This window comes from Hypanus sabinus, chromosome 5, assembly GCF_030144855.1.
Source record: "Hypanus sabinus isolate sHypSab1 chromosome 5, sHypSab1.hap1, whole genome shotgun sequence".
In the NCBI taxonomy this organism is placed as follows: domain Eukaryota; kingdom Metazoa; phylum Chordata; class Chondrichthyes; order Myliobatiformes; family Dasyatidae; genus Hypanus; species Hypanus sabinus.
The window spans coordinates 152,066,261-152,133,610 of record NC_082710.1 but is presented as its reverse complement, the minus strand read 5'-3'; the positions used below and the strand labels follow the sequence as shown (position 1 = coordinate 152,133,610).

At 40.5% G+C, this 67,350-nt stretch overlaps 1 protein-coding gene and 1 pseudogene across 1 annotated transcript; one reads left to right on the top strand and one right to left on the bottom strand.

The window, feature by feature from the left end:
* The first annotated feature begins 23,003 nt into the window (after positions 1-23,003).
* On the top strand, positions 23,004-27,836 carry LOC132394787 (probable G-protein coupled receptor 139). Its single transcript, XM_059971194.1, has 3 exons — positions 23,004-23,073; positions 26,160-26,276; positions 26,929-27,836. The coding sequence occupies exons 1-3, from the start codon at positions 23,004-23,006 to the stop codon at positions 27,834-27,836; spliced, it is 1,095 nt and encodes a 364-aa protein (XP_059827177.1).
* A 10,557-nt stretch (positions 27,837-38,393) lies between these two features.
* LOC132394786 (nuclear factor 7, ovary-like) lies at positions 38,394-66,788 on the bottom strand (annotated as a pseudogene).
* Positions 66,789-67,350: the final 562 nt, after the last annotated feature.

The following is a 67,350-nucleotide window of genomic DNA, read 5'->3' as shown; positions in this document are numbered from 1 at the left end:
TACAGTATAAAATCAAATGTGTGAAGTGCAAATTTTATTGAAATGCTTTTGCATCAGCTGAAAATTAATGTATGATTGAAGTGACTGCAAGTGATTTTCTTTGTTACAAGAAAGATGATAATAAACATAGAGGACAACTACATATGGACCCTTGAAGTCCACTTTTATTGATGGTTGAAATCAGATATTGCCAAAATAGTGAAGCTGACAAAAATGTATCGGAGTGAAGCTAGTGTTCAAGTACAACCCAGCAAACAAATGGAATGAGATACTAAGATCTGATGAAGATCATTACAGGTGGACACTCAGTTAAATTCTCTGTATTTCATAGAACAGTCTATTCTTTATGCCTGGCTGTTTTATTTTTTTTACAATATTGTACATTATAAATCACTTCAAACAATTTATGTAATTTTCATGGCATTAGGCCTTTTGCCTTGTGTTTGGGAAAGGCAGAAGTTTGTCAAATATTTAATTTAAACAGTATTAAGAGTATAAAATGAAGATGAATACTTTAATAGTGACACGAGATGAAGGAACATCAGAAGAGATGAGAAACTGTCATCTTTCTCAGTGTTTTGCTCTACTCTAACATTTCTGGCTTGTCTAATATTTGGCTTCACTCCTCAGATTATGAAAGCATTCAAGCACACCAGTGTGAACTGCCAATCAGCTCCTGAACAAGCTACATCTCACATGTAAGTTGGAATGCAAGAACTGAAGAACATGGAATGAACTATAGTAAACTTCCAGAACTCGGAAGACATTTTAATCAAATATGTTGTGCTGTTGTGTAAAATAGCACCATAGTGCCCTGGTTCACACCTTTTTCTGTTATGTTGTAGGTATTTCATTTAGCAGCTGTGTAAGAGCTGTTTTGCTTTCAGCTTGTTTGGGTTATTGTTGTATTAAAGGGATGATGTGGAATGTGTGCCATCCAATTAATGGGAGGTTTTTCATGGAGAGTCAAGTCACTTATGTCATTTCAACCATAACTGCTGGTACAGTACATAGTGAAAATGAGACAAAATTTTTCAGGACCATGGTGTTTCATGACACAGTACAAAAACTAGACTGAACTATGTATAAACAAAATTAAATGAATAAATAAAATTATACAGAGCAAGCTACACTAGACTACAGACCTACACAGGACTGCATAAAGTGCACAAAAACAGTGCAGGCATTACAATAAATAATAAACAGGACAATAGGGCAAGGTGTCAGTCCAGGCTCTGGGTATTGAGAAGTCTGATAGCTTGGGGGAAGAAACTGTTGCGTAGTCTGGTCGTGAGAGCCCGAATGCTTCAGAGCCTTTTCCCAGACAGCTGAAGGGAGAAGAGATTGTATGAGGGGTGCATGGAGTCCTTCATAATGCTGTTTCCTTTGTGGATGCAAACGTAAATGTAGTGTAAATGGCCATGATGGCAGGAAGAGAGACCCCGATGATCTTCTCAGCTGACCTCACTATCCGCTGCAGTGTCTTGCAATCTGTGATAGTGCAATTTCTGAACCAGGCAGTGATGCAGCTGTTCAGGATGCTCTCAATACAACCCCTGAAGAATGTGATGAGGATGGGAGGTGGGAGATGGACTTTCCTCAGCCTTCACAGAAAGCAGAGATGCTGCTGGGCTTTCTTTGCTATGGAGCTGGTGTTAAAGGACCAAATGAGATTCTCCATCAGGTGAACACCAAGAAATTTGGTGCTCTTTACGATTTCTACCAAGGAGCTGTCGATGTTCAGAGGGGAGTGGTTGCTCTGTGCCCTCCTGAGAGGGACAATATGGTTGGTCTTGGGATTTTGTTTGAGGGGAGATGAAGAGAAAAGACACTGGGAAGAACTGATTGTAACATGTGATCCAGTGGGAGACCTGTTTGATTGAGATGGGTTGTGAGCAATGTTCGGAATGTGATGTGTGCTTTCACGTTGACTGAGGGTCCAGCATGGGAGTGACAGAGAAGATCAAGATGAGCTCCAACTTATGCACATTTGACCATTTAATTGGATTATGCCCTTTTATTTTTGTTATTCTTTACTAACCCTTTAGTTAAGATTCATAAATATTTACTTTAATTGTATACAGTGTACTGTCTGTTATTTCATGGCATTAACTTGTAACAGGGTAACGAGTTACACAGCATCCACACAAATGGGTTTCGGGCAGGAGGTGCCGAAAGCAGGCTCACAACTCAATCTCATTATAGATGCTGCCTGACCTGTTGTGTTCTATCAGCATTTTGTGTGTGTTGCTTGAATTTCCAGCATCTGCCGATTTGGTCGTGTTTGCTTTCAAAATGCCTCACTCGTTATATGGTTGTGAAACACTCTGGTTCCGTAGGCTATGTAAATCTGGGGAAGGCAATCTCTGACCCCACCAAACCTGTGAGATTGAGGCACGAGCCCAACTCTAAACCCCCTGTTCCTGTGGATACTGCGTGATTCGTTACCCTGTTACAAGTAAGTGTCATGAAACAACAGACAGTACACCACACACAATTTAAAAGAAAAAATAGCTTTATAATTCTTAATTTGACTGAAAGGTTCGTAACGAAAGAACAAAACAAGTTAAGAAGCCCATTTTAATAAAACAGTCTAATATGTAAAAGTTGGAGCTCACGGTTTTCCCTTTGTCAATCCTCCTTCGATTTAAGCCCGGGCTTTGTCAAATCATGGCCCCGCTCAGGGTGGAACCCTATGACCATTTCCCCCTGCATATTCTGTCTTCTTCTCCATAACAAAAGCTCCAAACCCAAATTTAGTATCCCACATCAGAGAAACGTCCCCTTAATCTGGCCATCTTAATTGGATGGCACACAATTCTTCTATCTCTTATCTTCAACAGTAACCCAAACAAGTAGCTTGCAATGAACAACAAAAATGAAATTCAGAGCAGCATAATAGTAACAAAATCTGAACTAGGGCATTACAGTTGCAATGGTTGTGGGAGATCAAATGGTAATAACATTTGATGTAATATTATATGAGATGAATCATGTCACGCTTTATAAATTCAAAATATTAAACTAATTCAAAGGAAGACAAAGGAGTACAAAAAAAGGGTGCAGCTACTTCTTTAAGCAATTATCTTGTGTATTCTGTAATAGTGTGGTGATGTATGCAATGAATTATTTAAATGAACAGGAAAGCTTAATCAACTGCTGACTCACTAATAACTAAAGTATTAAAAACACAACAAATGGCATGTGTTTTCCATGTGCAGCCTCAAGATCACTCTGGTTTTTACAGCCTTGGACTGCTCTGTGATCAATTCAATGCCATTTGTTGGCAGAGCCTGAGAGAATACTACAGTATTATGCTGAGGAAACTACAGCAATGGTTATAATGATTAAAATTGGATTTTGTTTTGTCCAAAATATGACAATTAACTTTGAAAATGAACTCTTCGGAATTTGTTTGCAATGCTCTCTAGTTTTGCAAAGTGGTCTCATCCATATAATTTGCCAACTTAGATTGTATACTTCCTTTTTAGACATCGCCTTAACATCTTTTGCGCCATTTTCATTTGCTGTGCTCTTTAATGCTCTGACCATCCAGCATATATTACGGGTCAATAAGATAAGGAATTGACGTGGGGAGATGGAAGTGGGGAAGCTTGCAAACTGTAAACTTGTAGCTTGTAAACTGCAGGAATTCAATCAGATTGCTTCTCTCTGTCTCTAGCTGTTTTACTATGTTTCGGTTGGTAACGTCTATGCAGTACATATGTGCACAATTTTCAGTTTACACTTACAGATTGTAATAAACCATTCGATATCATGGAACACACTGGGTATATGCTTCAGTGTCTAAGTTTGTGTATGCATTTACTTATGTGGTGGCTTTGGTTAAATTCAGAGAAACATTAGTGAAAGCTATTAAAAATTCCTTCAATTTATTTTGTTTTAAATCATGGAAAGTGAAGTTGAAGTAAAATGTAATACATCTTCAAATTTGAGATCGAGTCTCTTTAATTATGATACTTCAGTACAAGTTCTCTCCCACGTGTTCATAATAAAATTGTTTCAATAAAGCTAATACAGATATTGGGACATTTTAAAATTACCTGAATAAACTATTTGGGGCATTTCAGAAGTAGTTATCAGTACATTATTTCATGTTGAAGTACTACCATAGGGACTACAGTAATGGGCACTGCAAACTTTATGCTGTCAAAATTGACCCTATTTGAACAATGTTAATTCTTTCACGGTGCTTACTCTTTGTTACTGACATCACACATTTAAAATAGTCAAACACAAATGAAAAATATTCCATCTATCCTGTCACAAACAAGAGAAAATATGCAGATGCTGGAAATTGAAGATTCATGCAAAAAAATGCTGCAAGAATTCAGCAGGCCAGGCAGCATCTATGGGGGAAAAATACAGAACCCTGCCGAAGGGTCTCAGCTCGAAACATCAACTGTACATTTTCCCATAGATGCTGTCTGGCCTTCTTAGTTCCTCCAGTATTGCCATGTATCCTGTTCCCACTCCTATTTTCCTTCTCTTCTCAACCAAAACCATCACAATAAAGGGTTAAATAAGTTAAATGTTGAACACCGATACAACCTGAAGCTGGAGCCAATGTAGTTTATAAAATATCTTTGCTAGAGCTTTTGCATAGACCATAGAAAATCAATCTTCCATCTTATTTCAATAAAATTGCTGTCAGTTTATTTTGTCAGTGTTATTTTAATCCTGTGTTTATTTGAAACTTAAGAAATCAGATTATTGGTTAATTTCACAGTGCAAACTGTTTCTTTTCAATACACAGAGCTATTTCCAGAACCATATTAATTATTACCACAACTTCTTTAACAAAATACATTCTAAGTTGTAACTGTATATAAACCAATTGATCATTTCACAAATTCCCCTTAGACTTGCTGGCATGAACAAATTGATATCCACCTTTGCTTTTGCCTTCACCTGTGCTGATATTCTCTGTTTACTATACCAGGGCCATGTGTTACCTTACCTTCTGGCTTATTTAGGTAACCTATACAGTTGGTTAAGTCCATGTTGATTAGTTGCCTAAGTGATTGGCAACATAAACTGTCCCTACTGAACAACACACACAAAATGCTGGTAGAATGCAGCAGGCCAGGCAGCATCTGCAGGGAGAAGTGCTGTTGACCCTTCGTCAGGACTAACCGAAAGGAAAGATAGTAAGTGATTTGAAAGTAGTGGTGGTAGGGGGAAATGCAAAATGATAGGAGAAGACTGGAGGGGGTGGGATGAAGCTAAGAGCTGGAAGGGTGATTGGTGAAAGTGATACAGAGATGGAGAAGGCAAAGGATCATGGGACGTGAGGACTTAAGAGAAAGAAAGGAGGGGGGAGCACCAGAGGGAGATGGAGAACAGGCAAATAACTAAATATGTCAGGGATGGGGTCAGAAGGGGAGGAGGGGCATTAACGGAAGTTAGAGAAGTCAATGTTCATGCCATCAGGTTGGAAGCTACCCAGCCGGTACATAAGATGTTGTTCCTCCAACCTGAGTTTGGATTCATTTTGACAATAGAGGAGGTCATGCATAGACATATCAGAATGGGAATGGGATGTGGAATTAAAATGTGTGGCCACTTGGAGATCCTGCTTTCTCTGGCGGACTGAGGGTAGGTGTTCCGCGAAACGGTCTCCCAGTCTGCTTTGGGTCTCATCAATGTATAAAAGACCACACCGGGAGCACCGGACACAGTATACCACACCAGCCGACTCACAGGTGAAGAGTCGCCTCACCTGGAAGGACTGTCTGGGGCCCTGAATGGTGGTGAGGGAGGAAGTGTAAGAGCAGGTGTAGCACTTGTTCCGTTTATAAGGATAAGTGCCAAGAGGGAGATCGGTGGGAAGGGATGGGGGGGGGGGGGACGAGTGGACAAGGGAGTTGCGTAGGGAGCGATCCCTGCAAAAAGCAGAAAGGGGGGTAGGGAAAAATGTGTTTGGTAGTGGGATCCCGTTGGAGGTGGCAGAAGTTACGGAGAATTATATGTTGGACCTGGAGGCTGGTGGGGTGGTAGGTAAGGACAAGGGGAACCCTAACCCGAGTGGGATGGCGGGTGGATGGGGTGAGGGCAGATGTGCAGGAAATGGGAGAGATGCGTTTGAGACAGAAAGACCCCTGATTTCACCAGCCTCAGTGGGAGAGGGGTTTGGAAACTGTTTCTCAGTTAAACACGTTAGCAAAAGGCAGCATATACCATACCCCCATTATCTCATCCTCCCAATCCGCATCCCATTCAGGGGTGGGGGCCGGTCTAATTCTTCCTGCTGCTGATCCTTCAGTGTCTCCATGTTGCCACAGAGTACTGTTACTAGGTGTAGGGTCCAGGTCAAGCTTTGGGTCAACATGCACTTATTTTCCCAGAGATAGAATGTGGTTCGGATGGAGAAACTTAACAAACCGATTCCCATCCTTTGCTTTCACCCAGAAAACTGACACATTTGGCATTGGACTCTCTACTACATAGGGCATAGCCACCCAGCAGGCAGCCAACTTATGCTTCCCAGTTTGCCTCAAATTGGACTTGGTCTCCAGGCATGAGGTGGGAGAACCAAACTTTTTGATCATACCTCCTTTTCCCCTTTAAGGGTGGGTTTCATTCCTGATAACTTTGAACCTGGGCATTTTGCCATTTATTCACCAGGGAGGTGAGGCCCGCTACCATCTCAGAATGCTCAGCCCTTGAAGGAAGACCCTCTACATCAGACCACTCCTTCTGCTCGCTCTACAGAAGCAAGAACAACTTGTTTTTAAATCTCTGCTCCCCAGCTGTGGGAAACTCTGATACCATTTCAACATGTTCGTCTTCACTCCCCTCCTCCAGAAAGTATGGACAGCTCATAGCAACCCACTCCTGGGGCTACAATGGTACCAGACAGTTTTACTGCCATTACATCAGTGTTAGTCTGAACTAAAACAAAGCCTTTGCAACCCATGTTATCAAATCTTCGTTCCACCACTGCAGCATCCATAACCATGCATTGCAATCACTTTACCTACCAATAGTTAAACACAGATGTAAACATGCAATCCACTTGATCAATGCTCAGGACAATGACACTTCATCCAACATAATAGATCCCGGACGAGCCCCCACGATGAAACACACTGGTTTCCTCGACTGCATAAATCTAGGGAAGACAGTCTCCAGACCCATGATCTCTGGAGAGATCTTAAATGGTTTTATTGCATCTGTATTTACTAAGGAAACTGGCATGGAGTCTATGGACACAAGGCAAACGAGTAGTGAGGTCATGGAACCTATGCAGACTGAGGAGGAGGAGGTGCTTGCAATCTTGCGGCATATCAGAGTACATAAATCGCCAGGACCTGACAGGGTTTTCGGTCAGACCTTGAAGGAGGCTAGTGTGGAAATTGCAGGGGAAATATTTAAGATATATTTAAAACATTGGTATTTACCCGTGAGGTGCCGAAGGATTGGAGGAGAGCTCATGTTGTTCCATAGTATAAAAGAGTCTCTAAAAGCAATCTGGGAAATTATAACCCAGTAATTTTGATTTTGGTAGAGGGTAAATTATTGGAAGGAGTACTAAGAGATTGGATCTACAAATATTTAGATAGACAGGGACTTACAGGAGACAGACAGGAGAGTAAACATGGTAGGTCATGTGTTTGCTAGGTCATGTTTAGAGCTTTTAGAGGAGGTTACAAGGAAAGTGGATGAAAGGAAAGCAGTGGACGTTGTCTACATGAACTTCAGTAAGGCCTTTGACAAGGCCGTGCATGAGAGGTTAATTAGGAAGATTCAGTCGCTAGATAGACATGGTGAGGTCATAAATTGGATTAGTTGGCTCAATGGGAGAAGTCAGAGAGTGGTAATGGATGATAGCTTCTGAGTGGAGGCCTGTGACTAGTGGTGTGCCACAGAGATCAGTGCTGGGTCCATTGTTATTTGTCATCTCTTTCAATGATCCAGATGAATGTGGTAAATTGCATCAGCAAAGTTGCTGATGATACAAAGATTTGAGGTGTAGTAGACAGCAAGGAAGGTTTCCAAAGCTTGCTGAGGGATTTGGACCAACTGGAATAATGAGCTGAAAAATGGCAGATGGAGTTTAATACAGCCAAGTGTGAGGTATTGCACTTTGGAAGGAAAAATCAAGGTAGAACATATAAGGTAAATGGTAGGGCACTGATGAGTGCAGTAGAACAGAGGGATCTGGGAATATAGACACAAAATTCCCTAACAGTGGCGTCACAGGTAGATATGGTAGAAAAGAGAGCTTTTGGTACATTGGCTTTCATAAATTTAAGTATTGAGTATAAGAGTTTGAATGTTATGGTGAGGTTGTATAAGGCATTGATGAGGCCGAATTTGGAGTATTGTGTGCAGTTTTGTTCACCAAGTTACAGGAAGGATATTAATAACGTTGAAAGAGTGCAGAGAAGGTTTACAAGGAAGTTGCCTAGACTTGAGAAACTGAGTTACAGAGAAAAGCTAAATATGTTAGGACTTTATTCTCTGCAGCGTAGAAGAATGAGGGGAGATTTGATAGAGGTAAATAAAATATGATGGGTATAGATAGTGTGAATGTAAGCAGCCTTTTTCCACTGAGGCTAGGGGAGGAAAAATACAGGACATGGGTTAACGGTGAAGGGGAAAAAGATTAAAGGGAACATAGTGCTTCTTCACGCAGAGTGGTGGGAGTGTGGATTGAGCTTCCAGCTGAAGTGCTAAATGCAGGCTCACTTAAAACATTTAAGAAGAACTTGGACAGGTATATGGATGAGAGGTGTATAGAGGGATATGGTTGAGGTGCAGGTCAGTGGGACTAGGCAGAAAAATGGTTAGGGACAGCCAAGAAGGGCCAAAAGGCCTGTTTCTGTGCTGTAATGTTCTATGGTTCCATGGAACTAAACAAGACAAATGCTAGCTTTCTCATGAGGGCAATGGATGCAAGTTGACATCAAACATTTTGATAACATTCAGTGGCCGCTTAGACAATACCAGCACAGTTAATTAAATTTTAAACAAAACTGCTGAAGCTAGATATCTAAACTGAAAACAGAAAATGCTACTTGAGTCAGTTTCACCCTTTTTCAGTTCTAAGCTGGAATGTTGACTGTGTTCTTTCTTCTCCAAGGATAGAGCCTGACATACTGACTGTTTTCAGCATTTTCTGTTTTTAGAGCATGCCTTCCACTACACCGTGGTTGTTTTATAACATTTTATCCGTGCTTCCTTTGTGTAATTCAATAATATTTGAACCATCATAAACACTTGTTCTCTGTCTGTTCACTTTTTCCTGCCTAATCTCAAAAGTACTCCCCAGCTATTCACTAAGATGGTAATGGCATGCTTCTCCTGCAGGATGTTGGAGATCGGGAAAACGTCCAGTGTCCCTGAGGACTAAATCAGTGGGAAATGCATACAGCTGCAGCTTTTCACCAACTGCAAAACTGAATCTGGATACACTTAACATCATTTGGGATGCTGACAGCATCAAAAAGGAGTTTCATTGATGTGGGTACAAATCTTGTCATTGTTAATGGCAGAATTTTTAGCAGTGTGGAAGTACGGAGGATTTTGGGGTTCAGCTCCATTGATCTCTCAATGTTGCCACACAAGTTCAGAAGTTGTATTGTGTACTACCATTCATTAGATAAGAGATTGGGTTCAAGAGCCACAAGGTAATGTTGAAGCTCTATGAAATTCTGGTTAGACCACACATAGAATATTGTGTTCATTCCTGGTCACCTCATTATAGGACAGTGTGCAAGCTTTAGAGAAGATTTACCTGCATGCTGCATACATTCGAGAACAGGTCTTATGTGGAAAGTTTGAGTAAGCTAGGGCTTTCTTAATTTAGAGTGGAGGACAGGAACGGACTTGATAGAGGTGTAGTGTATAAAGTTATAAGAGGTATAAGTAGAGTGGACAGCCAACACCTTTCTCCCAGGATGACCATGCCTAATATCTGATGACATTCTTTTAAGGTGAATGGAGGAAAGTCGAGTGAAAATGTCAGAAATAGTATTTTTATACGGAGATGTGCATGGAATGCTCTGCCAGGGATGATGATTGTGGTTGGTGCATTAAGGATATTTAAGAGAAAGGCAGATGGAGGGTTACAGGCAATGAAGGAGGGAAGGATTGGAGTGGTTGCCCTCCTTCCCACATAACTCAGAAGGAGCATGTTTAAAATAGGCTGACACATCATCATTGGCTTAAAAGGTCACACCGTGCTGTACGATTCTGAGTTTTATGTTTAAGGTGTTGGCATCAGGTAATTAGATCAGACAACACTACAGCACAGAAACAGACCTTTCAGGCTACCAAATTCATGCTGAGCTGTTATTCTGCTTAGTCCCATCTATGCACCTGAATCAGAGCCCTCTATTCCCTCCCGCCATCCCTACACTTCTCCAAACTTATCCTAAATATTGCAATTCAACCCACATCCAATGCTTCCACTGGTATTTCATTCTTCACCCACAACTCCCTGACCAATCAGGAAAGATAGAAAGGGTAGACAGGTAGTGCCAGATTCCCCCGTGGCCACTCCCCTCAAGCACAAGTATATATTATTTTGGATACTGTTGGGCAGTGGGGATGAGGAATAACTGTTCAAGAGAAAGCAACATCAGAGCCAGATCTGTGACACCAAGACTAGCTCTGAGGTTCAGTGGGGAAAGAAGGCAGACCAAAGGTAATTGAAAGGAGACTCAATGGACAGGCTGGCAGATAGAAGATTCTGTGGCCACTGCAGAAGGAGTTCCAAGAAAGTGTTGCCTTTCTCATGCCAGGATCAAGGATAACTCAAAGTGGTTGCGGAATATTCGAAGAAAGTTAAGAAGTTGGTTAAATAGCAGGACATTAAGGATAATAAGCAGCTGGTGGAAGCAGTAATAGTAGCAACATTTCAGAAATATTGAGATAGATGTATGAGCAGGCAGTGTATAGGGGGAGGCTGACCACGTGAAGGCAGATAGGATTAATTTGGATTGGCATCACAGACATTAGTCAAAGGGCCTGTGTAGGTACTTTGGCTTAGTCAGTCACACCTCTGCCTATTATTTAATTCTTCCACAAATCACCTATTAAAGTCACCTATTATTCTATGCAGAGAGATTGGAGAGATTGGGCTTACACAGAGAGATTGGAGAGATTGGGCTACGCAGAGAGATTGGAGAGATTGGGCTTGTACACACTGGAATTGAGGAGTTTGAGAGGGGATCTGATTGAAATGTTTAAGATAATTAAAGGATTTGATAGGATTGAGGCAGGAAATATGTTCCAGATGTTGGGAGAGTCCAGTACCAGACAGCATGGATTGAGAATAAGAGGTCAGTTATTTAAAGCAGAGTTGAGGAAAAACTTCTTCTCCCAGAGAGTTCTGGAGGTGTGGAATGCACTGCCTCGGAAGACAGTGGAGGCCAATTCTCTGGATGCTTTCAAGAAGGAGCTAGATAGATATCTGATGGATAGGAGAATCGAGGGATATGGGGACAAGGCAGGGACTGGGTATTGATAGTGAATAATCAGCCATGATCTCAGAATGGCGGTGCAGACTCGAGGGGCCGAATGATCTACTTCTGCACCTAGTGTTTATTGTCTATTGTCTAAATCCCATCCATTAACTCAATTGCATAATCCCTTATCAATACTACAAGATATTTTTTTTTACCTGAATCAATCATCTTTAGCATCTGCTTCTGCATGCTGTACTGAAAAGGGCCACTTTTAGCACCTTGGCTGAGATCAGCAGGAACTCTCTGGGGCTTGTTGAAATGCAGATTAGAACACCTGCATTTGAAATAATGAATATCACTGAGATGCTGAAAATGGTTGAGCCTTATAACGTTAGTCAGGGCATCAGTAAATCAGCACTAAATCTCTTTCTTCACCTCAGAACATTGTTAGGATGCCCACAGACTCTACACAGAATTCTCCAAAATTTTAGCAGCACAATTTGAAGAAATGTTCTCAATGGGAATAATGGACATAAAATAATGTTGCTCATCACTGGCCAACAAAATAACTTTGCACAGAGCTGGAAATGCGGATTTGGAAATGAGAAAGATAAAAATAGGAAATGTTGCAAATACATGACAGATGTCATAATGCTTTACTGCAAGGAATTGTTATTAGATATCAACTTTTACTGGATGAGCAGTTTTACAATTTCCTCTTAATATACAGATTTCAGGAAGTTTACATAGAGATACAATAAGGGAAGATATAGAAAGCAAATATTTCTGCCTTACAGATAAATTGGCTTATGGACAATTCTAAGGATAGAACAATCAGCTGGAGGTACTCAGGCAGCTGAGCCTCATTTGTGGGAGGAAAGCAAGTGTCAATACTTTGGCTGAAACCCTGCATCAGCAACAAGGTTCAGGATCAATAACCTGATGCAGGGTTTTGAGCCAAAACAGCAATGACCTATTCTCCCAAAGATGCTGCTTGACACACTGAGTTCCACCAGCAGTTTGCCTGTTGCTCCAGATTCTGCAGTGTCTTGTGTTTCAGAAATGGAGGAATTATGTAAAATGACAAATCACCACATTTTTCTGAAGTGAAGGCTGAGCCAAGATTCCATGGAAGTATGTGAATTTATGAGGTGTCTGGACAGAGTTAATGCCAAGTAGGAGATACGTTTGTGATGGGGTTGAAGATGGAAAGTCATGGATATAAAATAAAGTGGAAAAGAACTAACGATGGCAGAAGGAAGTTATTCATCTTCTGTTATAGATGGCATGTGGCTGGAAATTGGAACACATGTGATAAAGGCATCTGTTATCACAGCCTTTGAGGGACACTTGGATAAACATATGCGGGAAGAAACTTTGCAGAAGTATTGTTACAGATCCAGTAGGTGGAATTGGTGGGTTGCTCTGATAGAGAGACAATGCAGGTGATAAACCACCTTCTGTGCTGTGCTGTAACAAAAATGCAAGACATGCTGAAACCCATCAAAAAAACAGGCAACATCCATGGAGAGACAAGTATATGTTTCTAATCTGTTCCAGTTTTTATGAAGGGCCATTGACCTGACTTGTTGAACCTGCTTCCTTCAGCTTGGTCTGCTGAGTTCTTCAAGCAGTTTCTGGTTTGCTTTAGGTTATTCATTCTCTTTCTATGTCCTGCAACAGACAATGATGTAAAGGACAACTAATACTGACCCAAATACGGTCAAACAAAGCACTTCTCTGCTGAAGAATGGATATAAGATCCTGAAAGAGAAAATAAAAGCAGTTACAAAGATATATCAAATATTTAAATAGTGATGAGAATTATTCACCAACTTAGTTGCTCTAAAACTGATACTTAATTTTCTGTTTGGACACAAGATATGTTTCAATGCTCAGCAAGGACTTGGACCCATTGCAGTTTCCCTATCACCACAATCTCAATGGCTGTTTGAACAGCTTTAGATCACCTGGACTACACAAACACCCATGTCAGGATACTGCTCTTGAAATATAGTTCAGCATTTAATACCATCATTTCCACAATCCAGATTTGGAAGTTACAAAACCTGGGCCTCTATACATCCCTGTGCAATTGGATCCTCGATTTCCTAACCAGAAGACAATCTGTGTGGATTGATGATACCATCTAATCTTCACTGACAATGAATACTGGTGCATGTCGGGGTTGTGTGCTTAGTCCACTGCAAAACACTCTATATGCACATGAATGTGTGGCTAGGCATAACTCAAGTACCACCTATAAATCTGATACAACTATTATTGTCAGTATCTCACGTGATGATGAGAGTGTGTACAGGAGTGAGATACGCCAACTAATGGAATGGTGCCGCAGCAACAACCTGGCACTCAAAGTCAGTAAGACAATAGAGCTGATTGTGGACTTCAGGACAGGCAAGTTGAAGGAACACATATCAATTCTCATATCAGAATCAGAAGTGGAGAGAGAGCAGTTTCAAGTTTATGGGTGTCAAGATCTCTGAAGATGTAAGCTGATCCCAACATATTGATGTATTTATAAAGAGGGCAAGACAGTGCCTATACTTTATTAGGAGTTTCAAGAGGTTTGGCATGTCAAAAAATACACTCAAAAGCTTCTATAGATATACTATAGACCGCATTCTGACAGGCTGCATCACTATCTGGTATGGATAGGCTACTGTACATGACCAAAAGCAGCTGCAGAGGATTGTTTACCTAGTCAGTTCCATCTTGGGTACTAGCCTACAAAATAACCAGGACATCTTCAAGGAGAGGTGTTTCAGAAAGGTGGTGTCCATTACTAAGAACCTCCAGCACCCAGGGGATGCTCTTTTCTCACTGTTACCAGCAGGTAGGATACAGAAGCCTGAAGGCACACACTCAGTAATTAAGGAACAGTACCTTCCCCTCTGCCATCATATTCTTAAATGAACACAGTCTCACTTTTTTGAATATATAGAATTTCTGTTTTTGCACAATTGTTAATCTATTTAATATATATATATATCATAATTGTTTTTCTTAATTACCCATGATTTAATACTAGGTTTTTCCTCTTCTATATTATGTATTGCACTGAACTGACACAGCTGAGTTAACAAATTTCACATCACTTGCCGGTAATAATGAACCTGATTCTGATTCTCTGGAATTCTTTATCTTGGTGAGTATTGAAACTCAGTTATTAGAAGTATTTAAAGTGGAGGTGGTTAAATGTTTGATAAATTGAGTAACCTCTGGAGAAGTAGCAAAGAAGATACAAGATTGGCAGAGATAAGCCATAATTACATTGAAGGATGTGCACCTACTTCCATTTTCTTTATGTTCAGTAAACACTTTTTTGATAGAGAATTCCTTTATTACACTACCCAACACATTTTAACTAACTGGATCATATTTCCAATTTTTGGTGATATATTTTTGACTACTTCATGGTGACTTTTGATGAAGTAAATGCAAAGTCACAAATTTCAGTGGGAGATTGATTATGGACTGGGTGGGATTAGATTAAAGGTCATTGAAGAAAATTGGAAAACGACAAAAATCTAAAGATGCTGTAAAATCTAATATCAAAAAAGGAAAATAATTGAAATGCTGAGCAGATTGGGCAGCATCTGTGGGGGAAAATGTTAACGTTTCCTCAGAATTGAGATTGATAGAAAACAAGCTAGTTCTAATTTGCAGAGTAAGTAGTGGTGGGATGAGATGTAAAAATGGAAATCAATCTCTCTGCCAGGGTGAGACAAAGCAACATGTGCAATCAAGTATCCATTTGGATTGGATTATGCTGATTGTGGAGAGCTATGAATGGTAAGGCTGTGAGAGATATACAACTGGCCACATTACACAAATGTAACAAGAAAATCTGGGCTAAAGTGATATTCAGAAATGACTAGTTATGATGGAATGACACACACACACACACACACACACACTACTCAATGTTCTGATCTGAGACCCCTTTTGGCAGGACTGGAGAGAAAAAGAAAACACAGAGCAGGTTAAAAAGGTGGGGGAGGAGAGAGGATAAAAAAACAGGTGAGATGTGAAACTTGAAGAGGGAGGGATGAATAAAGAGTTGGTAAGTTGATTGGTGGAAGAGATACAGGTCTGGAGAAGAGGGAGGGTACAAGGTTCACCTATCATCTTCTGCTTCTCTCTCCCCTCTCCCCACCCTTTCAATCTACTCCTCAGCATTTTTCTCCATTTCTGTGAAGGATCTTGGTCTGAAATGCTGACTGTACTTTTTCCTATATATGTTGCCTGGCCTGCTGAGTTCCTGCAGCATCTTGTGTGTGTTGCAAGAGAACAAGTCTGGAATAAAAATCTTCCAGCTATGCTGTTAGATTTTGAACTTAATTAACCAGCCTCCATGATGGGAAGTAAATAACTTCAGCTTGGTACCAGCTGATCTGAAGATGAAATACAGATCAACATTTTTTTTGAACTGCACTCTCAAAATATGGAATTCAATCCCTAAATCTATGAGGGATACTTCTAAACACCAGCTCAAAACCTATTTATTCAGCTAAACTTTAACTAACACCTTTTTGTCTATTATTTTAATTTAATTTTTTATTTTATTTTCATGCACAGCACTTTGAACTACATTGGCCATATGAAAATTGCTCTGTAAATAAGTTATCATTAATATAATTTTATTTTAACTCAGCTCAAGCTGGTAAAAACCTGAAGTACAGGCGTAGCCAAGCACACTTATTTCTCAATTGCTAGGAACTTTTGGACTATTCTAGTGGTATTTAGTATGGTGGCTCTCTTGGTTCACAGCATAAATATTGCTGTGTACACCTAATTGTTTAATGTTATTGTAAAATGACTTTTGTATGATTCAATTGTAGATATTACTGCTGGGACAATTGTGGTAAACTATGTGTATACCTGTCTGGACACGCCCCCCTGCTGACTGCTCCTGTGGCTCCTCCCAGTATCCTCAGTATAAAGGCGATTGAAGGCACTGCTCCCACCTCCGTCTCCAAGATGTCGTGGTCATGTTTGCAGCTAATAAAATCCTATCTTTTGCCTCCCGTCTCCGAGAGTTATTGATGGTGCATGAACATGTTCTGTCATGTTCCATAGTCTTCAATTTCCTCTTTTAATTCAGCACATTCCTGGTGTTTTTCACTTTGTGATTTCTGTACTTTATTGTTTGCAATGGCTGAATCTATTAAGTAATTTGTTCTTGTTTGTTCATCCAGTATTACTTAGTGTTTATTATCATTTTTGAAAGACCTACATAGTGTGGACCTAGAGAGAATGTTGCTTACAGTGGAGGAATCTAGGACCACAGGGTACAGCTCCTAACGCAGGGACATACCTTTAGAACAGATGTGCATCTGATGAATTAATTGCCACAGATGGTTATGGATACCAAGTGATTGAATATAATTAACATAAAGGTTGATAGGTTCTTGATTACTAAGGGTGTCAAGGAATACAGGGAGAAGGCAGGAGAATGGGGTGAGAGGGAAAATAAATGAGCCATGAGGGAACAGTACAGCAGACCCAATGAGCCATAAGTTCTCTCCTATTTCTTTTGGTCCTATGATCCCAGTTACCACATTCCCTTGAAACTAACCTGGTTCATTTTCTAGTGTCACATTAACACTTGCCTTTTTCACCAGAAAACTGATTATTCTATGTAATAATGATACACAGTGAATTAAAACAACCTTTGAGTTGTTGCCAGTGCTGTGGGCTACACTTGAATCCAAGGGTGATCAACATCCTTACTGGAAGATTGTCTGAAGCTGCTGGTAGGCTTTAATCTAATTTGGCATGGGGATGGGGTAATAGGGTTGTGGATAGAGCCATTGATTTAAAAGCAGAGGTAGTGTATAGGTAGACCCAGGAAGGACAGGCAGATGATTGGGCAAAGCTGCAGTGGGATGGGTTGCAGTGTAAAGGGGGTCAGAACTGAAAAGGGTGATAAATACAGGAGTGAAAGCATTATATTTGAATGCACACTGTATACAGAATAAGATTGATAATCTTGATCACATTTAGAGATTGGCAAGTATAATATTGTGAGTATCATGGACTCATGGCTGAAACATAACTGCAATTGGGGACTTAATATCCAAGGATACACAATCCAGCAAAAGGGCATGCAGGTAATAGCAGGAGGAGTAGCCGCTCTGGTAAAAAATGAAGTCATATCTTTAGAAAGGGGTGAAGTAGGATTGGAAGATGTAGACTCCTTCAGGTTAGAGTTAAAGAAAACTGCAAGAGTATTACAATCCTTCTGGGAGTCATTTGCAGGCCTCCGAATAACAGCCAGGATGTAGCTTACAGCGGGCAATTGAAAAAGCATATCATAAAGCCAATGTTAAGTTAGCCATGGGAGATTTCAATATGTTGATAGATTGGGCACATGAAGTTGATAGAGGATCCCAAAGGAGAATAAGTGAAATGCCTCCAGGCTGGTTTTTTGGAGAGGTTGCAGCTGAGCCCACTAGGGGATAGGCAATTCTGGATTAGGTGTTGTGAAACAAACTTCATATGATTAGGGAGCTCAAAGTAAGGGCACCCTTAGGAAACACTGATCATCATATGACAGAATTCACCCTGGCTCTTCAGGAGAAACTACAGTCAAATGTATCAGTATAACAGTGGTGTAAAGGGATTTACAAATGCACGAGAGAGGAGTTCGCCAAATGTGATTGGAATGTGACATTAGTAGAGATGATGACAGAGCATTGGGGAGCAATTTGGAAGGCACAGGATAGATACATCGCAAAGAAAAACTATTCTAAAGGCAGGATGACACAACCAAGTCTGACAAGGGAAGTCAGACAACAAAGACAAGGGAGTGATATAAAAAAGCAAAAATTAGAGGTAAGTTTGAGGAAGGGAATTCTTAAAAAAAAACAAAAGGTAGCTATCAAGTCATAAAGAAGGAAAACATGAAAGGTGAAGGTAAGCTAGCCAGTAATATAAAAATGATACCAGAAGTTTTGTCAGATTATATAAAAGGAGAGGAAGGAGTATATATTGGACTGTTATAACATGACACTGGAGAGATAGTTATGGGGGGGGGCAATTAATGAGATAAAATACTGTGGTGTTACAGGAAAGATATTGGCATGGATAGGGAAATGTCTGACAGGCAGGAGGCAGCAAGTAGGAATAAAAGGGGCCTTTACTAGTTGGCTGGTAGTAACCAGTGGTGTTCCTCAGGGTTCAGTATTAGGACTGCAGTTTTTCACATTGCTAGTCAATGATTTGGATAATGGAACTGATGGGTTTATGGTAAAGTTTGTGGCTAATACGAAGATAGGCAGAGAGGTAGCTAGTGCTGAGGAAGCAATGTGATTGCGGCAGGACTCGGACAAATTGGAAGAACTGACAAAAAAGTGGTAGTTGGAATATACTGTTCCGAAATGTATAATAATGCACTTTGGTAAAAGGAACAATAGTGTGGATGATTATCTAAATAGTGAGAAGCTTCAAACACCAGAGGTGCAGAGGGACTTGGGAGATCTCATGCAAGACTCCCAGAAGATTAATTTACAGTTTGAGTCTGTGGTAAAGAAGGCAAGTGCAATGTTGGCATTTATTTCAAGGTAAATAGAATATAAAATCAAAGAGATAATGCTGAGTCTATATAAGATACTAGTCAGGCCACACTTGGAGTATTATCAATAGTTTTGGGCCACATATCTAAAAGTATGTGTTGTTATTGGAGAGAGTCCAGAGGAAGCTCATAATGATGATTGTGGTATTAAGGGATTAACATATGAGTGTTGGGAAGGTTTGGTCATGTATGCACTGGAATTTAGAAGAACAGGCAGCAAGCAAACTTTTTGTTGACACAAGGTGTTCCAGGAGCTGAGCATCAAACAGGAGATAGGCGGCAGGCTATCTAATCTCCGTCTTAAAGTAAACTCTTACTTTAACACGGAGCATTAAATGGGAAGGCAAACAGTACTCTTCGTGACACAGGGCGTGGCTGATGCACAAAGGGGACAGGCGGCAGGCAAAACTTATCTTGACACAGAGCGTAGAAAGGCAAGCAGTTGACAATACTTTTCCTGACACAGGTAATCCTCGGTACTGAAGTAGAATTTAGAATGCTTATCTTGACGGGGAGAGACAGATTTTCACAGGTAAACACGAGGAAATCTGTAGATGCTGGAAATTCAAGCAACACACACGAAATGCAGGTTGAACGCAACAGGTCAGGCAGTATCCACAGGAAGAAGCACTGTTGACGTTTCGGGCTGAGACAATTGTCGACAGTGCTCCTTCCTACAGATGCTGCCTGGCCTGCTGCGTTCTACCGGCATTTTGTGTGTGATGCTTTCACAGGTATATCTTTGAATACACCATTCTAAGCTGCTGGGCATATGCATTACCGCACTGACTGAAGCAACGGTCTAGTCACGACTGGATGTAAATCCAGGGATTTTTATGCTGCAGGTTTAGATGACAATCAGGTGCTGCAATCAAGAAGCCCAGGAGAACACGGTGAAAAGGGCATAGGAGTATAAGAGGCATTAAGGGTCGCGACCGTGACAGCGCATGGTGGAGTGCAGGAAATTAGAAATACACAGCATATCAGAAATAGAAGAGTGCACAGAAATATATAAAACTAGAAGTGATTTCTAATGTTCGGTAACATTTGAAGACAAAGGAGATTTACAGGGAGATGGGAAAACGGGTGATAGCGCCGAAGATGAGGTAGCTGGTTTACTCACAGAGGCAATGTGTAGTTGGAATCCCAACAAGGAGAGGCTGATCAAACGGTAAAAATACAGTCAACAGGATGAACTGAAATGTAAAAGGTGGAAAAATCAAAATGGGTGAATACAGGAGTGAAGGTGTTATATCTGAATGTGCAGTATACGGAATAGGTCGATGGATGTAACACAGTTACAGATTGGCAGTCTTCATGTTGTAGGCATCACTGAATGATGGCTGAAAGAAGATCATAGCTGGGAGCTTAATGCCCAAGGATGCATATAATATTGAAAGACTAGGCAGAAAGGCAGATGACGTGGAGTGGTTCTGTTGGCAAAAAAATGAACTTAAATCATTAGAAAGAGGTGATAGAGGCTTGCAAGGTGCTGAATCATTGTGGATAGAGCTAAGGAAATGTAAGAGTAATAAAACCCAACTCTGATGGGAGTTATATACAGACTCCCAAACAGTAGTAAGGATGTGGTCTACAAGTTACAATGGGAGGTAGAAAATGTATGCCAAAAGGACATTGTTTCAATAGTCATGGGGAATTTCAATATTTAGGTGGAATGGGAAAATCAGGTTGGTACAGTATGCCTACAAGTTGGCTTGTTAAGATCAGCTCGTGGTTGAGCCTACTAGAGAATCAGTTATTCTGGATTGGGTGTTGTGCAATGAATTGCAATTCATTAGAAAACAAAAGGTCAAAGAACCCTTAGGTTCTTCGTAGGTTATCATACATGAACAGATAGAAGATAGGCTGTCTTGCAGAAGATGAAGAGTGAGAATAAAGAGAAGCATCTTCTGATTGTCTGTCAATGACTTTTGGTGTTCTGCTGGTTAAGTGCTGGGATCACTTCATTTTGTGTTATATGCAAATATCTTGGATAATGAAATTAATAGCTTAGCGACCAGGTTTACAGACAATACACAAAGTTCTTGAAAGACATGTCTTGAGGAACCCGGGGGGATACAGGACGACTTAGATAGATTAGGAGAATGGACAAAGGAGGACAAGATGCAATATAGTGTAAGGAATTGTATGGTCATGCACTTTGGAATTAAGGCATAGTCTATGTTCTAAATGGGGAGAAATTTCAAAAATCAGAGAAGCAGAGGAGCCCTTGTGCAGAATTCCCTGCAGATTCATTGCATGTTGAGTCGAAGGCAAATGCAATGCCAGCAGTTATTTAGAGAAGCCTAGAATATCAAAGGAAGGTGCTAAAGCTATGGTTTTGAAAAGCATTGGTCAGATCATATTGGAGTATTCAGATGAGTTTTGGACGATGTATCTAAGAAAGGATTTACTGTCATTGGAGGGTCCAGAGGAGGTTCCCGAGAACGATTCCAAGAATGAAAGAGATAAGCATGAAGCACGTTTGATGGCTTTGGGGATTTACTAACTGGAGATTAGAATAATAAGGGTGTGCTGTCTTTACGACAGTTATTTAGTTTATAATATTTTCGCTTAGTAATTCATTCGATAGTATTTTCTAGTTAGAATTAGAAGTGTTTAAAGTATATTCATTGCATGTAAAATATATCGGCATGCGATGACGTCACATCCGGTTTCGCCGCGTCTTGTGGGGAAGTACCGGTTTGAAATTAACGCGAGGGTGGGGGCTCACCACGAGGCACACCTGAGCAGAAGTTGTTTTGCAGGCATGAGAAATCACAGTGAGAGCAACGTTGTAAGTTAATAGATAATCGATATATTGAACTAAGATGTTAATGCCGATCCTGTTAAAAGTAACGACGGTCGATAATGTTTATGCTTTCGTTAGTTAAAGAGTTGCGGATAGTTTGCATTGAAGTGTATTTAAAGTAGTCAATGGAGCAGGTAAACTCTGCCTGTACCTTAGTGCACCTTAGTGTAATGTAGTTATAGTCACCTTTGCAAGTATTTACAATTGAAATGTGATATTAAGGAAGGAACAAATACTGTATCAATCTTGTATTGTTTCATCAACAGTTTTCACCATATGTTAATGTGAAGAGTGAACAGTAAATGGTTAATCTTACTGCGATCTGGTTTCATTGACTGGTTTATCTCGACGTTGAATTCGGCGTTATTAGTACACGCGAAGGAGAACGTTATAAAGGGGTTATCTCGCTAAAACCTATTGAATACCGAAAGGCCTAGATAGAGTGGATGTGGAGAATGTTATTTCATAGAGTTTTTTTTAACCAAAAATGTGGTGATTCTATGGAATTCATTTTCACAGCCCATCGCCCATGGTTTCGCTAGAGGCCAATTTATTGGTTACAGTTAAAACGGACTTTGATAGGTTATTGATTAGTCAGCTTATCATTCGTCAGAGCATCAAATGTTAAGAGGAGAAGGCAGGAAAATGGGGATAAAAGAGGAAATAAATTAGCTGAGAGGGAATGGAGGGGCGGACATGCATAATTCTGATCTATGGTCATATGGAAACATTATTGAAGCCACCTGTTCTTTCTCACCCTTTCTATTCGATGTGTATATAGAGGGCATAGAACCGTCTTTAGTGTATTTCAGACCTCTGAATTTAAATGCTCCCACATCCACCATATATGCTGTGGTGTGAATAAAATGACTTCTGGCCTCGAATAAGACCAGACATTGGGTGGTATATCGAGAAACGGTGGGTAACACACCGCAACATCTAATGTTTCTTTGCACCATCCCCCAATGATACAACAGTGAAATTACTTAACATGTACAAAAAGAAATGTGTTTGTTAAAGAAGCTGTGACTAACATCATTAAACCTTTAGTCGAGAACCCACTGGAGGATTGACGCTGGTATTAATAAGGATGAGAGTAACTTTACTTACTCCATTGTGAACTCCGGGTTGCTACCAGCGCAGTGGATTTTCCAGAATGACACGTCCTCCAATCCTCTACGTCAATGAGGTGACGTATCCGATTATGGCGGCGTTTGGCATCTCTGGTATGTCATGATACTGTCTTTCTATGTGCTTTGCTCTGTCACGACGCTATGGAATGTTCTGTATGTCCTCTGGTATTAGCGACAATGAGGGTCATTGAAGAGACTGTCATAGGCATATAGATGAAAGAAAAAGGTAGGGAAATGTGGGAGGGAAGGGTAAGATTGATCTTGATGTAGGTTAAACGCCCTGCACAGCAGAATTGGTGGAAGAGTCATTACTGTGGTTTTCTTTTCTATGTTCAATGTTCTGATAGTTACTTCGGCGAAATTCAATATGTACTGAACTGAACAATGAAATGTTTTCTGACGACCCGGGAACAGAGCGTCGCTGGGTGTAAACAAATGAACAAGGAATTTATTCGAAGTGATTTAGGGAGCGTGGACAACAGAGTGATGGAAAACAGACTTGAAACGAGGGAAGAATGGTGATGCGTGCGAATTTGAAGTTCCAAATCATAGCATGATGGAATAAATAAGCTGGTGAATTTCTGAAGAGATCAGTATTGAAAGTGAATGGCTATCTAGCGGAGAGTTGATCTGCAGATGAGATTAAAATAGCAAAAGACAGGGTTAATTAGGGATGATTACCAACAGCGAAAACGTTACCTTGGAATCGGGAATGATGTCCGTTGCAGAGCAGGTTTACAGGGAGCAGTTGCGGACCAAGAGTGATACAAGACATAAGAAGTGTGACGCCGTTTGGGGCGGGGGTGTGGTGGTAGTGTTGGTTGAATAAAAATCTCGATCTGAGCCGACCTGTAGAGAATGTGCCATCATCGCCTTCTATGTATCTCCGCCCACACCATCACCGGCCAATAACAAACCTTATCCTCTTTCAGCCGGCACAATCAACTTCAATTTTTCAGTGTCTTTTGCTACCTGCCCTATGAAATGTAGTTTTATTCTCTCTAAGTTTTTCCGTCTCTCCAGCGTTAGGTTATTGGCGTCCCAGATGTCGAGTCTTCCCAGCATTAATTGCTCAGATTCCATATTTCTCGATTTTGTACTTTCCTATTATTTCTCATTTTGATTTGTTGTCAAACGAAAAGTAAGTCACCAAGGCGAACAATATGAAAAATATTCTATAACTGCTCTTAATCTAAAAAGGATTACAATACGTATCTCGTGCTTTCCTGCGTGTATATAACCAATAAACTCTGCTCGGGCTTCTAGCGGAGGTGCAAATATCGGTATTAACCTATATAAAGGGAAGACAGGCGATAGCGGCGTGCTCCTCCTAGTTGTAAGATTTCCAGTTTATTTTTTAGAGTGCAATTGACTTCCTTCACTTTGCAGCCATTCTATAGGAACGTCGTGCGTATTCGTCTTTTTTCCTCGTGTAGACTCTTCGGGTCCAAAATAGTTATTACACGGTTAATCAAAGTAAGATGAACTGTTCTACGTTGGGAGGTGTGATAGTGGTTGTTAATATGGAAGTAGAATTCCGTGTGAGTGGGTTTCCGATAAATGCCATGTCCGAAGCTATCACCCGGTTTCCGTCGTATTGGAATATCCAGGAACAGGAGGCAACCATTCTTCTCCAACTCCATCGTAAGTTGAATGTTTGGATGTATGCTGTTCAGATGGTCGTTGAACTGTCAGAGTGCCCTCCTCTTCTTCAATACTCTTCCCTGGATCTGTGCCTGATTTTGATCTTTTCATCTAGAATTGCTAACGAGATATGAACTGTCTCCATTTCAGCACATCTCTCTCTTCCTCCAACTTGACCCCTTCTGAATGCACTGTTCTCCTATCTCTACACACCAACCCCAGCCTTACCAACAAACTGGAAGACTAAAAGGGTGTTGTTATAATGAGGAACACTGAATTTTCCCTTGCGAGGCCAGGCAAAAACTTTCATTCACATCCTTCTGCCCACTCCTCCAGGAGGGCCCCACTCGGCACCATCAGAAAACCAGCTCCGACATGATCACTGACCTCAACCACTTTAGAGAACTCCTAATCACTGCCACCAAACTCATAGTTCCCTTACCTCGCATGGTCACTTCTAACTTCTACACCAGATCGGGAATCTAGACTGTCCGGGTAGGTATATTCTTTCTGCTTGCTGCTGCCCTACTGAGCTCATGCCCTCATATCTCGTATCCATTTTATCCCCCTGGTTCAGTCCCTTCCCACCTATATCGGCGACACTTCTTATGGTCTGGAACTTCTCACTAACTTTCAATTCTTTGGCCCTGACCACCTCATGTTCACCATGGAACTTCAATCCCTGTACCCTAATTGCATCATCAGGAAGGCATCAAAATTCTCCTTTCTTGACAAAAGATTCAACTAATACCTCTCCAGCACAGCTCTCTTCCGTCTGGCAGAACTAATCCTCACCCAGAATAATTTTTCCTTCAGATACTTCCACTTTTTCTAGACCCGAGGGGTAGCTGTTAACAATCACATGAGTCCAAGCTACCCCTGCCTCTTTGTGGTTATGTAGTACAGTGTCTGTTCGAAATCTTCGCCGGTTATATTACCAACTCCTCTTCTGCTACATTAACGACTGCATTGGTGTTGTTTCATGGACCTATGCTAATCAATTTAATTAATATTACTTTAACTTCCACCCTGCCCTTAAATTCCGGCTATCTCTGATACTTCCCTTCGTTTTCTTGATCTCTCTGTCTCCATTTCTGGAGACAAACTGTCTGCCGACGCTTTGATACACCTGGATGCTCCTTTGGTTATACTTCTTTCTACCCCAACTCCTGTAAAACTGCTTTTCCCTCTTCTCAGTTTCTTCGATCCTGCCATATCTGTTCCCAGGATGCGGCTTTCCATTCCAGGACATCGGAGATGTCATCCGTCTTTACAATTAATGGTTTCCCTTCCTCTACTATTAATGCTTCCTTCGCTGGCATAACCTCAATTTCCTGTACATCTACTCATCCCATTTACACGCTACCACCCCACACCAGCCTCCGCATTAACCACATTATCCTCCCCAAAATCTGCCATCACCAAAGAGACCCCACCACGAAACATATTTCACCTTACCCCTCTGCACTTTCTATAGGGATTTCTCTCTACGCGATGCCCTTGCCCATTCGTCCTTCTCCACTAATCTCCCCTAGGCTCACATCCATGTAAGCGACCTAAAGGCTACACTTGCCTATTCAGCTCCCTCACCTTCATTCTGGTCCCCAAAGAGTTCTTCCAGGTGATGCAACACTCAATTTTGGAGTGCTGCGGTAAGCTATCGTGTCTTGGGATCCCGTTGTGAGCTCTTCTTCATCAGTGAAACCCGTCGTCAATTCGTGACCGTTTCATCGAGCCCCACCACAGCATTCGCCACGAGTGGGATTTCGCGGTGGCTAAACACTTTAATTACGATTCCCATTCTCTTTGTGACGTATCGATCTAAGGCCTCCTCTTGTGCCAAGATTAGGCCACCATCGGGCGGAGGAGCAACACATTATATTCCGTCTTGTGCACCCTCAAATTTGCTGGTATGAATATAGATTTATCCTTCCTGTAAACAATCCCCCTCCACCTCTTTACTCTATTCCCCACTCTGAGCTAATACTTCCGATCTGCCTAATAATTCCCCGAATCCCTTTCTCGTTCCTTTTCTCCTATTGTCTACTCTTATCTCCTGTATGATTATTTGTTCTCCAGCCCTTATTTTTTTCATGTGGCTTCACCTGACTGGCCTTCCAGCTAGCGCCGTTTTCCTCCCCCAGATTAAATTAATCTGTTAATTTAAGAATTTTCCCACGTTCTTCCTCGTACTGAAGACGGGTTTCGGCCTGGTCGCTGAGTTTTCGAAAAGTAACTTTGAACTTTACTCAGTTGGTGTATCTGTTTAAAATATAATCTTGCGCTGTTTTGCGATACATCCAGCGAACATTCTGACGGCTGCGATCTTGTACCAGGAGAAGTGCGGACTCTCCAGAGGAATTACTCGCTATATGATGGCGATGGCGATCTCGGCCCTGCTCGTGATATTCTGGCACGTGTTGCTTCGAGAAATATACATTTACTATCACCCTAACTCATTACTGTCCCTCAGCACAGTGTGCCCTTTTAATATTTACCTGCGGATCGTCACCTTGGATTATTCCGTCTGGTTAACCGTGTCTTTCACATTTGACCGTTTTGTTAGCATTTGCTATCCGAGGCTGAGCCTCAGATGTTGTACGCATAGGACGGCTATTGTGGTTATTGTTTCCTTGTGCGCCCTGAGCTGCTTAAAGTATCTTCCTTTTTATTTCATGTACGAGCCTCGCTACATCCTGTATAGCGTGAACTGGGGTTGTCAGCCAAAAGCCGCCTACTTCACCTCTGACTGGTGGGTGATATTCTCTTGGATGTGTACCATATCAGTTTCCTTCCTGCCGTTCGTTCTTATCCTGGTGTTGAACGGACTAACCGTTAAAAACATTGTAGCAGCCAACCGGGTCCGGCGACACTTAAAGGGACTTGAAGTCAAAGACATTGAGGGGGAGAATCGGCGCAAATCTATCGTCTTACTGTTCACTGTGTCGGGCACTTACATACTACTGTGGACAACAGAAACGGCGGCTTTCATCTGCACTCGGATCACAGTCAATTTCGTAGGCGGGGATCTCACAAGCCCCTCTTACATCGCTAATGAGGTAGGTGTGTTACTCATGCTCCTCAACTCCTGCGTTAATACGTGTATCTATGCATTGACCCAGCGCAAATTCAGAGAGGAAGTGAAGATTACACTTAAACATGTAGCACAGTTTATTTGTAAATGCCAGAAAATTTCTTCGCAGTGGGCCTAGGGTCCGGGGACGAATACAACATAGAAACATAGAAAATAGGTGCAGGAGTAGGCCATTCAGCCCTTCCTTCGAGCCTGCACCGCCATTCAGTATGATCATGTCTGATCATCCAACTCAGAACCCCGTACCTGCTTTCTCTCCATACCCCTTGATCCCTTTAGCGACAAGGGCCATATCTAACTTCCTCTTAAGTATAGCCAATGAACCGGCCTCAACTGTTTCCTGTGGCAGATAATTCCACAGATTCACCGCTGTCTGTGTGAAGAAGTTTTTCCTCATCTCAGTCCTAAAAGGTTTCCCCTTTATCCTTAAACTGTGACACCTCGTTCTGGACTTCCCCAACATCGGAAACAATCTTCCTGCATCTAGCCTGTCCAATCCCTTTAGAATTTTATACGTTTCAATAAGAATCCCCCTCAGTCTTCTAAATTCCAGTGAGTATAAGCCTAGTCGATCCAGTCTTTCTTCATATGAAAGTCCTGCCATTCCAGGAATCAATCTGGTGAACCTTCTTTGTACTCCCTCTCTAGCAAGAATATTTTTCCTCAGATTATGGGATCAAAACTGCACACAATACTCTAGGTGGGGCTTCACCAAGGCCTTGTACAACTGCAGTAGAACCTCGCTGCTCCTGTACTCGAATGCTTTTGCTCTGAATTGCAACATACCATTTGCCTTTTTCACCAGCTCCTGTACCTGCATGCCCTCCTTCAATGACTGGTGTACAATGATACCCAGGTCTCGTTGCCCCTCCCTTTTTCCTAATCAGCCACCGTTCAGATAATAATCTGTTTTCCTGTTCTTGCAACCAAAGTGGATAACCTCAAATTTATCCACATTAAATTGCATCTGCCATGAATTTGCCCACTCACCTAACCTATCCAAGTCACCCTGCATCCTCTTAGCATCCTCCTCACTGCTAACACCGCCATCCAGCTTCATGTCATCCGCAAGCTTGGAGAAGCTGTATTTAATTCCCTCATCTAAATCATTAATATATATTGTAAACAACTGGGGTCCCTGCACTGAGCCTTGCGGTAGCCCACTAGTCGCTGCCTGCCATTCTGAAAAGGTCCCGTTTACTCCCACTCTTTGCTTCCTGTCTGCCAACCAATTCTCTATCCACCTCAATACCATAACCCCAATACCATGTGCTTTAAGTTTGCACACTAATCTCCTGTGTGGGATCTTGTCAAAAGCCTTTTGAAAATATAAATATACCACACCCACTGGCTCTCCCTTATCTACTCTACTAGTTCTATAAGGTTCTATAAGATTAGTCAGAATTGATTTTCCTTTCACAAATGCATGCTGACTTTGTCCGATGCTTTTACTTCTTTCCAAATGTGCTGTTATCACATTTTTGATAACCGACTCTAGCATTTTCCCCACCACCGATGTCAGATTAACCGGTCTATAATTCCCCGGTTTTTCTCTCCCTCCTTTTTTAAAAAGTGGGGTTACATTAGCCACCCTCCAATTCTCAGGAACGAATCCAGAATCTAAGGAGTTTTGAAAAAATTATCACTAATGCATCCACTATTTCTTGGGCTTCTTCCTTAAGCACTCTGGGATGCAGAACATCTGGCCGTAGAGATTTATCTGCCTTTAATCCCTTCAATTTACCTAACACCACTTCCCTACTAACATGTATTTCCCTCAGTTCCTCCATCTCACTTGAACCTCGGTCCCCTACTATTTCCGGAATATTATTTATGTCCTCGTTAGTGAAGACAGAACCAAAGTAATTATTCAATTGGTCTGTCATGTCTTTGTTCCCCATGATCAATTCACCTGTTTCTGACTGTAAGGGACCTACATTTGTCTTGACCAATCTTTCTCTTTTCACGTATCTATAAAAGCTTTTACAGTCAGTTTTTATGTTCCCTGCCAGCTTTCTCTCATAATCTTTTTTTTCCCTTTCCTAATTAAGCCCTTTGTCCTACTCTGCTGGTCTCTGAATTTGTCCCAGTCCTCAGCTGTGCGGCTTTTTCTTGCTAATTTGTATGTTTCTTCTTTGGACTTGATACTATCCCTAATTTCCCTTGTCAGCCACGAGTGCACTACCTTCCCTGGTTTATTCTTTTGCCGAACTGGGATGAACAATTGTAGTTCATCCATGTGATCTTTCAATGTTTGCCATTGCATATCCACCGTCAACCCTTTAAGAATTATTTGCCAGTCTATCTTAGCTTATTCACGTCTCATACCTTCAAAGTTACCCTTCTTTAAGTTCAGAACCTTTGTTTCTGAATTAACTATGTCACACTCCATCTTAATGAAGAATTCCACCATATTATGGTCACTCTTACCCAAGTGGCCTCGCACAACAAGATTGCTAACTAACCCTTCCTCATTGCTCAATACCCAATGTAGAATGGCCTGCTCTCTAGTTGGTTCCTCGACATGTTGGTTCAGAAAACCATCCCGCATACATTCCAAGAAATCCTCTTCCTCATCACCCTTACCAATTTGGTTCACCCAATCTATATATAGATTGAACTCACCCATTATAACTACTATTACTTTATTGCATGCATTTCTAATTTCACATTTAATGCCATCCCCAACCATACTACTACTGTTAGGTGGCCTGTACACAACTCCCACCAGCGTTTTCTGCCACTTAGTGTTATGCAGCTCTACCCATATCGATTCCACATCCTCCAGGCTAATGTCCTTCCTTTCTATTGCAATGCTACCCCACCTCCTTTTCTTTCTTGTTTATCCCTCCTGAATATTGAATATCCCTGGATGTTGAGCTCCCATCCTTGGTCACCCTGGAGCCATGTCTCTGTGATCCCAACTATATCATATTCATTAATAACTATCTGCACATTCAATTCATCCACCTTGTGACGAATGCTCCTTGCATTGACACACAAAACCTTCAGTCTTGTTTCTACAACACTCTTAGCCCTTATAATATTATGTTGAAAAGTGGCCCTTTTTGCTTTTTGCCCAACGCCGGGATTCACTCTATTCTTTGTCATGACCTCGTTATTTTATGACTGTATTGCATCCAAAATAGATTCCTTAACCACAAATCACAATGGATCATTTTCCCAGTATTTTCTTGGCTGCTCATTCTTAAACTTTGTCTCCTTATGAAGCGCCCAGTCCATGATTAAATCCATTTAAGGATGTCCTCGCTCCACTAAATAAAGAGGTGTATCCAGTTCATTTTGCTTCATTGAAATCTAAGTTTTATTTTACTTTAGCAGTCAAAAAGCATACATGCCGTGGCCACTCTTTTTTCTTCAACATACACTCACTATGCTTTGTCAGACTGCGCGATACAGTGAAATAAAAAGACTTGCATTGAGGAATCTTCGAATTTCAATCAACACACACACACACACACACACACACACACACACACACACACACACACACACACACACACACAAACACACCCTTTACTGATCAACTATGACGACAATGTGCGAACTCCTCGCTGACAGCAGGTCATGTTCGGAAGCAGTTTTGCTTGAATTGTGAAGTAACATTTCTCAGGATGATTCATATTTACTAATAGTCACACTTTTCGCCTTTCAGTGGCATATCAATTGATTATATGTTTACGTGATGTCAGGAGAAGGGAGCTCTGATTTTAAGACTCCGCTTCCTTGAGGCTATACCCACCCATGTGAAAAGCTCCGGGAGTAAACCCCGTGGAAGAAATCCGGAGCTGAAGCCTCTAATTTGTTTTTGTTTACAACTTCACTCCGGAAATGTCTGCGATGACACTGGTGCCGAGCTGTATCAGCGTTTGCCCTTCCCTTGGACTACATCATTGACCTGGAGAGGGTGTGCCCGCTACCTGAGTAACAGTCGGTTCTTCAAATTTTCCCGCCCAAGCTTGCACCCTGGAGAGGACACAATCCACCACAGGCGCAAACCCATGATCCCCTGGGAGCGACGGGTGCCTACTACTACTAAGTGAAGTCAGTATATCTGCTTCAACCAGCCTTTGAGGCAAGGCTGTCCAGATATTTATTTCTTTAATTCATTTAGGGATACAAAGCCAATTATGTTCTTCCGGCATTTGGAGCCTTACAGCCTAGCAGGCCACTGATTTAATCCACACAATTTACAATGACGAGGTAATCTAGTAACCGGCAAATCTCTGGAGTGCGGTAGAACTCTATCTATGCCCCTCATAATTTTAAATACCTCTATCAAGACCCCCTTCAACTTTCTACGCTCCAATGAATAAAGACCTAACTTGTTCTTCCTACATTAAACCAATGTTATTTACACACCATAGTTGACCATATCTCAAAAGCTGAAAAAAGCAAGGTTCATGAGTCACACTTTAATTTTTTGCCAACCCAGGCTGAATTTTTTAATCAACTTATACCTATTTAGGTGTTCCGTCAGTGCAATAAGAGATTGTGAGAACTGTTTTAAATTGACAATAAGACTGTGGCATTGTGTCAGGCAACTAGAAAATGGCAAATGTCACTCCACTCTTTAAGAAAGGAGGAAGGCAGGAGAAAGGAAATTTTAGGCTAGTTAGCCTGAACTCAGTGGTTGGGAGGATGTTGGAGACAATTTTTAAGGATGAGGTTATGGAATACTTGGTAACAAAGGACAAGCTGGGACAAAATCAGAATGGTGTCCTTAAGGGAACATCTTGCCTGAAGAACCTGTTAGAATTGTTTGAGGGTACACATAGGATAGATAAACGGAAAGCAGTGGATGTTGTATATTTGGACTTTCAGAAAACCTTTGACAAGATGGAACACATGAGGTGGCTTACCAAGTTAAGAGCCCTTGGTATTACAGGGAAGTTACTGGTATGATGAGAACATTGGTTGATTAGTAAGAGGCAGTGTGGAGTCAGTCATCTTTTTCTTGTTGACTGCCTCGTGGTGTTTTGCAGGGGTTGGTGTTGGGACTGCCACTTTTTAAGCTGTATATCAATTTGGAAAATGCATGTCACACACTTTGGCAGGTGAATTAAATGTGCAGACTATTTTCTAAATAGGGAGAAAATCCAAAAGCTTGAGATACATAGGGAACTCGGAGTGCTTGTGCAGAACACCCTAAATGTTAACTTGCAAGTAGAGTCGGCGGTGAGGAGGCAAATGTAATATTAGCATTCATTTCAAGAGGTCTAGAATACAAGAGCAAGTATGTGCTGCTGAGGATTCATAAAGCACTGGTGAGGCTTCACCTTGAGGATTGTGAACAGCTTTGGGCTCTTCATCTAAGGAAAGGTGTGCTGGCATTGGAGGTGGTTCAGAGTTCACAAGCATAATTTTTGGGAATGCAAGGGTTGTCATACAAGAAACATTTTAAAGCTCTGGATTTGTACTCGCTGGAACATAGAAGGATGAGTGGGGATCTCATGAAACCTTTTGAATGTTCAAAGGCCCAGACAGAGCAGATGTGGAAAGGATGTTTCTTATGGTCAGGGAGTCTAGGACAAGAGGACACAGCCTCAGGAAAGAGGGGTGTCCATTTAAAACAGAGATGTAAATATACTTCTTTAACCAGAAGTTGGTGACCTTGCAGAATTTATAACCACAGCTAGTTGTGGAGGCCAGGTCACTGCATGTATTTAAGGCAGAGCTTCATACATTCTTGATTGGACATAGCATCAAACGTTTCGGAGAAATGACCAGGGAGTATGGCTGAGCAGAGGAGAAAAAGATCTCCCATGATCGATGGGCCAGATGGCCTAATACTGTTGTTACGCCTGTGCCCCAACTCTGAGGGGCCGAGGGGTGCAGAGTGGCCCCCTCCTTTTTGAGAATCGCTGGATCACTATTGATTCGGGTCAGGAGACCCAGGAAATGAGAGAAAGACATGCAGAATCCACAAAGGGGTGTGGAATGTCCTGGCCCCTCAGCGATACAAAGCCACGGGAAGCGGCCATTGTCTCTTGGAGACGGAGTTGTGTATTAAGTACTGTGCTTCGTGGAAGCCCTCAGGGAATGGCAACGTGGGCTGGTTGGGGGATGGCATCATTCCAACCTGATTGACATCTGAGACCCCGTGAGTGGGGATAAAAGAGGGTCTGGGGAATGGCCCCTTGAGACGCACCAGCAGGAACACTGAAATCTCATGACAGTGTTTAATAGCGACAGCCAGTAGGGCTCGCGTGCATCCTTTTCCTTGGCCTAAGAACTGGCGGGCGTCCACGGAATGGCTTAGCTAAAAGGACCGACTACAAAAAAAGGAACTCTCGAAGGATCTACATCATAAAAAGGAAAAGCTGGCAAGTTTAAACATCTGTCTTTCTCCAATCAAAAGGTTGCAGCCTGAAGGAACTAAAGTGACTTTCATATTTCCATCGGACAATACATTAATCCCTAGACAACGTTAGAGCTATTTCTTATTGATTATTATTATACCCGCGCTTTTAGATTTAGTATTGACGATGTATATTATCTGTATGCTTGCATTGATATTATTTTTGTGTATTTTTATCAATAAATACTGTTAAAAATAGTACCATCAGACTTCAACGGACCTCTCTATCTTTGCTGGTAAGTGACCCAGTTACGGGGTACATAACAATTGGGGTTCTCATCTCGGGATTTGACATCAAATTGGTGGGCCAGTGAATTGGGCTTGTAAGTCCAAACTTGGATCTGGTACGCGGGTAGCCAGACGGGAATCCAGCAAAGACGGACGTGGATGAATTTATAGAAAACCCGACTCTGAAGGCGCTAGAGGCGGCCACCAAATCAGACTTGATAAATATGTCAAAGGGACTAAACCTTTCAGAGGTGAGTTTGTCAATGAAAAAGCGGGAGGTGCGAAGAGCAATGACTCAGTATTATATTGGGAAGAATGTGTTTGCAGCTGAGGTATTGGAAAATATCCCTGAAAAGGTACCCGCTAGTGGGACAGCTCAGATAGAGTTGGAGAAATTAAGGTTGGAACATGCAATTAAGTTAAAGCAGCTGGAAGCAGCTGAGAAGGAGAAAGAAAGAGCCGAGAGAGAGAAAGAAAGGGCCGACAAACAAAGGGAGCATGCGCTCCAGCTAAAGGAGTTAGAGGTGAAAAAAGAACAGGAAAGAGCTGAGAAACAAAGACAGCATGAAATTCAGTTAAAACAGCTGGAAGCAGCTGAAAAGGAGAGAGAGAGAGAGAGAGAGAGAGAGAGAGAGAAAGAGAGCTGAGAAAGAAAAGGAAAGAGCCAAGAAGGAGAGGGAGGCAGAGAAACAGAGGCAACATGACTTGGAGATTGAGAAGTTAAGGCAAGAGGGAAGAGCTCAGGGGTCAGACCGAGAGGAGCGGTTTAATGTTATTCGGGAGTTGAGGTTGGTACCTCCATTCGAGGAGACGGATGTTGATAGTTATTTCTTGCTTTTTGAAAAGGTGGCAGTGAATCATAAATGACCCAAAGAGTATTGGGTGGCGTTGTTACAAAGTGTGTTAAAAGGGAAGGCACAATGAGCATATATGGCGTTGTCCATGGAGGAGGAAGAGGCGGAGAGTTATGACAAAGTAAAAGCGGCCATTCTCCGGACTTACGAATTGGTACCTGAAGCGTTTGGACAAAAGTTCAGAAATTTAAAGAAAGGGTGGAATCAGACGTATACCGAGTTTGCCTATGAGAAGGGTGTGCTCTTGGACCGTTGGTGCACAGCAGAAATAGTGGAAGAGGATTTTTGGAGTCTCAGGGAGTTAATTCTGATTGAGGAATTTAAAGGTTGTGTTTCAGAGGATGTCTGGATGTATTTGAATGAGAAGCCAAATAAGTCCATTTCCGAATTTGCAAGGTTCGCAGATGAATATGCTGTAACCCACAAGACAAAGTTTTCCTCGAATAAAAGTTGCCAGAGAGACCGTGGGAACAATAGAGGCAGAGGTTCCGCTGGGGGCTAGTGGTAAGATTGAGGGGGAAAGGCAAGACGGCCAGAGTTTTCCGGGCTTGACCTGTTTTAATTGTGGAAAGGGGGGGACATATTGCATCTAGGTGCTTTGCTCCGAGGAAAGATACAGGAAAAGGGAAAGCAGCTGTCCCTATAGGATGTGCCGTGGTAATCAGTAAATTGACCAGAGAGCCCCAGGTAGACAGAGTACGAGAAGGGTCTGAGACTTGGATGTCAAACGGAACCATGTCTGGAAGAGAGGGAGACACACCAGTTCCAGTGCGGATCTGGAGAGACACGGGGGCTGAACTGTCATTGATTAGCAGTAAGGTACTGGATTTTGGTCGCAAGACGGGAATGGTAGATTTGAAAGGAATAGGAAAAGGGACGGAAACGGTGCCCTTACATAGGATCATTATGAATTGTGAGCTGGTATCTGGACCAGTTGAAATGGGGGTGCGATCAGAATTCCCGAGAACTGACGCGGACGTCCTTCTTGGTAACAATTTAGCCGGTGGTAAGGGTTGGGCAGCAATGAAGCTGACGAGCCGGCCTGTGAGTGTTGAGGTCCCGCCCCGAGATTCCAAGATCTATCCCGCATGCGCAGTCACTCGCAGCATGTCGAGAAAGGCAGCTGAGACAGAGAGCAGTTTAATCAGGCCAGTATTGATCCGGCCGAGGCGTTTTTACCGACCCTGTACCAAGAGGGTGGGAAAACGGAGAATAGGAAAGTGAAAGAGAGTAAGGGAGAGGAGGTAGTACTGCCCTTAGCGAGGAGAAAATTTATAGAGGCACGACGTAAAGATGAGAAACAGAAAGAGCTGTTAAATGGTCCAGAGTTGGACATGGATGATCTGTCTGGTTTGGCAGAACTGTTTGAAGAAGTTGAAAATTCTAAAGGTGTTCCTGATAATGAAATGAGGGCACTCCTAGATGAAAAGGATGCCATTACCTTGAAGAAGTCTGCTGGGTTGGCAGATGAGGTTGTTTCAGCCCGCGGGGTTGAGTTTACTCCAGAAGGGAGTTGCCCAGAGAGTAGCTGGGAGGATCAGTGGAATTTTGAATTTGAAAAGGGTACGGGTATTGAAAGCCTGGAAGAGGCAAAAGTCCCATTTGAGAGTGTCCAAGATGTGGATGCACATGGTACTGAAGCTAGTAATGGAGCTCAGAAAAAGTCTGAGGTATTTGATTCAGTTGAAAAGGAATGCATTCCTTGTGTGTCAGATGGACTTGGTTCAGTGAAGAAAGGGTTAACCTTGGTGATAGTGGGAAGTGAGAGTTCCCAGGTGTTTGTGCTCGAAGGTGTATTAAAAGCTAGTGAGGTGAATATTATTATTGAAGGAAAAGGGAAAAGTGTAGTTTCCAAATTGAATGAAGAAAATGTAAAGACTGGACTGATATCAGAAGCAGCTACCAGGCTACAGAGACAGTGGCTTGGTACCACAAAGCCTATGACTCATTTACAGATTGAGTTGGAAGGTAAAGGGGCCCCACACGCTATTGTTATTCCAGAGTGTGGTGTGAAACCGCAGAATTCGAAATGCTGTTTGAACAAAGAGGGATCACTGGCGTTGAGACCTAATCGCCTGAAGGGTCCTGAAGAGAAAACTAGCAACTTGTGTAAAATTAAAGAATTGTGTGGAAATTTGGAAAATGGTCTATGTTTGGAACACATTGTTGGTGAAATAACTCCTATGAAAGGAGCAGGTGAAAGCCTATTTCGCCAGGGTGCACAAGCTCCCCACGTGGGAATTAACCGGAAAAGAGGTGAGGGTTAATGGGACACCATTTTTAAATGGCAGAAGCCGGTTTTAAGGGATTTCGACAAAGCATGTGAATAATAAAGACAACTCTTTAGTTTTGTTTGCTAAAGAAAATAAGAAATTAAAATAGGTGGTTATTAAATTGGAGTCTGATGCTACAAGACTTTAGTAAGGTACACGATGTTAAGATATTAACAGAAGTGACAATGTAATCGGTAACTATCTAGATGCTGAATTGAATGTATAACTGTATTACTCTGTAGTGAAAAAAAAACAACTTTTGTATTGTGTTAGATTCTAAAATCCTGTAAGACTCTGTATTACTTTGTTTTTACCGATGATAAAAATGCGTTGAAGAAAGGGGGTGTTACGCCCGTGCCCCAACTCTAAGGGGCCGAGGGGTGCAGAGTGGCCCCCTCCTTTTTGAGAAATGCAGGATCACTATTGATTTGGGTCAGGAGACCCAGGAAATGAGAGAAAGACATGCACAATCCACAAAGGGGTTTGGAATGTCCTGGCCCCTCAGCGATACAAAGCCATGGGAAGCGGCCATTGTCTCTAGAAGATGGAGTTCTGTATTGAGTACTGTGCTTCGTGGAAGCTCTCAGGGAATGGACAACGTGGGCTAGTTGGGGGATGGCATTATTCCAACCTGATTGACATCTGAGACCCCGTGAGTGGGGATAAAAGAGGGTCTGGGGAATGGCCCCTTGAGACGCACCAGCAGGAACGCTGAAATCCCGTGACAGCGTTTAATAGTGACAGCCGGTGGGGCTCACGTGCGTCCTTTTCCTTGGCCTAGGAATTGGCGGGCGTCCACGGAACGGCTTAGCTAAAAGGACCGATTACAAAAAACGGAACTCTCGAAGGATCGACATCTTAAAAAGGAAAAGCTGGCAAGATTAAACATCTGTCTTTCTCCAACCAAAGGCTGCAGCCTGAATGAACTAAAGTGACTTTTATAGATGTGACAACAGTGATAGTTGACCTGCTTCATAGTCCAGGTAAACTCCCAGCCTGCTGTGCATTACTTTCACGGGGAGTGCAGTACGAGGTGAAATCATAGTGGTGTATTCCTCTACCAGGCACCACAAGGCCCAGACTCCAGCTTTAGGCTCATGTTTGAATTCCTGTTTCCTTGGCACAGACTCCTTCACCATGCCCACGCTCAACATGCTGTTCTTTCCTACTTCCAGTTCCCAATAGTCCCTCCCTGTTCTGAAGCTCTACAGGGCCAAAACACCATGCCAACTTGTGAATCACTCTGCTTTGTCAGGGAACATCTGCTTATCACCGAGTCTCATAGTTGTCTGGTCACTGGAAAGGACAAGTTTTGGATGTGCTGTATTGGGATTCAGCTTCAGAGCAAATGGAACTAAGCAAGACAAATGTAAGTATTCCAATGAGGACAACTGATACAAGTTGACAACAAACATTTTGGTAACATTCGGTGGCTGCTTAGATAATACCAGAACAGTTAATTAAATTAAGTAAAAAACTACTGATGCTGGAAATCTGAAATAGAAACAGAAAATACTAGATGAAACAATTTCTCTCTTTTTCAGTTCCAAACTGGAGTGTTGATTGGTTTCTTTTCTCTCTAATGATGCTGCCTGACAGTCTGAGTGTTTTCAGTATTTTCTGTTTCGTATGCATGCTTTTAACTACACCACGAGCAGTGCTTCCCTTGTGTAATTCAATACTACTCAAACCATCATAAAAACATTTTCTCTGTCTGTTCACCTTTCCCTGCCTAGTCTCAAAAGTACTCCCCAGCTCTTCACCAGTATGGCAGTGGCTTGCATCTCTTGCAGGATGTGGGAGATCAAGAAAATGTCCATTGTCCCTGACGACATTATCTGTGGGAACTGCATACACCTGTAGCTGTTCACCAACTGCATCGAAAAACTGAAAATCATCAGGGATGCTGACAGTGTCAAAAAGGAGTATCATTGATGTGGGTATAAACCTTGTCATTGTCAATGTTGCCACACAAGTTCAGAAGGTGTATTGTGTACTACCATTCATTAGATGGGAGATTGAGTTCACCAGCTACAAGATAATGTTGCAGCTCTATGAACGTCTGGTTAGACCACACTTAGAATATTGTGATCATTTCTGGTCACCTCATTATAGGAACGTGTGCAAGCTTTAGATATGTTTTATCTACATGCTGCCTACACTCGAGAACAGGTCTTATGTGGAAAGTTTGATCGAGCTAGGACTTTTTAAATTTAAAGTGGAGGATAGGAGGTGACTTGATAGAGGTGTAGTCTATAAGGTTATAAGAGGTACAGATAGAGGGGACAGCCCACACCTTTCTCCCAGGGCATCAACAGCTAATACCTGATGACATTCTTTCAAAGCGAGTGCATGAAATTTGAGGGAAGATGTCAGAAATAGTTTTTTTTTGTACGGAGTAGTGCATGGGATGTTCTGCCAGGGATGATGGTTGAGGGTGGTACATTAAGGATATTTAAAAGATAGACATATGGAATTTAATGAGCTGTGTGGGAGAGAAGTGTTAGAGTGGTTACCTGCCCTCCCACATAATTCAGAAGGAGCATGTTTAAATAGGCTGACATAACATCATTGGCTGAAGGGCCCACACTGTGCTGTACTATATATGTTTTATGTGTAAGGTGCCGGATTCAGGTAATTGGATCAGACAACACCACACCACAGAAACAGACCTTTCGACCACCTAGTTCATGCTAAACTGTTATTCTGCTTAGTCCCATCTATGCACCTGAATCATAGCCCTCTATTCCCTCTCCACATCCCTGCACTTACTCAAACTTATCCTAAATATTGCAATCAAAGCCACATCAATGCTTCCACTGGCAGCTCGTTCTTCACCCACAACTCTATGACCAATCAGGAAAGATAAAAAGCATAGACAGGTAGTGCAAGATTCCCCTGTGGCCACTCCCCTCAAACACAAGTATACTATTTTAGATACTGTTGAGCAGTGGGGATGAGAAATAACTGCTCAAGAGAAAACAAAATCAGAGCCAGATCTGTGACATCAGACTAGCTCTGAGGTTCAGTGGGGAAAGGAGAAGGCAGACTGGAGGAGACTCGATGGACAGGGTGGCAGATTCAAGATTCTGTGGCCGCCACAGCAGAAGGGCTTCCAGAATCGTGTGTTACCTTTCTTGATTAAGCCAGGATTAAGGATAACTCAAAGTGGTTGCAGAACATTCAAAGTAAGTCAAGTAGGAGGTTAAAAAGCAGGACCTCAAAGATAGTCATCTCTGGATTACTCCCAGTGCCATGAGGAAGTCACCTGTATTAGAAGCATTTGCTATGAAAGAGAAAACAGAAAAACTAGGTTTGTTTTCTCTGCAGAGCTGGAAACTGAGAGGTGAGCTATCAAAGTTATTAGAGGCATAGATAGGGTAGACATTTAGAGCCTATTTCCCAGGAGAGAAATGCCAAATATTAGTTGGCATAATTATAAATTAAGGGGAAAAATTTAAAGGGGATTTACATAGCCAGTGTTTTTCACACAGGCAGAATCTGGTGTCTGGAATGTGCTGTCAGCGCAGCTGGTGGAAGCAGTAATAGTAGCAGAAAGTTAAGAAGCATTTAGGCAGATGCTGTGCAGGCAGGGTATGGGGGGAGTCTGACCATGTGCAAGCAGATCAGATTCATTAGGATTGGCATCATGCATGACACAAACATTGTTGGTCAAAGGGCCTGTGTAGGTACTTTGGCTTAGTCAGTCATACCTCTGCCTATTATTTAATTCTTCCACCAAAATCCCATCCATTATCTCAATTGCATAATCCCTCATCAATACTACAAAATATTTTTTTTCACCTGGATCAATCATCTTCAGCATCCGCTTCCACATGTTGTACTGAAAAGGGCCACTTTTAGCACCTTGGCTGAGATCAGCAAGACCTCTCTGGGGCTTGTTGAAATGCAGATTAGAACACCTGCATTTGAAATAAAAAATATCACTGAGATGCTAAAAATGGTTGAGCGTTATAAAGGTTACTCAGGGCATCAGTACATCAGCACTAAATTTCTACATTCTTCACCTCAAAACGTTGTTGGGATGCTCACAGACCCTACACAGAATTCTCCAACATTTAGGCAGTACAATTTAAGGAAGAAATATTCACAATAGGAAAAATGGACAGAAAATAATGCCTCGCATCACTGTCCAACAAAGTAACTTTGCAAAGAGCTGAAAATGTGGATTTGGAAATGAGAACAATAAAAAGAGGAAATGTAAATACATAACAGATGTCGTGTACATAATGCTTTACTGCAAGGAACTGTTATTAGTTATCAACTTTTACTGGCTGAGCAGTTTTACTATTTCCCATTAATATACAGATTTCTGAAAGTTTACACAGCAATACAATATGGGAAGATATAGAAAATAAATATTTCTTCCTTGCAGAGAAACTGGCTTATGGCAATTCTCAGGAAGGACGAATCAGCTGGAGGAAATCAGGTGGTTGAGCATCATTTGTTGGAGGACAGGAAGTGTCCATACTTTGGCTGGAACCTTGCATCCAGACCAAGGTTCAGGATCAATAACCTGATGCAGGGCTTTGACCAAATTATCAATGTCCTTTTATCTCAAAAATACTGCTTTACATTGAGTTCCACGAGCTGTATGTCTGTTGCTGCAGATTCTATATTCTGCAGTCCCTTGTGTTTCAGAAATGCAGAAATTATGTAATGTGACAATAGACCATTTTTTTTCTCTGAAAAGAAGGCTGAGTGGAGTTTCAATGGAAATATATGAAATTATGAGGTGTCTGGACAGAGTTGATGCCAAGTGGCAGATATGTTCATTGTGGGGTTGAAGATGGAGAGTCACAGATATAAAACAAAGTGGAAAAGAACTAAGGATGGCAGAAGGAAAAGTTATTCAACTTCTCTTATAGATGGCATGTGGTTGGAATCTGGAACAGATGTGATAAAGGCATCTTTTGCTGCGGCCTTCGAGGGGCACAAGGATAAACAGCCAGTAGGTGGAACTAGCGAGTTGCTCTGGCAGAGAGACAATGCAGATGGTGAACTTCCTTCTGTGCTGTGCTGTAACAAAAATGCAAAACATGCTGAAACCCATTAAAGGACAGGCAACATCCTTGGAGAGACAAAGAGAAATTTTCCTAATCCGTTCCAGTTTTTATGAAGGGCCATTTACCTGAGTTGTTGAACCTGCTTCCTTCTGCTTGGTCTGCTGAATTCTTCAAGCAGTTTCTGGTTTGCTTTGGAGTATTCATTCACTTCGTATGCCCTGCCACAGACAATGATGTAAAGGACAAATAATTCTTACCCAAATATGGTCAAACAAAGCACTTGTCTGCCGAAGAATGGAATTAAGATCCTGAAAGAGAAAATAAAAGCTGTTACAAAGATATATCAAATATTTAAATAGTGATGAGAATGCCTCACCAATTTAGTCACTCTAAAACTGAGATTTAACTATTTATTGGGATATAGGATACGTTTAAATGCTCAGCAAGGACCTGGACCCATTGCAATTTGCTTATCGTCACAATTGGTCAATGGCAGATGCAATCTCAATGGCTGTTTGCACAGCTTTAGCTCACCTGGACAACACAAACACCTATGTCAGGATGCTGTTCATCAACTATACCACACCATCAAATACCATCCTTCCCAAAATCCTGATTTAGAACTTACCAAACCTGGGCCTCTATACCTTCCTCTGCAATTGGATCCTTGGCTTCCTAACCAGAAGACCACAATCTATATAGATTGATGATAACATCTTCTCCTCGCTGACTATCAATACAGGTGCTCATCAGGGGTGTGTGCTAAGCCCACTGTACTACTCTGTATATACACATAACTTTGTGGCTAGGCATAACTCAAATACAATCTATAAATTTAATACAACCATTTTTGCTAGAATCTTAGGCTGTGACGAGAGGGTGTACAGGAGTGAGATATGCCAACTAGTGGAGTGGTGCTGTAGCAACAAACTGGCACTCAACGTTAGTAAGACAATAGAGCTGATTGTGGACTTCCGGAAGGGTAAGTCAAAGGAACACATACTAATTCTCATACAGGAATCAGAAGTGGAGAGAGAGCAGTTTCAATTTCTTGGGTGTCAAGATCTTTGAAGATTTAAGCTGATCCCAACATATCAATGTATTTATAAAGAGGGCAAGACAGTGCCAATACTTTATTATGAGTTTCAAGAGATTTGGCAAGTCAATAAATACACTCAAAAGCTTCTATAGATGTACTATGGAGAACATTCTGACAGGCTGCATCACTAAATGGTATGGATAGGTTGGTGTACAGGACCAAAAGCAGCTGCAGAGGGTTTTAAACCTAGTCAACTCCATCTTGGATACTAGCCTACCAAATACCCAGGACATCTTCAAGGAGTGCTGTCTCAGGGGGAGTTCAGGTAAGATGGCTATTGTTTAGTGGCTCCAAGCTTGTGCTCCATCATTCTCCCTATCTTTGCACTATATGTCTCCACTCTTATACCTTAGTTAGGTATTTTATTCGGTCTCTTTTACTTGCCTGCGAACACATCTATCTTATAATGTCTACCAAAAGCACTAAAACCGGGAGAAAGGAAACTATGGCTGTGCGGAATGATATTCTCACTGCTTTGGAACAGCATCGAGAAGATATTTTAAAGGAATTTAGAACTTCTTTCAACCAGCTGGATTTTAAATTGGATTGGATCAACACTAGAGTGGACGAACATGCCGAAAATTTATCTCGACTCGACTTCTGAAGATTTAAAACGCCGTGTTCAATACCTTGAAACTTTCTGCTCCAGTCTCGAGGAGAATTGTAAACTTTTTTTCCAAACTGGTGGATCTTGAAAACTGGAGCAGACGTTGCAATCTACGAATTCTTGGTTTGCCAGAGGCCACCGAACAGGGTCCTCTCGTGAAAATTTTTTCCGATTTTCTCTGTGAGATTTTTGGGAAAGAATTCTTTCTGAATTCACCTGAGCTTGAAAGAGCACACAGGATCTACGTTCCCTGTGCAATTCTGGGTTCCAGCCCACGACCAGTAATTTTGTGCTTTCGTCAATACCAGGTGAAAAACCGTTTGATTATGGAGGCACGCCACAGAGGTACTTTTGCTTTTCAAAATTCAGTCATTAGTTTTGTGGAGGATTTTGCCTCCCAAGTTCTGAAGATGCGTGCTGAGTTCAAAGGTGTAATGAAAGTGCTTTTTGATCGTGGACTTAGACCCTGCCATTGAAATCCAGCCGACCTCCGAATTACACTTACTACTGGAGAAAATAAGTGGTTTAAATCAGTGAAGGAGGCTGAGGCATTTGTTGGAAGTCTTCCGGCCATCCAGTCTTCTTCGGAACCTGGTTGGACTTTCTAAAATGGTGGATAAGTACCTCTCATAGGAAAATTATTTTTTCCGGACTCAGACTTTACTTGAATAACTCAGACATTATCTGTTGAAACTCTAAGGGCTGTAGACAATCTCTCCCTGGACTTGGTGCATTTTTTTTAAATAGATAATCTGAGTTTAATGTTTCCCTGTGGATGTTTAGATTGTACTTGTGTAAACTATTTTATTCGTGTATAACTTTATCTATAGAGTTCTACAATTGACTCTAACTTGTTTTGGAGGTTTGGAGTTTTTATTGAAGGCCTCCCTGTTGGTTGATTCACAGTTTAAGTTTTTTTTTTCTGTAAATGGTTGATAAGTACTCTCTTCAAATCTAAAATTTCCCCCTTTTCTCCCTCCCTTTTTTTTCTCTTCTTTTAATCTTCTATAATTTTTCGCGGGTAGGTTAGTTTTGGTTTTCTTCTGATTTTCTTTGTAATAAGTTTTATACTTCTGCTGAAGTTGTTCCTATTTGTAATTATGTTTTCTAGTGCATAAACTAGTTACCATTTGCTATAGTATTTATCCGGCACTGTTGTTAATGACACAGAACAGGAAGTCATATTTGGGTTAATTTTTTTGGTAGAGCTAGCTGCTTTTTTTGGTAGCCGTCTAGTTTTGGGTTTCGAGGATGGAGTGGATTCTCCAGTTCTAACACCACTCACTGTTTCTTTTGCTTTCCTTTGTTACTTAGGACATGTTTATGTTTTGATTCTATGAATCTATGTTTACATTTTTGCTCGCAGACTGTTACTGTACTGCTTGACTTTTTATATGCCTGCTGCCTTCTATGCATTAACAATTGATAATGGCTAGTACACTTAAATTTGTGAGCTGGAATGTAAAGGGATTGATTCATCCTGTTAAAAGAAGGAAGATATTCTCACATCTTAAACAACTCAAAGCTGACATTGCTTTCCTTTAAGAAACTCATATTCGTTGTTTTGATAAAACCCAGCTTTTGTCAAAGTGGGTGGGTAAGCATTTTCATTCATCCTTCGCCGCCAAAGCTAGTGGAAGGGTCTCCATCCTTATTAACTCAAATATTCCTTTTGGACTCCATAATAAGATATCTGATACAAATGGCTGTTTTATTGTTGTTTCTGGTAAACTATATAATACTAAAGTTGTACTAGCAAACCTGTATGCTCCCAATTTTGATTAGCAAACCTGTATGCCCCCAATTTTGATGGTGTTAATTTTTTTGAAAGTTTTTTTCCCTCATTACCAGACTTAAACTCATACTCTCTTATACTGGGTGGTGACTTCAATTATTGGTTAGATCCTAATTTGGATCGATCGTCCTCTGTTACTAGACCACCTACTAAATCTGCCTTAGCTATCCAATCATTTCTCTCCAATTATGTTATCTCTGATATATGGCGTTTCCTTCATCCTACTGAGAGAGATTATTCTTTTTTTTTCACATGTTCACCATACCTTTACTAGAATTGACTATTTCTTACTCGATAACCAACTCATTCCATTTGTCTATTCTTGTGATTATCAGAGTATACTGATTTCTGACCATGCCCCAATTACTCTGTCTTTAATCTTTCCTGGTCTCCCTCAGAGGAATAAACACAGGTGGTTTGATTCCACTTTATTATCGGATGATGATTTTCTAAAATTTATTAAGGATTAGATAACCTTTTATTTTAACACCAATTTATCACCTGAAGTGTCATCCCAGATTGTCTGGGATGTCATGAAAGCATATTTGAGGGGTCAAATAATCTCCTATTCAGCAAATCCAATAGAAAGTCCTGTGCAGATCGATCAGACCTCATTAATCAGATTAAAGAATTGGATCAACTGTATGCTCAAACTAAGAATCCTGAACTATACAAGAAGCGTGTAGAACCATATAACCATATAGCCATATAACAATCACAGCACGGAAACAGGCCATCTCAGCCCTCCTAGTCCGTGCCGAACTCTTAATCTCACCTAGTCCCACCTACCCGCACTCAGCCCATAACCCTCCACTCCTTTCCTGTCCATATACCTATCCAATTTTACCTTAAATGATACAACTGAACTGGCCTCTACTACTTCTACAGGAAGCTCATTCCACACAGCTATCACTCTCTGAGTAAAGAAATACCCCCTCGTGTTTCCCTTAAACTTCTGCCCCCTAACTCTCAAATCATGTCCTCTCGTTTGAATCTCCCCTACTCTCAATGGAAACAGCCTATTCATGTCAACTCTATCTATCCCTCTCAAAATTTTAAATACCTTGATCAAATCCCCCCTCAACCTTCTACGCTCCAATGAATAGAGACCTAACTTGTTCAACCTTTCTCTGTAACTTAAGTGCTGAAACCCAGGTAACATCCTAGTAAATCGTCTCTGCACTCTCTCTAATTTATTGATATCTTTCCTATAATTCGGTGACCAGAACTGCACACAATATTCTAAATTTGGCCTTACCAATGCCTTGTACAATTTTAACATTACATCCCAACTTCTGTACTCAATGCTTTGATTTATAAAGGCCAGCGTTCCAAAAGCCTTCTTCACCACCCTATCTAAATGAGACTCCACCTTCAGGGAACTATGCACTGTTATTCCTAGATCTCTCTGTTCCTCTGCATTCCTCAATGCCCTACCATTTACCCTGTATGTTCTATTTGGATTATTTCTGCCAAAATGTAGAACCTCACACTTCTCAGCATTAAACTCCATCTGCCAACGTTCAGCCCATTCTTCTAACCAGCATAAATCTCCCTGCAAGCTTTGAAAACCCACTTCATTTTCCAAACTAAACTTCAAACTAAATTTAATCTTCTGTCTACTCAACCTGTCGAATGCCAACTTCTTGAAAGTAAGAGTCGCTTTTGCATTCATGGAGACAAATCTGCTAAATTTCTAGCCAATCAGCTGTGGCGTTCCAAAGCCAAACAACAGATTACAAAGATCCGGAAGGCGTACGAAGACTTTACATCGGATCACTGAGAAATTAATGACGCATTTAAAATATTTCTATTCTTGACTTTATTCCTCTGAATCTTTGAATGACAATATCTCTGTTGATCATTTTTTAAATAATCTGAATATTCCTTCGCTTTCATCTCATTTTAAAGCCAAACTTAATGTACCTATATAATCAGAAGAAATATCTTTTGCAATTTCTGCATTGTCCTCAGGGAAATCTCCTGGACCTGATGGGTTCCCCATAGAATTTTATAAATCATTCTCTTCACTTCTGTTTCCTCAGTTACTTTCAGTATTATCTGACTCGTTTAATTATGGCAAATTGCCACCCTCTTTTAATGAGGCATCTATTATTCTTTTATTAAAAAAGAGTAAAGACCCAACAGAGTGTTCCTCATATAGGCCGATTTCCTTGCTTAATTTTGATGTTAAGATCTTGGCTAAAGTTTTGGCCTATAGATTAGAAACTTTTTTCCCTCTATTATTTCTGATGACCAAACTGGTTCTATTAAAAACCGTCTTCCTTTTTTTAACATTTGGGATTTATTTAACATTTTATATTCACCTCCAACTGGGATTCCTGAATGTGTTATTTCCCTCGATGCAGAGAAAGCATTTGATCGTATAGAGTGGAACTACCTTCTTGCAGTTTTAGAAACATTTGACTTCGGTCAAAGTTTTATCTCCTGGATCAAATTGCTGTATTTGTGTCCTACTGCCTCTGTTTTAACTAATTTTCAGAAATTCCAGTTATTTAACCTCAAACATGGCACCCGGCAGGGATGCCCTTTAAGTCCCTTTCTCTTTGATTTGGCTATAGAACCTTTGGCAATAGCATTTTGAAATTGTCCTGAATGGACCGGGATTTGGAGAGGGGGTGTTGAGCATAAAGTTTCTCTTTATGCTGATGACTTATTACTCTTTCTCTCAAATCCGTCTACATCCTTACCTCCAATGTTTTCACTTCTTGACCAGTTTAGCCAGTTCTCTGGCTATAAACTTAATTTACATAAGAGCGAACTTTTCCCAATTAATAAAGAAGCACAAGAATTAACATTTCGTGATCTCCCTTTTAAAGTAGTTCATAATCAATTTACTTATCTTGGGATTACAGTCACAAGGAAGTTTAAAGATCTCATTCGTAAAAATTTTGCCAATCTTTCATATACTATAAAACAGAGTCTGTCACAATGGTCACCTCTATCTATGTCTTTGGTAGGTCGTATTAATGTTGTTAATATGTATGTTCTCCCTAAACTTTTATATTTATTTCAATCAATCCCAATTTTTATTCCTAAATCTTTTTTTGATTCCTTAGACTCTATTATTTTGTCATATCTGTGGAAGTATAAGTGCTCTAGAATTAATAAAGTCTATCTCCGAAAACCTAAAAATGAGGGTGGCATGGCTTTACCTAACTTTTGTTTATATTATTGGGCAGCCAACATACGTTGTGCTACATTTTGGTCTTTTATCCATGGCCAACCCAAGTACCCTAATTGGGTGGAAATGGAGTTGAGCTCCACTAAAGAATTATCTATCTCTGCACTTCTTGGCTCTGTACTCCCTAGTGGTTTGTCCAGATTAATAGTTAATCCTCTTGTTAGACACACTTTGCTCAGATGAGCTCACTTTGGGAAATTTTATGGTTTCCATGGTTTTTTTCGTTTCTAGCCCTATCTTACATAATCACCTCTTTTCACCTACTACGTATGACTCAGCATTCCATGATTGGTATAGGAAGGGCATTAGACATTTTGAAGATCTTTTTATCGATAATCGCTTCGCTTCTTTTCAACAGCTCTCTGCTAAGTTCAATGTGCCCAATGCTCATTTTTTTAGATATCTCCAAATCAGACACTTTATTGTTCCTTTAATTCCTAACTTCCTTGAAATGCCTGAGAAAAATGTTATGGACTTTTTTCTTTCCATTAATCCACTAGGTAAAGGTTTAATATTATTTATTCAAGATAAATTAGAAGCCTTACGACATGCTCCTGTGGATGAAATTAATATGGCATGGGAGCAGGATTTAAATACCTCCTTATCTGATGAGACTTGGGACTCGATTCTCAAATTGGTTAATTCAAATTGGTTAATTCATGTCCCATTCTCACTGATACCATCAGGTAGGATACAGAAAACTGAAGGCACACACTCAGTAATTCAGGGACAGCATCTTCCCCTCTGCCACCTGATTCCTAAATGGACATTGAACCCTTCGACACTACCTCACTTTTTAAGTATATATTATTTCTGTTCTTTTGCAAGATTTTTAATCTATTTAATATACGTATGTCACAATTGATTTATTTATTTTAAGTATTATTATTTATTATTGTTTTTACTTTTTTTTCTCTTCTATAGTATGTATTGCATTGAACTGAGTTAATAAATTTCACAAATTTCTCTGGAATTCTCTACCTTGGTGAGTGGTGATGGTGGATTATTATAAGTATTTAAAGTGGAGGAGGTTAAATGTTTGATAAATTGAGTAACTTCTGGAAAAGTAGCACAGAAGGTACAAAACTGGCATGGATAAGCCATAATTGTATTGAAGGATCTGCACCTACTTCTATTTTATTTATGTTCAGTAAACACTGTTTTGATAGAGAATTCCTTTATTTTTAATCAACATTTTTTATTTAACTGGATCATATTTCCAATTTTAGGGATATATTTTAGGCTTCCTCATGGTGACTTTTGATGAAGTAAATGCAAAGACACAACTTTCAGTGGAGATTGATTAGAGACTGGGTGGGATTAGATTAAAGGTCATTGAAAGAAGCTTGAAAGTTAAAAAAAAATCTACAGATGCTGTAAACCAAAAAATTGAAAATAATTTAAGTGCTGAGCAGATCATGTAGCATCTGTGGGGAGAAAAATGTAATGTTTCATCAGAATGGAGAAGGATAGAAAACAAACTGGTTCTAATTTGCAGAGGAAGTAGTGGAGGGATAAGTAGAGAAAACGGAAATCGATCTCTCTGACAGGGTGAGACAGGGAAACACATGCAATCAAATTGCCATTTGGATTGGATTTTGCTTTTTGCAGTGAGCTACTAATGGTAAGGCTATAAGACAAAAACAACTGGTACAAATGTAGCATTACGCAAATATAACAAGAAAAACAGGGCTAAAGTGATATTAAAAATGACCAGTTACGATGCAATGAAAAATAAAAGAGCAGAACAACTTACCTAAAGATTGAAGATTCAATATTAAATCTGAAAAGCTCCATTATTTGCAGATGGGTGATAAGGTGGTATTCCTCAACTAGCATTAAAGCCTGATCTAATATAACAGATATTCATAGACAGAAAGGTCAAAGTGGGCATGAAGACTTAGAATTTAAGTGACAGGGAGTCAGGTGCTTATGGCCATTCCTGCAGATCAAACATAGGAGACTTTGCAAAGTGATCACTCAGTCTGCATTTGATTACTTCAGTGCAGAGGAGACCCTATTGTGAACATTGAATGGAATACACTGGATAGTTAGAACTGCAAATGAACCACTGCTTCACCTGGAAAAGATTGGGTTTCTAAATGTTGTAAAGGAAAGAGGGGGGAAAGGCAGGATTTCCACCTCATACAGTTGTGGGAATGTGGGCTTAGGGAGTGGAAGTGTAGCATGACAGGAAGTGGTATGTGGGGAACAGAAGCGATTTACCAAAAGTTTCATAGGGAGGAAATGGATATTTAATGTAGCAAGTTGTCTAAGATACTGTCTGAAAAGACTGGTAGGATCTGTTTCAATACAAACTTTCAAACCTGAATTGGATACATGACTGAAAGAAACATACGGTCAGGTAAAGAAAATAGAATAGAACAATAAACAGGCCCTTCAGCCCACAATGTTTCTTCTGAACAGGATGCCAAATTGCTGAAAATGATGCCAAATTAAACTGCAGGCAGCTGCAAAAGAACAAAACTTCACAGCTTATATCTCAGTTAAGTTCAGTCTTTTCAGATTCATTTTAGTTGGTTAGGTTGCCACAATCATTTACAAAGCTTCTATTTTGCTTATCCTTAAAAAGAATAAGAACCCAACTGAATGTTCTTCATTTAGACCAATTTCCTTACTTAATGTTGATACTAAAATCCTATCCAAAGTTGTGGCTCTTATGGTTGAGAATATCTTACCATCTATCATTTCTGACAATCAGACTGGATTTATTAAAAATCAATATTCCCATTTTAATATCCACTGGCTATTAAATGTTACCTATGCTCCTTCGAAGGAAAGATTGGAATTTTTGATATCCTTAGATTCTGAGAATGCTTTTGATCAGATTGAATGGCAATATTTATTTAAAATTTCAGAAAAATTTAAAAGTGGGCCCAATTTTACTCAATGGATTAAATTGCTTTATTTATCTCTTACTAATTCTCAGAATTCTAAACCATTTAAACTTCAATTTGGAACCAGCCAAGGTTGTCCTTTGAGCACTTTCTCTTTGACCTGGCCTTAGAACCCTCAGCTATTGCCTTTCGAGAATCTTGTGATATCACTGTTTTTTTTTGCAGGAGGGTACTACCCACAATGTTTCACTTTATGCGGATGATTTATTGCTTTTTACTTTCAATGTTGAGACTTCATTATCTTCTACACTTTCTCATTTTAGCCAGTTTTCTGGATATAAATTGAATCTACATAAGAGTGAACTTTTTCCTTTGAATAATTTGGTATCAACTAATACTGATCTTCCTTTTAAAATTGTAAGAAACCAATTTACTTATTTGTGTGTAACAATTACTAAGAATTACAAAGACCCATTTAAAGAAAATTTTCTTTATTAAATTATATAAAAAGAACATTATCAAATTGTTAGCCTCTTTCGTTATCATTAAACAGCCGAATTAATTCTATTAATCAAACCTAAATTTATCCATCTCTTCCAGGCCTTACCTGTCTTTCTTCCTAAATCATTTTTTTCATTTGCTTCACACTATTTTATCCTCTTATATATGGAAAAATAAATGTCCTTGGCTGAATAAAGTTCATTTCCAGAAAGTTAAAAAGAGTGGAAGTTTAGCTTTACCAAATTTTATGTTTTATTATTGGGCAGTTTACATACAGAATCTCACATTTTGCTTGTGTTATATTAATCATAATATCAATCATATCAATATTAATATTAATTATGATATCAATCATAATTTGTGTTGGCACATGGCCAAGTGGATAAGGCATTCATCTAATGATCTGAAGGTTGCTAGTTCAAGCCTTGGACAAGGCTGCTTATGTGTCCTTGAGCAAGGTGCATAACTACACAATGCTCTGCAATGACACCGGTGCCAAGCAGTATTGGTCATAATGCCCTTCTCTTGGACAACATCGGGGGTATGGAGAGGGGAGACGTGCAAGCTTTGGCAACTGCATGTCTTCCTTAAAAAAACCCTTGCCCAGGCTTGGGCCCTGGAAACTTTTCAAGGCACAAATCCATGGTCTATTGAGACTAACGGAGGCCTACCTATTAATCATGAGGACTATCTGGGTTGGGTTTCTTCAGAAGCGAACTCTGTTAATAAATTTTAGATCATCTTTCTTTTGGGATCTTCACTTCCTTTATCTTTAAATAAAATAACTGAAAATGTGGTAGTTAAAATACCTTGTGGATCTGGATACATTTTAGAAAATACTTTGGTTCATTGAGATTTTCTCTTTCTAGTCCCATTTTTCTTAATTATTTTTAAGCCATCTATGACTGAAGTAGTGTTTAAACAATAGGATAGATTTGGTATTAAACGTTTCTATTTAATGTTTCTGTTTGTTGGAGGAAGTCTTTCTTCATTTGAATAACTGTCAACTAAACATAGTTTACCAAAACCCCATTATTTTTGATATTTACAAATTAGAGACTTTCTGTGATCTCAATTATATACATTTTCTAAAAGTCCTGATAAGAACTTATTAACTGAAATTCTAAATTTGAGACCTTTTTATAATGTTTCAATATCCAATATTTATGATACGCTGATGGGAATGCGAAATGATTCTATAGACAAAATCAAAAACTTTGGGAACAAGATTTACAACTTCAATTTCTGAAGAAACTTGGAATGAAATTTTTATTCTGGTTAATACTTCATTGTTATCTACCCATCATTCCCTCCTACAATTTAATGTGGCCCATAGGGTTTATATGACCAATGATAGTCTATCACATTTTTTTATTGGTATATCTCCCTACTGTGATAGGTTTAACAATGGAAAATCTTCATTCATACATATGTTTTGGACATGTCAAGCCTTGAAAAAGTATTGGGAGGAAGTATTCTAAAGTTTTTTCTGTACCCTTTAAAGTAAATTTTAAGCCTAATCCTTTGACCAGCTTATTTGGTATTGTTGGAGGGAAAGATATCATTTTGAAGACATCTGGCTTGCACATTCTGCCTTTTATCTCTCTTATTGCTAGGAGGATGTTCTTGCTTAAATGGAAGGATGCTGTTCCGCCTAATCATGCTCAGTGCTTATGGGATGTTATAGCATGGTTAAAGTTAGAAAAGATTTGTTGTTCAATTTTCAAATCTAACCAAGATTTTCAAAATTTGTGGGGACCATTTTTGAATTGTTTTCAAAACCTTTGTTTTCCCATTAAAGTACACATGATGGTTAGTAGCATATTTCACTATCTGATGAGGTTTTTTTAATTTACCATTTTTCTTTAGCAGACAGCTTCAGCTTTGGTAGTGGGTTTAGATTCTATATACCTCAATGTTCAGATTAATCTAATCTACATGAATATAGGGTAAGGAGTTTGTTAATGTGATTCAAATATAATGTATTTGGTATTATATCTTTCTTTTGTTTTCTAATATGCATTTTCATGAACTCTGTATTGTACTATGTCAAAATTAATAAAAATACTAAAAAAGAAAAGAAGCGCAAGTGAACCACTGCTTCACCTGGAAAAGATTGGGTTTCTAAATGTTGGTAAGGAAAGAGGGTGGAAAGACAGTGTCTGTACCGCATACAGTTGCAGGAATGTGGGCTGGGGGAGTAGAAATTTAGCATGACAGGAGGTGGTAAGTGGGGAACGGAAGAGATTTACCAAAAGTTTCATAGGGAGGAAATGGATATTTAATGTAGCAAGTTGTCTAAGACACTGCCTGAATAGTGTGGTAGGATTGTTTCAATGCAAACTTTCAAAGCAGAATTGGATATATGTCTGAAAGGAACATATGGTTAGGTAAAGAACATAGAATAGAAGAAAAACCAGGTTCTGCAGCCCACAATTTGCTCAAAATGATGCCAAAATAAACTGCAGGCAGTTGCAAGAAAGCAAACAAGAGAAAATTTGCAGTTGCTGGAAATCCAAGCAACATACACAAAGTGACAGAGAAATAGAACAGGCTCAGTGTCAAAGATGGAACAAAAGTATACTCAATGTTTTGGGCTGAGACCCTATGGCAGTACTGTGGAAAATAAAAGCTGAGGAGTAGGTTAAAGAAATGGTGGATGGGAAGAGAGAAACACCAGGCGAGAGGTGAAACCTGAAGTGGGAGGGATGAATAAAGAGTTGGAAAGTTGGTTGGTGTAAGAGATACAGGGCTGAAGAAGAGGGGTTGTTCAGGTTTCACCTATCGCCTTCTGCTTCGCTCCCCTACCCCCAGCCTTTTAAATCTTCTCCTCAGCTTTTATTTTCCAGTTCTGTGAAGGGCCTTGGTCTGAAACTGTACATTTTTCTATATATGCTGACTGGCCTGCTGAGGTCCTGGAGCATTTTGTGTGGGTTGCAAGATAACAAATCTGGAATTAATGACTTCCAGCTATGCTGTTAGATTTTGAACTTAATTAACCAGCCTACATAATGGGAATTAGATAACTTCAGCTTGGTACCAGCTGAATTGACAAACAAATTAGACAAAAGATGAATGGCAGGTCAACTTTTTTTTTGAACTGCACTCTCAAAATGTGGAATTCAATCCCTAAAACTATGAGGGATATAAACTTAATTGAGACACCTTGTACCAGCTCAAAACTTATTTATTTAGCCTAGCATTTAACTAACACATTTTTGTCTTTTATTTTCATTTACTTTTTAAACTTTTATTTTCATGTACAGAACTTTGAACTACATTGTCCATATGAAAAGTTCTCTGCTAATAAGTTATTAATGTAATTTAATCTTATCTCAGCTCAAGCTGTTAAAACCTGAAGTACAGGCATATCTAAGCACATTTATTTCTCAATTGCTAGGAACTTTTGGACTATTCTAGTGATATTTAGTATTGTGGCTTTCTTGGCTCACAGAATAAATATTACCATGTAGGCCTTATTCTTTAATGCTATTGAATAGTGACTTTGGGATGATACCAGTTGTAGATATTATTGCTGGGACAATATAAGCTCTGTTCATGTTGCATAGTCTTCAATTTCCTCTTTTAATTCAGCACATATCTAGTGTTTTACACGTTGTGATTTCTGTATGTTTGGAATGGCTGTATATATTGAGTAAATTGTTCTTGTTTGTTCAACCCGTATCACTTAGTGTTTATTATTATTATATTATTATTGTTGTTATTATTATCATTATTATTATTGAAATACCTACATAGAGTGGACATACAGGGAATGTTGCTTATAGTGGAGGAATCTAGGACCAGAGGGCACAGCTCAGAACAAAATGACGTCCCTTTAGATAACAGATGAATTGTAACCTCTTCAAACAGAAGGTGGTGCATCTGTGGAATTCATTGCCATCGACGGTTGTGGAGGTCAAGTGAATGGATATATTTAAAGTGAAGGTTGATAGGTTCTTGATTAGTAAGGGTGTCAAAGGATACAGGGAGAAGCCAGGAGAATGGGGTGAGAAGGATAATAAATGCACAATGATGGAACAGCAGGGCAGTCCCAATGGACCAAAAGATTTAGTTCTCTATTATTTCTTATTGTTTTATGGTACCAGTTAGCACGTTCCCTTGAAACTAACCCGGTTCTTTTTCTAGTATCCCTTTAACTCTTGCCTTGACACTGGAAAACTTATTATTCTTCTATGTAATAGCTAGACATAGTGAATTAAAACAACTTCTGGGTTGTTGCCTGTGCCATGTGCCAGTGAGGGCAAAGATAGGATGATTTGGCAGATGAATGCATGGCTGAGGAACTGGTGAGGGACAGGATTTGAGACATGGATTTTTGTGATTGCTTCTGAAGAAAGTATCAATTGTATAAAGGGGTCAGGCTACATCTGAAGCTGAGGGACCAACAGATTTGCTGGAACTGCTGGGGAAGGTTTAATCTAATTTGGCAGGTGGATGGGGATTGGTATAATAGGGTTGAGGATGGAGATGTTGGCTTGCAAGCAGAGGTACTGTGTTGGTAGACCCAGGAAGGGCAGGCAGCTGATTGGGCAAAACTGCAGTCAGTGGGATGGGTTGCAGTGTAAAGGGGGTCAAACTGAAAAAGGTGGGTGTCAAATACAGAACTGAAGGTGACATATTTGAGTCTACAGTATACAGAATCAGATAGATGACCTTTATTGCAGTTAGAGATTGGCAACTATGATATTGTGAGAATCACGGAGTCACAGCTGAAACACAATTGTAGTTGGGAACCTAATACCCAAGGATACACAATCCATCAAAAGGACAGGTGGGAAAGCACAGGACGAGGATGGGGAGTGGCCCTTCTGGTAAAAAATGAAATCAAATCTATAGAAAGAATTGAGGTAGGATTGGAAGATGTAGAATTCTTGGTGGTTAGAGTTAAGAAACTGAAAGTGTATGCCAACCCTTATGGGAGTCATTTACAGGCTTCCAAACAGTAGCCAGGATGTAGTCTACAAATTGCAGTGGGGGATTGAAAAAACATGTCATATAATCAATGTAAAGTTAGCCATGAGAGATTTCAATATATTAATAGATTGGACACATGAAGTTGATACAGAATCCCAAAGTACAATATGTGGAAACCCTGCAAGATGGCTTTTTGGAGAGCTTGCAATTGAACCCACGAGGGGATTGAATGGATGCCATGAAATGAACTGGATATGATTAGGGAGCTTAAGGTCAAGGCACCCATAGGAAACAGTGTTCATAATATGATAGAATTCACCCTGCATTTTGAGGAGAAACTAAAGTCAAATGTATCAGTATTACAGGGGTGTAAAGGGATTTACAAAGGCATGAGAGAGAAGCCGGCCAAATTTGATTAGAATGTGAAATTAGGCAGAGATGATAGCAGAGCATTGGGGAGCAATTTGGAAGGCACAGGATAGATACATCACAAAGAAGAAAGACTATTCTAAAGGCAGGATGACACAACCATGACAGACAAGGTAAGTCAGAGACAACATATAAACAAAGGAGTGATATAATAAAGCAAAAATTAGTGCTTTAGTTTGAGGAAGGGAAATTTAAAAAACAACCCAGGTGACGACTACAAAGTCATAAAGAAGGAAAACACAAAATATGAAGGTAAGCTAGCCAATAATATAAATATTGTAATAGAAAACTTATCTGATATATAAAAAGAGAGTCTGGAGTAGATATTGGACTGTTGGAACATGACACTGGAAAGATAGTAATGGGGGCTGTTTAATGAGATAAAATCCTGTAGTGTTACAGGAAAGATACTGGCTGGCAGTGACTAGAGGTGTTCATCAGTGGTCACTATTGGGACTGCTACTTTTCACATTCTTGTCAAGACTTGGATAACCAAACTAATGGCTTTGTGGTAAAGTTTCCGGATAATGCAAACATAGATGGAGAGGTTGATAGTGCTGAAGAAGCAGTGCGATTGCAGCAGGAATCAGACAAAATAGAAGAACAGACAAAACACTGGCAGTTGGAATATACTGTTTGGAAATGTATGATAATGTACTTTAGTAAAAGGAACAATACTGTGGACTATAATCGAAATAGTGAGAAGGCTCAAACGGCAGAGGTTCAGAGGGACTTGAGAGTTCTCATATAAGTCTCCCAGAAGGTTAACTTACAGGTTGAGTGTGTGGTAAAGAAGTCAAGTGCAATGTTGGCATTTAATTCAAGGGAAATAGAATAGAAAAGCAATGAGATAATGCTGAGCCTTTATTAGACACTTGTCAAGCCACATTTGGTGTATGTATTGTCAACAGCTCTGAGCACCATATCTCAGAAAGTAAGTGCTGTCATTGGAGAGATTCCAGAGTAGGCTCTGCAGGGCGGTTCTGAGAATTAAGGGGTTAACATAGGAGAGTGTTTGGAAGGTTTAGGCATGTATGCACTGGAATTTAGAATAATGCAGGAAATCTCTTTGAACATTCCTACTTGTTGAAAGGACTAGAGAAGATGGAGGCGGAGAGGATGTTTGCTATGGCAGGGGTATTCAGAACTAGAGGGAAGAGCCTCAAAATTGAGGGGTGACCTTTTGAAACTTTTAGAAGCAGGATTGTATTTTTAGCCAGAGAATAGTGAACCTGTGGATTGTTCTGCACAGACTGTGGTGGAGGACATATCTGTGGGTATATTTAAAGTGGAAGTTGACCATTTCCTGATCAGTCAGGCATCAAAGATATGGTGAGAAGGCAGGTATGTAAGGTTGAATGAGATCCAAGATCAAACATGAATGGAATGGTGGAACAGACTGGATGGGCTGAATGGCCTAATTCTCCTTTTTCTTATGGTTTTTGGGGGGGGGGCAGGAAAATGGTGGATGAATTTAATAATTACTTTGCATGAGACTTCATTGTAGAATGCTGTAAGTTGAGAGTGTTAAGGGACAGAAGTGACTGCTGTTTCTATTTTTAGAAAGATGGTGCTGGGGAAACTGAAAGATCTGAGGGCAGATAAGTCATCAGGACCTGATGGACTACAACCCACTGTTTTAAAACTAATTGCTGAAGAGAATGTTGAGGCATTGGTAATGACTTTCAAGAGTAAATTAGTTCAACCATAGTTCCAGAGGACTAGAAAATTGTAAATATCACCTCACTCATCAAGAAGGCAAAGAGGCAGAAAAAAAGGAAATTATAGGGCAGTTTGCCTAACTTCAATGATCGGGAAGCTGTTGGCATTGGACGTTAAGGAGGAGGTACATGACAAAATAGATCAAAGTTACATGGTTTCCTTGAAGGAAAACTTTGTCAGATAAATCTGTTACAATTTTTGCAGAAATAGCAAGAAGGATAGATAAGAGAGAATTGTGGATTTTGTTTACTTAGATTTTCAGAAGGCTTTTTGACAAGGTACCACACATGAGGCAGCTAAACAAAATAAGAGCACAGTGTATTACATGAAAGATACTAGCATGGATAGCACATTGACTGATAGGCAGGAAGCAAAGAGTGGAAATAAAGGGATCCTTTTCAGACTGGCGGCTTGTGACTACTGGTCTTCAGAGGCCTGTGTTGTAACACCTTCTTCTTATATTGTATGCCAATGATTTGATTGATGCAATTATTAGTTTTGTGGCCAAAGGGAATAATTCGAAGCTAGGTAGAGGGCCTGGTAGTGTTGATGAAGCAGAGAGGCTGCAGAAGGAATTAGATAAGTTAGGAGAATAGGCAAAGTGTGGCAGATATAATATATTGTTAGGAAGTGAGATGGTTGCCTATTTTCTAGATGTGGAGAAAATGAAAAAAATCAAAGGACTTGAGAGTTGTAAAGCAGGTTAAGTCACAGCTTGAATGACATGTGAGGAAGGTGAATGTAATGTTAGTATTCATTTCAAGAGGACTAGAATATAAAGGAAGAATGTAATGCTGGGGCTGTATACGACACTTGTGAGGCCATGCTTGGTGTATTGTGAACAGTCTTGGGCTCCTTATCTAAAAAGGAATGTACTGTCATTGGAGAGGGTTCAGAAGAGGTTCATAAAATTAATCTCAGAAATGAAAGAGTTATCATATGAGCAGTGATTGATGGCTTGTGGCCTGTACTCACTAGAATTAAGAAGAATGAGGTTGAATCACATTGAAACCTATCAAATTTTATAAGGACCCATCAGCAAAATAGAGGGATGTCCATTCAGATCAGAGATGAATAGGAATTTCCTTAGCCACTTGGTGGTGAATTTATGATTTTTTTTCCTACAGTGGCTGTGGAGGCCTGGTCACTGGATGACTTTGGGGCTGATGTGGATGAGTCCTTGCTTAGGCAAGGTGTGAAAGGTTTAAGAAGGAGGCAGAAGAATGGATCTGAGAGGGAAATGGATCAGCCATGATGTAATGGCAGAACAGACACAATGGACCAAATGGCCTAATTCTGCTCCTATGACTTATGGTCTATGGTGTTGGAGTAATAGCCAATAGTTTGGAAAATCAGCCAGTCTGGCTCTGCAAAACTTCTGTACATGTTTGACTAATATAGTTTTACTATATAAAGTACTACAGAAATAGCCGCTAATTTGCTATCTACCAGTAGGATATAGCTGCAAAAATTCTGCATCTTCTGGACTCAGTCTTCCTTGCATGTCTGAAACTACTTGTTTAAAAGAACTGAGCTGTTCAGAGATTGTCTTCAAGTTTTCCTTCTTTTGTTGCAATATGGTGTTCCCCTTTTGCTGCAATTTTGTATTTAAGCTCTTTTACTTCTGATGCAGAAACACGTGCTGTTTCTCAAACTTGGATGAAATGTTTTGCTGCACTTTCACAGATTGTTTCTGATGGAAATAGCAACACTCATTTATCCGTTGAAAGACAAACTGTTCAGGAGTGTCTCATGCAATAAGTCTACATGGTGGACTGCATTAAATTAGAAATGCACAATACATCAGAAATGGAAGAGTACACAAAAGTGCAAACATTTGTATATCAAACTGGTGGTGATTTCTGATGTTCGGTAACATTTGTACAGAAAGGAGATTTACAGGCAGATGGGAACGGGGTGATAGTACTGAAGATGAAGCAATTGGTTTACTGACAGTGGCAATGTGTAGTTGAAGTCCCAGCAAAGAGAGGCTAATCATAGGGCAAAGAAACAGTCAACTGGATGAATTGCAATGAAAAAGGTGGAAAACTCAAGAAGGGTGAATACAAGAGTGAAGGTGTTATATCTGAATGCACAGTATACGGAATAAGGTTGATGGACTTGTAGCACAGTTACAGAGGGGCAATCTTGAAGTTGTAGGCATCACTGAATCATGGCTGAATGAAGATCATAGCTGGGAGCTTAATGTGCAAGGATTCATATTATATTGAAAGGATAGACAGGAAGGCAGATGGTGTGACATGGTTCTGTTGGTAACAAAATGAACTTAAATTATTAGAAAGAGGAGATATAGGATAACAAGGTGTTGAATCATGGTGGACAGAGCTAAGGAACTGCAAGGGTAAAAAGACTCTGACAGGAGTTTTATACAGGCCCCTAAACAGTAGTAAGGATGTGGTCTACAAGTTACAATGGGAGGTAGAAAATGCATGTCAAAAGGATATTGTTACAATAATCATGGGGAATTTCAATATGTAGTAAGAATTGGAAAATCAGTTTGGTACAGGATTTCAAAAAAGGGAAGTTCTAGAATGCCTACAAGATGACTTGTTAAGAGCAGCTCATTGTTGAACCCACTAGAGGATAAACTATTCATGATTGCGTATTGTGCAATGAACTGGAATTGATTAGGGAGCTAAAGGTAAAAGAACCCGTAGGAGCAGGTGATCATAATATAATTGAATTCACTCTAAAGTTTGAGAAGAAGAAGCAAAAGTTAGATGTATCAGTATTACAATGGAGTAAGGGAAATTACAGAGACATGAGAGAACAGATTGGAAAAGAACAGGCAGGGTTGATGGTAGCACAACAATGGCTAAAATTTCTCGAAGCAATTCAGTATGCACAGGATATACAGTGCTTGCATAGATAGAAGATTGGCTGTCTTGCAGAAGCTGAAGTGTGAGAATAAAGAGAGGCCTCTTCTGGTTGTCTGTCAATGACTAGTGGTGTTATGCTGGGGTAAGTGTTGGGATCGCTTCATTTTACATTATATATCAGTGACTTGGATGATGGAATTGATAGATTAGTGACCAGATTTACAGACAATACACAAAAAGTTTGAAGGTCATGTCCTGAGGAACCCAGGAGGCTCCAAGACGACTTAGATAAATTAGAAGAACCAGCAAAGAAGGACAAGATGCAATATAGTGTAAGGAATGATACGGTCATGCACTTTGGTTGAAGGAATAAAGGCATAGTTTATTTTCTAAATGGGGAGAAATTTCAAAAATCAGAGAAGCAAAGGAGTCCTTGTGAAGGATTGCCTGCAGATTCCTTGCAGGTTGAGTCGGTGGCAAGGAAGGCAAATGCAATGCTAGCAGTTATTTAGAGAAGACCAGAATATAAAAGGAAGGCTGTACTGCTGAGGTTTTGTAAGGCATTGGTCAGATCATATTGTCGTATTCAGATGAGTTTTGGACGCTTTATCTAAGAAAGGATGTGCTGTCATTACAGAGTCCAGAGGAGGTTCACAAGAATGATTCCGAGAATAAAAGCAATAAGCCTGAGGAACATTTGATAGCTCTGGGGATCTATTCACTGGAGATTAGAAGAATAAGGGGGTATCTCACTAAAACCTATTGAATACCCAAAGGCCTAGATAGAGTGGATGTGGAGACGTTATTTCATAGAGTTTATTTTTTTTTCACCAAAAGTGTGGTGATTCTATGGAATTCATTGTCACAGACCATTGCCCACGTTCCGGTGGAGGCCAATTTATTGATTATAGTTAAAACGGACTTTGATAGGTTATTGATTAGTCAGGTCATAGAGGAGAAGGCAGGAAAATGGGGATAAAAGAGGAAATGGAGAGGGAATGGAGGGGCGGACATGCATAATTCTGATCTATGATCTTATGGATACACTATTGAAGCCACCTTTTCTTTCTTACCCTTTCTATTCGATGTGTATATAGAGGCCATAGAACCGTCTTTAGTGTATTTGAGACCTCTGAATTTCAATGCTCCAACATCCACCATATATGCTGGGGTGTGAATAAAATGACTTCTGGCCTTGATTAAGACCAGACATTGAGCGGTGTATCGGGAAATGGTCAGTAACACACCGCAAAATCTAATGTTTCTTTGCGCCATCCCCCACTGATACAACAGTGAAATTACTTAACATGTACAAAAAAAAATGTTTGTTAATGAAGCTGTGACTAACATCATTATTCCTTTACTCGCGAGCCCACTGGAGGATTGACGCGGGTATTAATAAGGATGAGAGTTACGTTACTTACTCCATTGTGAACTCTGGGTTGCTACCAGCGCTGTGGATTTTCCAGAATGACACGTCCTCCAATCCTCTACGTCAATGAGGTGGCGTATCCGATCATGGCGGCGTTTGGCATCCCTGGTATGTCATGATGATGTCTTTCTATGTGCTTTGCTCTGTCACAACGCAATGGAGTGTTCTGTATGTCCTCTGGTATTAGCGACAATGGCTAATACCAGAGAACATGCTTTCAAGCTGATTCATGAAAAGTATAGGGAGATATCCGAGCTAGATTATATTGACACGCGAGAGTAAGTGAATGGTACACATTGGCGGGCTTTGTGATAGAAGCAGATACATGGGGGTTATAGAAGAGACTGACATAGGCATATAGATGAAACAAATAAGGGAGGGAAATGTGGGAGGGAAGGGTGAGATTGATCTTGATGTAGGTTAAACGTTCAGCACAACACAGTTGGTGGAAGAGACATTACTGCGGTTTGCTTTTCTATGTTCAATGTTCTGACAGTTACTTCGGCGAAATTCAATATGTACTGAACTGAACAATGAAATATTTTCTGAAGACCCGGGAACGGAGAGTCGCTGGACGTAAACAAATTAACAAGAAACAAGTTAGAATGTACTTCAACGGATTTACGCAGCGTGGATAAGAGAGTGTTTGAAAACAGACTTGTAAACGAACAGACTTGTAAATCGTGATGCGTTTGAATTTAAAGTTCCAAATTATAACACGATGGAATAATTAAGCTGGTAAATTCCTAAAAAGATCAGCATTGCAGGTGAATGGGTATCTCGCGGACAGGTGATCCGGAGATAGCAAAAGACAGGGTTAATTAGGGATGACCAGTATGAGCAAGCACCTGGAACGATGCACGTTGTAGTGCGGGTTTGCAGGGAGCAGCTGCGGCCCAAGAGTGATACAAAACATAAGTACAGTGATGCCGGTTTTGGGGGGGGGGGGCGTGGGGTGGTGATTTTGGTTGAAGAAATCCCGATCTGAGCCGATCTGTAGAGAAAGTGCCATCATCTCCTTCTAGCTATCCACCCCCCCCCCCCCGAGACTTATCACTGGCCAATAACAGATCTTACCCTTTCAGCCGGCACAATCACCCACGATTTCTCAGTGTCTTTTGCTAGCTGCCCTATGAGAAGTTATTTTGTTCTTTCTAATTTCATGCGTCTCTGCAGCGTTAGGTTAATGGCGCCCCAGTTGTCGGGTCTTTCCAGCATTAATTGCTCAAATTCCATATTTCTTGATTCTGTACTTCCCTGCTATTGCTTGTTTTGACTTGAATTGAATTGAATTGAATGATCTTTATTGTCATTATACCAAGGTACAATGAAACTCTGTTTGGCTTCCTCTCAGGCAATCAAACAAAGCGGTAGATAAAAAACAAAACAGTAATAGCAAAACGCTATTAAATAGATAAGTAGCATAAAATAAGTTACAGCAGCACCACAATGTCACAGTAATGCACAGAGTGCCATTAGTGCGAGTATTTGAGTCTTTGTGTGTGCTCACAGTTTCAGTCATTGTTCTGCGGGAGTGGTGTGATGGAGGCCACAGCTCTGGTGTAGAAGCTGATCCTCAGACTATTTGTACAACAACACACACAAAATGCTGGTAGAGCACAGCAGGCCAGGCAGCATCTATAGGAAGAAGCGCTGTCGACGTTTCGGGCCGAGACCCTTCGTCAGGATACCGCCTAGCCTGCTGTGTTCTATCAGCATTTTGTAAGTGTTGTTGTTAGAATTTCTGGCATCTGCAGATTTCCTCGTGTTTGCTCCTCAGACTATTTGTTCTGGTTTTTAGTGGGCAATTCACTAAGATGAACAATATGAATAATATTCTATAACTGCTCTTAATCTAGAACGGAATTACTATACGGATCTCGTGCTTTCCTGGCATATGTGGCGAATCAACTCTGCTCGGGCTCCAGCGGGGGTGCAATATCGGTATATCGGGAAGACAAGCGATAGCGACATGTTCCTCCTAGTTGTTAAATTTCCCTTTTTTAAAGAGTGCAATGGATTTCCTTCACTTTGTAGCCATTCTGTAGGAACGTCGTGCGTAACTGACTTTTCTTCCCTCGTGTATACTCTCCGGGTCCAAAATAGTTATTACACGGTTAATCAAAGTAACATTAACCGCTCTCCGTTGGGAGGCGTGATGGTGGTTGCTAATATGGACGTATAAATCCGTGTGAGTGGGTTTCCGATAGACGCCATGTCCGAAGCTATCGCCCGGTTTCGTCGTATTGGAATATCCAGCAACAGGAGGCAACTATTCTTTTCCATCTCCATCGTAAGTTGAATGTTTGGATGGATGTATGCTATTCAGATAGTTGTGGAACTGTTGGAGATCACTTCTTTTCTTCGATAGCCCGCTCTGGTTCTGTGCCTGATCTAGATCTTTTCATCGCGAATTGCCAACGAGATATCAACTGTCTCCATTTCAACACTCCTCTCTCTTCCTCCAACCGGACCCCTTCTGAACGCAGTTCTCCAATCTCTCCGCATCATCCCCAACCTTACCAACAAACTCGCAAAACGTGTGTTGTTATATTGTGGAACACTCTATTCTACCTTGCCGAGGCCAACTCTCAGTCACGTCCTTCTACGCACTTCTCCAAGAGGACCCCAGTCCACACCATCAGAAAACCACCTCCGACACTATAAATGATCTTGATCACTCTAGAGAACTCCTAAGCACTGCCACAAAATTCCTAGTTCCCTTACCTCGTATTGTCACTTCTACCAGAAATTTGCCTGTCCGGGTAGGTGTATTGTCTCTGCCTGTTCCTGCCCTACTGAACTCATGTCCTCATATCTCGAATCCATTTTATCCCCCTGGTTCAGTACCTTCCCACCTATATCGGCGACGTTTTTCATGCTCTCGAACTTCTCAGTAAATCTTAATTCCCTGGCCCTGATCAGTTCATCTGCACCATGGAACTTCAACCCCTATACACTAATTGCATCATCAGGAAGGCAACAATGTACTCCTTCCTTGACAAAACAATCCACTCATCCCTCTCCACCACAACTCTCTTCCGTCTGGCACCTCCTCACCCAGAATATTTCTTCCTTTGGATACTTCCACTTTTTCTTAACCCGGGGGTAGCTGTTGGCAATCTCATGAGTCCAAGCTACCGCTGCCTCTTTGTGGTTATGTAGTACAGTCTCTGTTCGAAATCTTCGCCGGTTATATTACCAACTCTTTTTCTGCTACATTAACGACTGCATTGGTGTTGTTTCATGGACCTATGCTAATCAATTGTAATTATATTATTTTAACTTCCACCCTGCTCTTAAATTCCGGCCATCTCTGATACTTCTCTTCGATTTCTTGATCTCTCTGTTTCCATCACTGGTGACAAACTGTCTACCGACTCTTTTATAAACCTACATACTCCTATAGTTATACTTCTTTCTACCCCAGCTCCTGTAAAAC

Bases quoted from the DNA above. Each gene is read 5' to 3' on its own strand.
- LOC132394787 (XM_059971194.1), top strand. From the start codon at position 23,004: ATGACACGTCCTCCAATCCTCTACGTCAATGAGGTGACGTATCCGATT. The intron at 23,074-26,159 runs GTATGTCATGAT...AATCTCCCCTAG, and splicing joins GGCGGCGTTTGGCATCTCTG to GCTCACATCCATGTAAGCGA. The intron at 26,277-26,928 runs GTAAGCTATCGT...CGATACATCCAG, and splicing joins CTCAATTTTGGAGTGCTGCG to CGAACATTCTGACGGCTGCG.